Source organism: Physella acuta, unplaced genomic scaffold (genome assembly GCF_028476545.2).
Source record: "Physella acuta isolate Inbredline_101_S28 unplaced genomic scaffold, ASM2847654v3 ptg000453l, whole genome shotgun sequence".
NCBI classification, from domain to species: Eukaryota; Metazoa; Mollusca; class Gastropoda; family Physidae; genus Physella; species Physella acuta.
The window spans coordinates 946593-1001853 of record NW_026731972.1 but is presented as its reverse complement, the minus strand read 5'-3'; the positions used below and the strand labels follow the sequence as shown (position 1 = coordinate 1001853).

At 36.5% G+C, this 55261-nt stretch overlaps 3 protein-coding genes and 2 long non-coding RNA genes across 11 annotated transcripts; 2 read left to right on the top strand and 3 right to left on the bottom strand.

The window, feature by feature from the left end:
* Nucleotides 1-3371: 3371 nt before the first annotated feature.
* Nucleotides 3372-6129, bottom strand: LOC131943327 (uncharacterized). 2 transcript variants are annotated; one of them, XR_009386884.1, is made up of 3 exons: nucleotides 5948-6129; nucleotides 4067-4299; nucleotides 3372-3598 (listed from the first exon to the last, which is right to left on the bottom strand). It is a non-coding gene; the product is annotated as an uncharacterized LOC131943327 (long non-coding RNA). The 2 variants fall into 2 exon arrangements; XR_009386883.1 differs by having other exon boundaries at nucleotides 4067-4226.
* Nucleotides 6130-8603: 2474 nt separating this feature from the next.
* Nucleotides 8604-21183, bottom strand: LOC131943325 (sterol O-acyltransferase 1). Of its 2 annotated transcripts, none has more exons than XM_059303370.1 (15): nucleotides 20942-21183; nucleotides 16142-16209; nucleotides 15882-16009; nucleotides 15552-15608; nucleotides 15339-15446; nucleotides 14861-15009; nucleotides 14609-14736; nucleotides 14187-14262; nucleotides 13948-14038; nucleotides 13325-13521; nucleotides 13015-13091; nucleotides 12766-12864; nucleotides 12421-12556; nucleotides 12036-12178; nucleotides 8604-11494 (listed from the first exon to the last, which is right to left on the bottom strand). In XM_059303370.1, the coding sequence occupies exons 1-15, from the start codon at nucleotides 21006-21008 to the stop codon at nucleotides 11429-11431; spliced, it is 1590 nt and encodes a 529-aa protein (XP_059159353.1). In that variant the 5' UTR covers nucleotides 21009-21183; the 3' UTR covers nucleotides 8604-11428. The 2 variants fall into 2 exon arrangements, with proteins under 2 accessions (XP_059159353.1, XP_059159352.1); XM_059303369.1 differs by having other exon boundaries at nucleotides 16142-16212; nucleotides 20942-21182.
* On the top strand, nucleotides 16534-19614 carry LOC131943326 (uncharacterized). Its single transcript, XR_009386882.1, has 5 exons — nucleotides 16534-16775; nucleotides 17587-17650; nucleotides 17951-18195; nucleotides 18383-18491; nucleotides 19516-19614. It is a non-coding gene; the product is annotated as an uncharacterized LOC131943326 (long non-coding RNA).
* Nucleotides 21184-22989: 1806 nt separating the features above from the next.
* On the top strand, nucleotides 22990-42433 carry LOC131943324 (exocyst complex component 6B). Of its 4 annotated transcripts, XM_059303365.1 has the most exons (25): nucleotides 22990-23150; nucleotides 29250-29415; nucleotides 30531-30669; nucleotides 30840-30885; nucleotides 31245-31449; nucleotides 31906-32046; nucleotides 32142-32210; nucleotides 32785-32868; nucleotides 33147-33193; nucleotides 33441-33561; nucleotides 34086-34154; nucleotides 35238-35309; nucleotides 35407-35456; nucleotides 35547-35700; nucleotides 35915-36024; nucleotides 36409-36520; nucleotides 36901-36980; nucleotides 37378-37432; nucleotides 37701-37773; nucleotides 38128-38234; nucleotides 38800-38829; nucleotides 40342-40483; nucleotides 40708-40781; nucleotides 40886-40998; nucleotides 41443-42433. In XM_059303365.1, exons 1-25 carry the CDS (start codon nucleotides 22996-22998, stop codon nucleotides 41567-41569), a joined length of 2541 nt encoding a protein of 846 aa, XP_059159348.1. In that variant the 5' UTR covers nucleotides 22990-22995; the 3' UTR covers nucleotides 41570-42433. The 4 variants fall into 4 exon arrangements, with proteins under 4 accessions (XP_059159348.1, XP_059159350.1, XP_059159349.1 ...); XM_059303367.1 differs by lacking the exon at nucleotides 34086-34154; XM_059303366.1 differs by lacking the exon at nucleotides 38800-38829.
* A 499-nt stretch (nucleotides 42434-42932) lies between these two features.
* On the bottom strand, nucleotides 42933-46863 carry LOC131943323 (putative tRNA(His) guanylyltransferase). Of its 2 annotated transcripts, none has more exons than XM_059303363.1 (7): nucleotides 46818-46863; nucleotides 45149-45524; nucleotides 44528-44704; nucleotides 43962-44131; nucleotides 43589-43677; nucleotides 43259-43366; nucleotides 42933-43149 (listed from the first exon to the last, which is right to left on the bottom strand). In XM_059303363.1, exons 2-7 carry the CDS (start codon nucleotides 45430-45432, stop codon nucleotides 43021-43023), a joined length of 957 nt encoding a protein of 318 aa, XP_059159346.1. In that variant the 5' UTR covers nucleotides 45433-45524; nucleotides 46818-46863; the 3' UTR covers nucleotides 42933-43020. The 2 variants fall into 2 exon arrangements, with proteins under 2 accessions (XP_059159346.1, XP_059159345.1); XM_059303362.1 differs by lacking the exon at nucleotides 46818-46863 and adding an exon at nucleotides 46527-46545.
* Between the last annotated feature and the right edge of the window lie 8398 nt (nucleotides 46864-55261).

Sequence of the window (55261 nt, the reverse complement as noted above, 5' to 3'; positions counted from 1 at the left end):
CGGCTGGAATCGTTTTTTAAACGATAAAAACATGTTGTCTGAGACTTGGCGGGACACTGGGCAGGTGAAGTAGAGTTGAGTAGGTCACATGTGACGTCAGTATATGAAGGGATAGTCCGAAATCGGTGTTTTCGGTGTTTTTAAAAGATAAGAAACATATTTTTGAATGTGTGCTCTGTTTTTGTGACGATAAGTGACACTGCAGTAGCGTAGCGAGGAGGGGGCGGGGGGCGGGTGGGGAGGCGGGGGGGGGGGGGGAAGGGGAGGCGGGGGGGGGGGGGGAAGGGGAGGCGGGGGGGGGGGGAAAGGGGAGGCGGGGGGGGAGGGGAGGCGGGGGGGAGTGAAGGGGGGGGGGGGGCGGGGGGACGTATGTTGGGGCGCCAAAATGGTTTGGAAAAATAAATTGAAAGGTTGAGGGGGGTTCAAATCGAAAGTTTGAGTGGGGGGGGGGGGAGGGGGTGCACATCAAAAGTTTGAGGGGGGGGGGTTGAAAATCAAAATCTTGGGGGGGGGTTAAAATCGAAAAGTTTGTCCCCGGGCGCCGGGAAGGCTCGCTATGCCTCTGAGTGACAGACGTGATGTTTTTTGATGGATGACCCCCGAAACCCACAGTTATCCAAGGGATGACGGGTATTCTAGTATAGCTACTAAAAGTCAAGTTTGTTTACATGTTTGAATATTTATTTGTTTGTTTGTTTGTTTGCCTGATCGACTATTGTGATATGTTCGACTCTATCTGGAAAGCTGTAAAATAGTATGTAGGTAGAGAATAATTTTTTTATGCAGACAGACTGTTAATCACAAATTTATTTAAAGACGTTAATTAATTTATTGATTTATTCCTACGCAGAATAACCCATTTTTTTTTTAAAATGTTAAAACCTTGACTAAACTTTGTGGGAATGGTGACGTCACAGGTTTTTGTTTACTCTTTAGTACAATAAATGGCGGCGTCTATTGAAGAAAATTGTGTTCCCATTCAAAAGTTTAACGCGTTCTAAATCTAATTTTCTGTCGGTCATAACTTTAACAATACGTCCGTTTGCTGTATTTATTACGTCCCAACACTTATATCAATTTTTAAACTGTCTTTTTTCATTTAGTTTTTCAATAAATTTCTCTAGATCTAAAGATCAGCTGTCGAAGGAAAGTTATTTATAGATCTAGATCTAGAATCTAGGTCAAATCAAATCTAATTTTCTGTCGGTCATAACTTTAACAATACGTCCGTTTGCTGTATTTATTACGTTCCAACACTTATATCAATTTTCAACTGTCTTTTTCATTTAGTTTTACGATAAATTTCTCTAGATCTACAATCTGTCCAAGAAAGTTATTTATTTATTTATAGATCTAGATCTAGAATCTAGGTCAAATCAAATATTTATTGATTATAAATACAATCCAAAAAAAAAAGAGACTTAAGCAAACCAGTCGTAGATCTAGAATATAGATAATTCTATTCTATCTAGATTTAGATAATAGTGATTTTCTATATACTAAACTATTTTAGACCTTTATTATTTTATATAAATCTTTGTTTGGAATATGGTAATTTTGAAATGCTCGCTCCGGGCCCATCAGCGTAGCTAATGATTAGATCTAGATCTAGATTCTAGATCTAGCAAGAAAAACTAAACTTAAGACTTAAGCAAACGAGTCGTAGAATCTAGATCTAGATAATTCTATCTAGATCTAGATAATTTCAGACCTTCTTTATTTTTATATAAATCTTTGTTTGTATAGCTATGAAATATGCTAATTAGGAAATGCTCGCTCCATGGCCTCTATTTGCATAATTTAAGATTTATACGCGGCTTCTATACTGCTAATTTTGCAAAATTATGAACGTAAACTCTAGATATAGCTCAGTCGTAGATCTAGAATATAGATAATTCTATCTAGATTTAGATAATAATAAGTTTCTATGGAATTGGCTAATTTAAGATAAAATTTAATTTGAAAGTTAGTACTACTATACCTAGATCTAGAATCTATGCGCTTAATCAAGTTGCATAAGTATAGTATAAAAATTCACTTGTGACGTCACGTGTAAATAGCTAAGTTGGTAGCGTAGCCCGCTCTCATGTGGGTGGCACAGGTTCTAGACCAATATGTCAATGATATTTTTTTTTTTTTTTTTAGATGTGAATGATAAAGTTGCCTATCTGAACTTGGAAGGATACAAGGCAGGTGAAGTAGAGTTCATCTGTTTCTTTGTCCTAAGCATATGAAAGGATAGTGTGGTCCAGAGACATGCTCGGCTGGAATCGTTTTTTAAACGATAAAAACATGTTGTCTGAGACTTGGCGGGACACTGGGCAGGTGAAGTAGAGTTGAGTAGGTCACATGTGACGTCAGTATATGAAGGGATAGTCCGAAATCGGTGTTTTCGGTGTTTTTAAAAGATAAGAAACATATTTTTGAATGTGGGATCTGTTTTTTGTGACGATAAGTGACACTGCAGTAGCGTAGCGAGGAGGGGGGGGGGGGGGCGGGGAGGGGGAGGGGAGGTGGGGGGGGGGGGAGGGGAGGTGGAGGGGGGAAGGGGGGCGCGTGGGGGGACATATGTTGGGGCGCCAAAATGGTTTTGGAAAAAATAAATTGAAAGGTTGAGGGGGGGTGCAAATCGAAAGTTTGAATGGGGGGGGGGTGCACATCAAAAGTTTGAGGGGGGGGGGGGGGGTGCAAATCGAAATCTTGCGGGGGGGGGGGGGGGTTTCAAATCGAAAAGTTTGTCCCCGGGCGCCGGGAAGGGTCGCTATGCCTCTGAGTGACAGACGTGATGTTTTTTGATGGATGAGCCCCCGAAACCCACAGTTATCCAACGGATGACGGGTAGTCTAGTATATATATATATATATATCTATATATATATTATATATATATATATATATATATATATATATATATATATATATGGCGTTATGCGGCGGCGTGGTGCGATTAAAGACCTTAATCAGGCTAAATCTATTATAGGGGGCTCATAATTAGATAATAAATCCTTTATTGGCAAAGCAAAAGGATGTTCGCTGAAACTTCTGTTTTTGTGTTCTAATTAGGTTTACTGCAGCTTCCGTTGTTTGTTAAGCCCCATATTTTAATAATTAAGATCAGTGTTTCTTCCAGACTTTTTTCTCCGGGGGGGGGGGGGGGCACTTGAAATTTTCTGGGGGGGGGGGGCGGTCAACATTTTTCGGGGGGGGGGGGGGGCGGACACTAGTAAAAGTGTATGTTTACTATATAAAATCCATCTCTTTCGGGCTCCGCCCCCCCCCCCCCGAAGAGATGCCTGGAAGAAACTGATTGAGATATCTAGACAGAAATTATGCTGATGACCAAGATTACGTCATTCGTCCAACTCACCTCCAGCGCTGAAGAGCTCGTCGTGTTGACCTGTTGGCACGCGCTAGCTCGTGACGACGTTACATTAGAGTTGGTTCCCCCTGAGTTGTCTTATGGCGGTTTTGGTTAACCATACACACCATGGCAACGCTCATGTTGACACGAAGAGCGTAGAGGTTGATGAAGCCGAGACATGAGATGATGGCTAGAGATAGACGGCTGGAACATAAGACAGGGGCTCTACTGCCCATATCTGGGGAATAGTAAAATATATGGTCAGAACATAATATAAGGGTTCTGCTGTTCATATCTGGTGAATAGTAAAATATATGGTCAGAACATAATATAGGAGCTCTACTGTCAATATCTGGTGAATAATAAAATATATGGGTGATACAACGTTAGCATAATGTGGTAGATAATATTTGCAATATGCATCAGGTACAACATGACACAGGTACAACATGCATTTTTACAATATGACACAGGTACAACTGGACATACATGTACAGCAGGATATACAGGTACAACATGACACATAAGTACAATATGACACACAAGTACAACATGACACACCACAGGTACAAAATGACACAAGTACAATATGACACACAAGTACAACATGACACAGATAAAACATGACACAGGCACAGAACACCACAAGTAAATTCATTAAAAAAACACAAGCCATTGCAATTAACAAAAAAAAAAACACAATTACCTTCAAAAGTTATGCCACTGTCTTTGACCGGCTTGTTAACTCCATTCTTGTCATTGTTTATCCGGGCTGTCTCCTCCTGGTAACTCGGATTATCCTGGTAACTCGGATTATCCATGATTTTAATCCTAACCCGTGCGGCATAAGCTCTCAACCAGCAACACTAGCAAATTATTTTTGAATAATTGATCCTAGAGCATAGCAACATCCAGTTTTTGAGGTTTGTTTTTCGACACCTGTTGTACTGTTGTAGTATAACCATGCGCTAATGATTCTTGTCAACTGAATGTATGTTTATGTCTGTGTGTTTGCGTTTGTGGAATGGGGGGGGGGGGGGGCGACGTACAGGCACAAAAAGGTCAAAATCAGCGTATAGGTTACAATTAGGGGAAGAAATATTTTGAGAATTTGTTAAGCGCGTGTTTCAACCCTCCAGGATGTGGATTGTTAAAGAAAGACGTTACGTACGTTTAACGTTAGAGGACCAGGTTCCCTGTTGAACAAACAACGGACGCGGACAGATGGTGTCAGAGATACACAGCGTGCGTGTATTGGCGTGTGTGTGTGTGTACAGTGAGAGCCTAATGATACGTCTGCTGCAGTACAGGTTAACATGACCAGTCAGGCGACCAATGGGAGCTTGACAACACTCAGAGACGAATCTACTGAGTGGCTTTTGGAGTTTTAGTTTCTTCCAAAGATGTAGACCAATCTTATTCTTAATTTCACAACTCTGTTTCGAATTTTGGGACATTTTAAATGATTTGTCATGGCTAAACTATCTTTTTTATGCATGTCACAGAAACAGGTGAAATCTACTTCCTCTGCCACACGGACCGCGCCGGTTTGAAAGGGTAACTTTCCTTTTTTAACAGTTTTTTGTTACAAATATTTCATGCTGTTTAGCTGTGTAGCTACGGTGAACGGAAAAAAAGTCACAGGAAAAAAAAAACACAGAAAAAAAGTCACAGTTTTTGCTAGGAAAAAAAGTCACAGAAAAAAAAGTCACAGTGGAAACATTTTATCGGAAAAAAGTCACAGAAATACAGTCACAGAAAAAAAGTCACAAAAATATTTTTAGAAATATTTTTATTAATTTGTTAGGAATTGTAAAATTTTGTCTGTTTATTGTTGTGGGTTGTATTTTTTTATAGCATGAATTATTTATAGACGTTTAAAGCATTATGATTTATAACAACAGTAAGTAAAAATACCCTAAGATAATTAACACAACAATCTCAACTTTTGTTACGTATTTGTGTGGGCAGTAAAGGTGGTTGAACTAAACATAACTATTGTTGCCATGAGTTGAGGGCAGCAAGTCAGATGAACTTACTATTTCACGGTAATTTAATATTGGTATTTTAAAAAAAAACAAGATGAAAAACGTGGACTTTGGAGCATTCTATTAAATGCTACTAATCTTAAGTTTAAAATAATTACAATCTACATACTTCATAATAAATATTTTTAGATGAATTATAAAAAATTCCTATGCGAATACAGCCTACACACGTTACATTACATTTAATTAATCCTAAGTTCATTTGCACTCTCTAAATATTTAATACATAAGAGTATTAACAAATATCATGCAAATATATATTTGTGACTTTTTTTCCTGTGACTTTTTTCCTGTGACTTTTTTTCTGTGTTTTTTTTTTCCTGTGACTTTTTTTCCTACAATCGTAGCTACAGGCGGATCTGGGAATAGACGTTAGATCCAGCCCTCGCATGAATCTATTTATAGACTATGTTATCCCCCCCACCCCCCTTAGTAAAAAAACACCTCAAAACCTAGATCTTTCTTTGTCTAGTACATTATAAATTACATGAGTTCAATTATAAGTGCTTAGTTAATGTGATGATAAAACAGCAACGTACCGGCGTTATGACGAGGCTTCGGGTTGTATCTCTGGATCGTCTCGGTTGTTGAATAACGTCTCGCACCAGTAACCAGCAGACAACCACTCAAGCAGAACTGGGAAATTTGTCAGTAAATAGCTGTTGATGTCTGCTGTTTACCGGCACGATTCAGTCCAGACGTGACAAAATCACGTCGTATGCCGTGGCAAACTTGGTGTGATAATTGAATGGACAATTGTTTCAAATTTAATGTGCAAAAAATAATTTAACACGAGAATAGAGATACCATGACGAACGGATGTGGCTATTTTAAGACGCGCGGATGTCGCAGCTATTGAGATTTTACAGATCTCGCAGATACAAGGGAAATCTTGGTTTGTAGATTTCGAGATAAGAGGGAAAATTTGAAGATCTCGCAGATACAGGGAAATGTTAAAGATTCACATATATAATGGATTTTTGCAGATCTCTCCAGAGGCGTAGCGACCCTTCCCGGCGCCCGGGGACAAACTTTTCGATTTGCACCCCTTTCGAGATTTCGATTTGCACCCCCCCCCCTCAAACTTTCGATTTGCACCCCCCTCAACCTTTCAATTTATTTTTCCAACCCATTTTGGCGCCCCCTAAGGTCGGCGCCCGGGGACATATGTCACCCCCCCCCCCCGCCCCTCCCTCGCTACCCTACTGGATCTCTCAGATACATGGGAATTTGAAGATCTCACAGAAAAAAAGGGGAAATTTTGAAGATTTCACCGAAAAAAGGGGAAATTTTGAAGATTTCACATATTTAAAGGAAGTTGCAGATCTCGTGATATACCAATTAAATTTTAGCAGATCTCTCAGATACAAGGGACACTTTGAAGATGTCTCAGATACAGGGACATTTTGCCGATATTTCAGACACCTGTAAGATCTCTCAGATTAAGGACATTTTGCCGATATTTCAGTCATATTTAAGATGTCTCAGATTAAGGACATTTTGCCGATATTTTAGACACCTTTAAGATCTCTCAGATACAAGGACATTTTGCCGATATTTCAAATAACTTTAAGATCTCTCAGATACAGGGACATTTGCCGATATTTCAAACAACTTTAAGATCTCTCAGATACAGGGACATTTTGCCGATATTTCAAACAACTTTAAGATCTCTCAGATACAGGGACATTTAGCCGATATTTCAAACAACTTTAAGATCTCTCAGATACAGGGACATTTTGCCGATATTTCAAACAACTTTAAGATCTCTCAGATACAGGGACATTTTGCCGATATTTCAGACACTTTGAAAGAGTATCAGATACAGGGATATTTGCCGATATTTCAGATACAAAAGACACATTGAACATACTTAAGTTCCCACTAGCCAGTAGTAGACAGCAGACGTGAAAAAAAAAGCAAACAAAAATAAAAGGTTAGGTAGTACACAGGAATGTTGACCTAAGCTTATGACACTGGACTAGTAGCCTTTAACGTAGATCACAAGCTGAACTGATATTTGGGTTTTGGGGGTGGGAAGTCCGGGGTGGGGTGGGGGGGGGTGAGGATGTTTAAAATATTGGAGCAGGATTAAAGTGTCGACGGTCGAATTTTGGAACGAGGTAGTTATTTATAGAACTGTAGGCTAACTAAATAGCTTTCAGAAGAAACTATCTGATTACTAGTTCAGTACAGATGAATACAATGGCGCTTTAAAATACACAAAGGAAAGGGAAATATATAATAATATTTGTAACGTAATAAAAAAAATTTAATCTATTATTAACAAAACTTTAACAAATCTTTAAGAGTTAAATTTCCTGTTCATTGTTATTCTGGTAGCAAGGGAGACAATTCAATAAATTGTTTCAAGCTTGTGGGACCTGATTAGGTAAAAACACCACCTGACACATGAATAAATCAATATTTCTACGTCATAACAAGTCTAAATCTCGATGTAAACATTTAGCGAGCCACACGTTAGTAATAGGGTTATCTTGTGCAAACTAGCATATGGGATGTACAGCCTTATGTGAGTTATAGGGTTATCTTGTGCAAACTAGCATATGGGATGTAGGGCTTTATGTGAGTTATAGGGTTATAGTGTGCAAACTAGCATATGGGATGTACGGCCTTATGTGAGTTATAGGGTTATCTTGTGCAAACTAGCATATGGGATGTAGGGCCTTATGTGAGTTATAGGGTTAGAGGGGGGATGGACACTGGTAAAAGTATATGTTTTCTATATAAATTCCATTTCATTCGGGGAGGGGCTCAGTGTATCAGTACTGTTCTGAAGAGTTAGGGCAGATGAAGTAGAGGCCATCTGTTTCACATCTACCGACCGATTGTCTCAGCGTTTGTTAACTTTAGCTGACCACATGTTAACTTCATCTAACCACGTGTTAACTTTAGCTGACCACTAGATAACTTTAGCTGACCACGAGATAACTTGAGCCAGCAGCATGGCTATTTAATGTTCTGACCACTTGACGATGTTTCTTAGTAAATAACACTGACTGTGTCTCTAGTTATACTAGTAGAGAAAGGGATGTGTTGTAAGAATCATAACAGCTGAACATTAAAACTATCACTTCAACACCAGCTAAACATTAAAACTATCACTTTAACACCAGCTGAACATGAAACTACCACTTTCATACCAACTCAACAAACAATAACACAACAATGTGCTGAATATACTTTTAGCATTTAATCAATAATGGCAGTAAACAAAGAAAATTTTGTGTGACCTCACAATAGGTGAAACAGCTCAACTCTCAGAGGGTGAAATACACTCTATAGCATTGTCAGAGGGTGAAATACACTCTACAGCATGGCCAGTTGAGAGGGTGAAATACACTCTATAGCATGGCCAGTTGAGAGGGTGAAATACACTCTATAGCATGGCCAGTTGAGAGGGTGAAATACACTCTATAGCATGGCCAGAGGGTGAAATACACTCTATAGCATGGCCAGAGGGTGAAATACACTCTACAGCATGGCCAGAGGGTGAAATACACTCTATAGCATGGCCACTTGAGAGGGTGAAATACACTCTATAGCATGGCCAGAGGGTGAAATACACTCTATAGCATGGCCAGAGGGTGAAATACACTCTATAGCATGGCCAGAGGGTGAAATACACTCTACAGCATGGCCAGTTGGAGGTTGAGGGACAGGTAGGATACAAATCTAGCCAAAGCTATGTTGATGGTCTTGTGTTATTTTCATCTGGCTTCACGTGTTTGTCATGTAATATAAATATCTGGCCCCATAGATATAGATGGTGATCTATATATAAATATCTGGCCCCATAGATATAGATGGTGATCTATATATAAATATCTGGCCCCATAGATATAGATGGTGATTTATATTTAACTATCTGGCCCCATAGATAGAGATGGTGATTTATATATAAATATCTGGCCCCAGAGATGATGGTAAGATATTATAACAATCTGCCAGTGATGTTAGTCATTCAGGGCAATAAACTTGGGCTCTGTTGGTTGAAATATGGATTTAAATCTGGCCAATACATTTTGTTGGTCACTACATTTATAATCCATACAAAATTGTATTTGTTAATAGACTAAGATGTTTATTGATTAGATTCTTCAAGTCTGAAATACTATCCTCTTTATACAGAATTAATGGCTGGTGGGGGAGGGTGGAATTCAACACACTCTGTCAGGTAAATATTTTGTCATGTTATTAAAAGATCGCAGTAGATGGAACATGTTATATTTTGCTACAACTTTCAAAATTTAGCTAACATTTATTTATAGATGGTAACATTAAGATGTATTAAACTAAAAAAAAAAACAACTTTATACAGAATCTGGTAGATGGTACAGAAACAATTGTACGCTACTTTGTTCTAGGCACTAGGTGTAAAAATAGTTTGATGTTGTCGTAGGATGTCCAGCAAGTTTATCTGGCAGTCAGATGACCAGGGTCACTATGACATGCTCAAAGTGATGTGACATTTAGATGTCAGCACATGACATGTTTGATGTCAGCACCTGACAATATAGATTTTACACATGACATGGAAGGACGTCATCATGTACCTCAGAATTAGCTGCAATTACGGAAAAAGTTGATACATTTCAAACCATCAATATGCTACACAATTATGCCATATTGTACTAACATAACAGTTAGCTAACAGCTTTTGAAAAACTCTACCTTGGTAGGATTTCTTTTTGGATTTCACATTTTCTTAAACTTTTTATAATTTTTACATCCAAGTACAAACTATAAATTTGAACTCACACAGTCAAGCAGGCAAAAACCAGTAAATTTAAATTCATTCTTAAAACAGGCAAAAACTGGTTAACTAGAAATCATTCAGTCAATCTGGCAAAAACTAGTGACTAAGGAGTACCGGGGTAACAACAAAAATACTGGACTGGAAGAAATTTGCCAGCTGGTTGACATGTCATTGCTCTAATTGTTGTGGCACCACGCCAATGTTGGCAGTTGGTTTTCCAACAGTAGTTCAACATATTACATGCCACAATATTTTAATGTACATTTCAATGTGACAATATTTTACTAAACATTTGAATGTGACAAGATTTTAACACACTGTTTCATCTCAATGCCAGAGTAGTTCAACATATAATGCCACCAAATTATAATGTACATTTGAATGTGGCAAGAATTTAACGCACTGATACTAGTGATACATCTAAATACCACAATATATTTATGTACATTTCAATCCCACAATATTTGTATGTACATTTCAGTGTGACAAGATTTTAACGCACTGGTTCATCTCAGTGCCACAGTAGTTCAACATGTAATAATGCCACAATATTTTCAAGTACATTTCAATACGACAAGATTGTAACCAATATTCCAACAGTGTTGTGACATTTCTTACCTTCCAATTTATGTACAAACATTGTAAAATTTAAAAAATTTGGCAGTAGAAAAAAAATCCCTCTACCCTTCATGCACCTCAGCTTCAGAACAATCCTAAAAAACTAGTTTAATGATAGGAAACTAGCCTAAAATACTTGATATTAAAGTAGTAGCCATGAGATAAATGATCAAAAATAAAAATACAGGTTGACTTCAAGATACATTACTTTGTTTAGGAAGAGTTTAACTATGATTCAATATGACCAATTCTAAACCTGACTAATAGTTTAGTATTGAGGTACTGAACATAAACAACTTTTCATCTAAACCTTTAACTAAATATAAACCTAATTAATCACATACTTTATAAGAATAAAAAAAACATTTGGCAAAGTATAAATAACAGGAGTAAAAAGAAAAGTCAGAAATTTTTTCAGCTGACAGTAGAGTTGGCCTACACAACTTTTTAGTCCTTAATTCAAGAATGTTTCCAACTCATTAAAACTGATGAAGATATCCTCTTGAAAGCTCCCACAGTGAATTCAACAAGAACCTGTACAGATATCCCTCAAAGTTTAGTAGAAGAAACCATACAGAAATCACCAGGCAATAGATCCAGACACACAGCAGAGGTCTGGGGACTAAACTTCTTTATTTGGCAGATCACAAAACCATGACCGTGGGATGACAAGATCCAGAAAATTTTCCTGAAGAAAACAATTTTTAAATGGTCAAAATTTTTAAAAATATTTAAGTACACAATTAAAAATGGTTACAACTGGCAATCTGACTAGAAGCTGTTATGGTAAAACCTGGCTATGAATGAATGGTAAAACATCAAGAGAAGACAACTGTAGGAGAGTAAGGTTAAACTAAGTGGGATAATATAGATGCATTTACATTCTGCTTGCATTTTATCACTGAACAAACTGTATAGCTCATTTTAGAACAAGGTGCAGATTTTAAACCTACAAAAAGATTTGTGTAGCGAGAACTTCTTAATTGTCAATGGGCAGATGAAATAGGGTTGTCTACAAAAGGGTAGTGTGGTCAATTCTATGTTTTAGAATTTTAATGTTAGATGCTCATCAGAGCTGGTTGGACTCTAAGACATCCTTGAGATTCATGTCACTGATTTAAACTCAAATCTGTCCCACTTAAGTAAACCCTAAATGATTTGGTTGTAGATTTTAAATTTAAGTTCTGTCGTAATTCTACGTGACATATAAGTGACTATTAGTGTATTACCATTCTGATGGGACAATTTTGCCGAGCATAAAACTCCATGCTGTATAAGCACATCAACAGTCCATTTCCAATGAATAGGGCCACCCACATAAACACATTCCAGCTACGGTTTGAGCCCTTGTCCGTGAGAAAAATAAACCCAACTGAAATTTTAAAAAAGGAAACATTCCAAATTACATTTGTACTCTGCATTATCTAGTACAAAACTTTAACAACCAAACCTTGTTATGGAACAAGTCAAAGTAAAAAAAATTAAGCAGAAAATATTAAATCTTTAATTACAGATGTAACCAATTGTGCAGAGAAAACTATCTGGCCTATTACTACTGTTCTGTGGGAAGGTTAAACTAAATGCCAAAAAGCAGGTAACTACAGGAAAACTTACATCCAGCACCAGCAAACATTACAAAGAGAACTGGGTAGAAAAACTTGAAGGTGCAGGTCAAGATGTACTCATGGAAGACTGCTGAAATTAGAAACACACACGCCATTGCACCTGATCGATTGCTGTGGCCAATGAACTGAAAAAGTAAATAAAAAAAGTTGTACACCAGTTATTGCAATAAAAAACAACACATTTAAAGTTTTAGTAACTTTAATGCAAATGGTCAGCTTGATCCTGCAATGTAACTGTTGGTTTGTGTTATGAGCTCTGTCCACTCAGTTTAATGAGTACCTTGGTTAAGTCTGTGAATGGAAATGGTGCTAGAATTACACTGGTAATATTTACCTTACACAGATCCTTGTAAATGTATGTGTACAGCCAGTCATGAACCACCACATTCCAAGTTCTGTAGTAGTTTGAGAAAGTTGTTGAGTTCCACCAGTCCTGCAATAAACAAAATCTTTTCAATTCTGAGCTAAACAATGTGTAGATAATGTTTTTTGCTAGATGATAGACCAAAACAAATGCACATAAAAAAGATGTAATGACATGTTAGGAGTAGCAACCTTCTAAAACAATTAGGGATTAACAAACCTTATAAAACAGCCGGTCTCCAAATCTTAACATTTCAGCAAATGCATTTAACCAGGAATGTAATATGGCAAAAAAAGCTGAAAATAAAACACACAGCTGTTAGTTGCAGAAAATTTCTTATCTTTAATTAGTTTAAATCTACTACATCAAAAAACTGAATCTACAAGCATGAATAAAACTATCTTTAATTTTTTTATTTTAAATTTCCACTTTAAAATGTTGTAACTCAACATTCACAGACATGCTCAGTATAACAAAACAATCTATACTGGTGTTAGATCCACACAAAAGGAAACAAACAAGCACTCACCAATAAACAAGACCAAGGTTCCTGGCATCATACAGCCAAATACCGAGAGTATAAAGCCTTTGGGAGTGATGTGGTCAGCATTGAAGTTCTGGAAAACTGGCACACAAAACCTCTCAAAGATGTAGTAAATGTAGAAAAGACAGGCAAGGACCTGAAGAAAGTTGGTGACAACATATCTCCAGGATATCGACTGAGTTCTGGAAGAGAAAGTTGATGACATGTTTATATCTCAAGGATATAGACTGAATGTGGTGGGCGTGATAATACAGTAGAGCTTTGACTGCTAATACAAAAGTCATTGTTGTCTCCCCCCCCCCCCCCACCCAGTATACTAGTTCAGCCAAAAAATACTAATTAAGCCATGCATATAAACTAAATAAACTTAACATGATCAAATGTGAACATAGATGTACATTACTATCTCTTTCGCATGATCAAATGTTAACATAGATGTACATTACTATCTCTTTCAGTTCAACCAGCTTATTTTTTTGTTTGAACCATAAATATACATTTATTAGGCAATAATAAATGTGGACCAAAGATTTGTTGTTATGATTAGAACGTGTTGTAAGATAAAATTTAGCCAGAACAATCAAACGCAGATACTTAAGTGTTTTTACCTTGGGTAGTTATCACGATACACCAAAGTTGGGCAAAACAGGAAGTACAGATACTTTGAAAAATCTGGGCAAGAATTTTCACTCTTTTTATCTGGAAAAATTAAAAAGTACTTTTTATACATCACTGTTAATTAATTTTACTGAACTAAGCATCAAATTAAATCAAAAATAAAAAACAAGTTTAAACAGATTCTAGAAGTGAAACTACTAGATAAATAAAGTTTTTCAATTTGAGTTACCATCATCTTTTTTCTGATACATGACTCTTGCTGTATTCTCTCTAATAAAGGAATGAGTTTTCATGATCAACCTTGTCTGAAAACAAAATTTTCTACGGTTAATTTTACAAATAGGGCAATGATACATAACAGCATGTCTATAAATATATTTTACTGAGAATTCCCACAGACAAAAAAATTACAACCAGAAGTACTTGTACATACTGAAATCATTGTCACAAAGTCAGTATCCTGGGTAATACATGTATTTATCTTTAATAACTTGTTTAACTGATACAACACACTGTAGTTTTAAGGACTATACTTTAGCATGATTACCAAAACAAAAAAGAAGAAAATTCAAAAGAATAAAAAATGTGCTTTAATGAATAATGCAAAGTTCCGGAAAGGGCGACATACTTATAGTGCTATCTTGAACTGACCTGTTCTGAAGTTATTATGACAGACGATGCAGGAGGGAGCTCATGTTCAATCAAGTATAACAATGGAATGAGAAGAAACGCAAGCTGGTAGATGATCACCAGACCGATCCATACAAAATCGTACAATCCTAGAGAAAAAAAAATTCACATCTGTTTAGGTTGAATCAATATTAAAGGAATGTGTTAGCTAAATAAAATATCTAGAAGTTTAAAATGTTAGTGTTTGTAGAAACAAATCTTCGTAAAACTTACCAGCATTACCAGGCTTACGATTGGCTGCCCAATAGTAAAAGGATGGATAAACAATGATAAGTGTACTTGCTTTCATCAAAACCCACATGGCCATGACCTTGGGAAATTTGCCAAAGGCCCACTGAATCATTTCAAAGTTGAAATTAAATCTAAAGACAAAAAATGTTTAATGGTTAATAGTTGACTGGTTTTACAACACTCAAACAAACTTAATGTTGTAAAAAATTGGTTAAACACTTTATAAAAAGAAACTTCTGTGTTCATAAATTAGAACCTCTCTAAAACCAGATTTATTTGAAACATATAAGTAATAAACTTCAAATCAATTATAAAAACAATGTTTTTCAAAATTTATATGATCAGTTTAAAATGTGCATAGGCCTACAAAAAAAAAGAATTTAGGCAGAGAAATTGTGCATGCTGAGGCTATGTAATTTAAAGTATACAGAGCAGAATTAGAAAACTAAGGTAGACTTACGATCCTTTTTCCAAAACATCATAGAGGATTGTATTTAAGCTAAACACAATCAAGATGGCAACAAATATATGATAGATTGTTCTGATGTGACTGATTTCAAACAGTTCACTGAAATTTCAAAAATAGAAAAGATTGAATTTATTTGTATATTTCAGTTTCAGGTCTAATGTAAAATTTTGAATTAACATTAAAGCAAAAGAAAAAAATTCCTACGTTAAAACAGACCGCCTTGTCACAAACAATTTGTCTGGAAGATCTTGCTTTCTTCCCCTTAGAAGGAATATATATAAATTATTTAAATATATTATAGTCTAAGCCTTTAAATATTAATCTGTTAAAAAAATGATTGTGCAATAATGCGATGTTAGGCAACAACAAAACAAGGTGATATCTTGATCAGATTCAAACAAAGAATTATGACCACTGGTGTTTCAACAGATCACATGAACACAACCACAAGTATTTTAATGCACCAACATTAGACCACAAGTATTGTTACACAACATGGCAGCAACAAGTATTTTAAAAACAAGAGCCACTGACTTTTTCTGTGTTGACGTTAATTCACTTGTCTCCTCCCCAACCTCTATTTGCTCAACAGTTGATACAAAGCCATCCAGTAACTCTTCCAGCTGAACACTCATACTGTCTAGCAGGTCTGACTTGAGTTGCTGAAATAAAAATTATTTGAGTCTAAGTACAAATTTACATCAGCCTGGTTAGAATGAGGGGTGTCCAGTTCCCTCCCCGTAAAACAACCATAAAAATTGTAAGATTAAAATAAAGAGGTATTTTTAAAATACCTGAGCTCTGTCTCTTATTCGTTGATGATTTATTTGTTTCATTGTAGATTCTTGTGTTGACCCAGATTCTGCTATAAAAAACGTGATAATTTGATAAACAAATGATTGCATAATATTAATAGAGAACAGTAAAAATGTATAATAGCGCCCTCACACTTCCCAACAAAAGAAATTAACTTAAGGGTATTTTCCAGCTATCATTGCACTTGATTACACTTAAAGTAAGTATGTGGCTTAAAGAATGGACTTTACAAACAAAACTTAAAAATAGTGTTGGGAAAATATAAATTAGGGCATTAGGGCCTACTGTACTGATTTTAAGTGAAACATGACATTAATTAAATTAATAATTAAAAAAAAAATAATTATTAATATTATTAGCGTGTATTACGGCATCGTAATTTCTAAGGGCAACCATTTTGGAAATGGCGCTGACTTCCCTTTTCGCTTTTTGTCCCAGGCTTCCGTCACCGCCGCGCGTGAGTCTAAAAATAGACTAACGGCTTGTTCCAACCGGCATTTCGTTGACGCTCTCTGCCTTTCGGGTTTACTTGACATATTGGAAAATTTTTTGGCGGACGATATTTATTAATTTAGTTTTTCTTTCTTCGGAATATTGCTGTCAAAAATAGAGGTAATTTCATCACTTTTTTTCTATTTGAATTAGATTCCAGTTCTTTTTAAAATTTTGGTAGTTCGACAGAGTTTTGCAAATTTTCTTTAAATTAAGTCTGAAAACGGCTAATTTCCCACCAACAAGTCGTTTAAATGTACCTGCAAAGTCTGAATCGATAGCTTTGTAGCCGCCATTATTTTAAAAAGATTTTTAAAATATTGTATATTTAATAAGTTTTTTAAAAATAGCATTATTAAAAAAAACTATTTTACGAAAAAAAGTAATAAGGTTTAATAGTGTCATTAGGACTCATTAGGTAGATTTAGAATCTAGATCTAGATCTAGATCTAGAGATCTAGCTAGACTAGACCTAGACCTCTAGAATTTCTAGAAATTCTAGATAGATCCAGATTATATCATCTAGAAATCTAAATCCAGATCTAGAGATTCTATCATTCTAGTCTAGATCTAGTCTAGAGTCTAGTCTAGATTCTTAGAATTAGATCTAGAATCTAGATTAGATCCAGATGATCGTCAAGCTAGACTCTAGACTAGATCTAGATCACTAGGAGAGGCTAGATCACTATCACTAGATCAAGAATCTAGATCTAGATCAATTTATGAAACCTAGAATCTCTAGATTTAATAATAGATCTAGATGATGTAGATTCTTTATTCTATACATATTCTATAGTATAGTACAATTAAGTATAATTTTATTTTTATAAGCCTAATCTAAATTATTTTAGAAGATCTAGATCTCTATTAAAAAATTAATCTAATTTTCTAGATATAGACTCTAGAATCTCTAATCTACTTTTTTTTTCAGTCTGTGGTCTTGCAGCTCTTTGATAGAAATCTGAGTGAGAAATCATTCAGCCATCGGAATCACGGTTAGATCTTTCTGATAAGTGACATTACTTTAAGTGATCATAATTATTTACCTAATTATTAATTATAGACTACTTTTAATTATAGATCTACCTATTTAGTGTTAAGTAATTAAATCTAGATCTAGTTCTAACTTACCTCTACTCTAAACTCTAAACAATAGTAACTTTTTACTAGACTCACAATTTTAAAAACAAATGGTTTTTTTGTGTGTGAAATAAACCTAGTAGGCCTAGTCTATTTATTTTAAAAAAAACTTATGCCTAGATATCTATATCTAAATTTTCCAAATGCATTTTCAGAAGTTCGAATGAGGAGATGGAGATGGCTGGGCCATGTCCTACGCATGAGCAAAATATGACTCCCCCAACATGGCACTGGAAAATGAAAGAGGGGAAGACCACTGGGAACATGGAGGAGAGAGATGGAAGAAGAAGTGCAAGCTGCTGGCAAGACTTGACATGAACTAAACTGGCTCGCCCAGGACAGAGTGGAATGGCAGGAATTTGTTGCTGCCCTATACTCCACAGGGAGTGATGAGGATTAAGTAAGTAATTTGTAATAGACTACTAATGTAACAGACTTTTTTCTAACACTAATTGTTTATTTTAGTATACTACGTCATGACTTGATTCATCAACTTACAGCTATAAAATACAGTTGCACAGAACTTCCTTTATAATTCATATTTTTCTACAATAAGTAAACTAAGAAAAGATACTAAATCATTGCAGAGAAAGCAGACACAGATCCAGTGTTGGAAGAGGAAGTATTTTATATAAAAGAAAAAAAAACAACAGATGTCAAAGCAGGTATTGGCTGGTGCAGAAACAGCATGAAAGGGTAAGTTATTGATGATTTCAAACATAAAATATGCTAAATTGCAGGTTAGGTTTCAAAGAACAACTGGACATCTTCAGCAAGAGAATTGAGAACCAAGATTGATAGTGTTAAATGGGAGATGGATTTGCTGACAATGACAGAGTATTGAAGGAGATAGATGATGCTTTAAGAGGAGAAAGGGTCAAGATCTCAGTAAAGAATGACATTGTTCATGCAGAGAATCTCAAACTGATTGAGGAGTTTGACTGGGTCATAGACACAAACCAGTTACAGCACAAAATAGACACAGACATTCAATCTCGAATAAAGCAGATGAAGAAAAAGTTGGAAGCTATGGAACGCAGAGATACTGAAAATTCCATCTATGATATGTTGTCTGGATCAAATGTCTCAGTAAACCATCCCCTATTTCGTGGTGTTGACAGAAGCGGAAACCCTCTTTGTCAAGAATAGTGGGTGGTAAAGACCTGGTTGGTGTCCAGCTGACTGACAAGTGGGAGCTAGATGATCAGAAAGTGCATCGCTATTATGTGAGGATTATTAACAGAGTACTAGCTAAAAAGAACAAGTCTGTTGTCTACACTGTAGGCTACTGGGCACCGGATGAGGATGAAGATGAGGACTTTTGCCTACCTGCTGAGTCACTAATAGCTGACTAGATTAGTAGTGATCTCTGCTTTACATCCTAATCTGCTGTTAATCCTTGGACAGCATGATTATTAAAAATTTGAGCTTTAAAAAATAATTAATGTTTCATTTTAAATTTGCTTTGTTCCTTTGTTATATATTTTTATGTTTACAGTTACATGCAATGATTGCAATATTTATGTCTTTACAATATGTATATAATTTCTATTTTTTCAAAAGTGCGCTAAATTTTTTGTTAAAAAATAAAGGTTGGTATGTAATGACATGGTATTATGTTTTTAATCTTTTTTTTTATATTTTACTTATGGTATTCTAATTAGATACACAGTATAGTGTATAGTGTAAACAAATCAAATAACTTTTTTTTTCTTTGCAGATTTTTGTATCTTTCCTGGACTGATGACTTTCATTCAACCTGATCATTTTTTAATTTGCATCAACTAAAACATGTTATATAAATCACTTTGTTGTACTCGATCACACCTTAAACTTAAACCCATTATTACTTTGTACTTTTCATTGATAATTGAAATTTATATAATTGCATCTAAATCTAATAAATAAATATTTTTTGGAAAACAAACCATTTTGGTTCTTGTTATTTTTATCTTTTGTTTTAATTTGAAACCAGGTCTTGTATAAGAAATTATACTGGTGGATCTGTCAGAGTAACACCATGTTTGCACTTACCACATGAATACTATACATGTCTAGAAAAAAACAACTTGCAATGAGTAAGCCTTCATATACATGTACTGATAAAATAAGCTTATGCTGAAGTTTTTTCTCTAGACTTGCGCAATTCACAGTGCAACAACAGTAATTGGAAGTAAGCAGTCAATAAATAAATATATATATTAGACACTAAATTACATATTAAATATTTAGAATGAATAAATAATCATAAGAGAGATAATGGTTCCATTAATTAGTATCACTAGCTTAACTGATGAATTTGTATAACTTACTATAATGTGTTCAAGCAAGGTTAATAATATTGATAATCTATAGGCCTAACTATAAGAAGCAGCTGAATACCTTTGTAGAGGGCCTATATAAACTATATTATAACATTTTCACTATTTTAGACAATGGTATTGGTATGAAATTGTTGGACATGTAGGGCCTTGGCTTACACAAATGTTAAAATCTAATAATAAAAAAAAAATATTTTGCTACTACTACATGGTGGTTGTAATTCAAGTTTTCAGTAGGCCTATGCCTAATAATTTATTCAATTATTAATAGGCCTAGTTGTGTATAGTAAATATAATTTTTATAAGTCTAACTCATAATAAAATACTACATTAACAATTTATATTAAAATGACGAAAAGTCCGAAAATATAATTTGACGCGTATGACGTCATCCAGTTGTGTACTACCAATATCGGAGACACTTTTTTTTTTAATGTAAGAGGAAAAATAATGGTGGCAGGTTAATCCAAATTTTTTATAAACACAAAAATTTTAAAATCGAAATAGGCTAGGGGCCTAAATAAACTTTTGGTAGACACACACAGAGTATAAAAAGTAGTTTCAGTAAAAAATTACGCGTCGATCGGTATCTTTTCCTCCCGAAAATAGCGAATTTTCAATTTTCGAAATACACGCTAATTATTATAAACAACATTTCTAAAAAACTGTAAACAACAACATAGAATATTGATCAATATTGGTAATAGTAATTATATTTAACTTTAAAGTGAAGTGCAAAACTAAAATTTAAAACAATAAGGCTATCAAATAAAAGATATTTGTAAATATAAAATTAAAAGGGATAAAATCTTAAAAGTGGCCTACTTTTTAATTTCCCGTTCGAATTGTTACTATTGTCATTTTGATCTTTGTGTTCCTTTTGATCCAACATTTTTCTCGAATAAAGTTAAAATCTAGAAGTTTAATTCGATACAGGTGAGATTAAAATCTAAGCCTCCATGTATCTGCGTTCGTTTTTAGACACATAGATCTAGATCTAGATCTATGACATATGACTGAATTCACTGTGATCAACTGGTCCAGTTGTCAAATGTTTTCTTTCGTTGGCCTATGGAAAAGTCATGTGACAGGGGAAAATTTTCGCAGGTGAAAATGGAAAAAAGTTACCAGGATAAAATTTCTTCTCATGTTACCATCTTGCATTCTTGCAGAGGGGTGTCACCGGATTTTAGAATGATAGATAGATCTACTTTATGCTAAATTATCCATATCGCATCTCTTTAGACGATTATTATAGGAACACAATCAAACAGTAAGGGTTAGACAGTCCTTAAATTACCAATGTATTTTTAAAGACATAAGTGTAGTTGTGTCACCAGAGCGTAGATAGATTTTTGCAAACGGGAGTATACACACTCACACGTTTAATAGCCCATATAATGATATATATATATATATATATATATATATATATATATATATATATATATATATATATATATATATATATATATGAGCCGACCCGCGGCATATGGTAGGGAGCGCGCTTACAGCTTGTTTTTTAGCGTCTCCCAGAAGAGAATTATATATATATATATATATATATATATATATATATATATATATATATATATATATATATATATATATATGTATATGTGTGTGTGTGTGCCTATATAACACTGTATTTATAATAGTATTTTTTTAAATAAAAAATAATGGATGTCACTCGCTGTCCATGCTGTTCCTCACCCCTCTTGTGACACGACCGCATCATTGAATAGAACATCGGGAATCCACCTATGGCGATGGGTCCAAAGTATGCCGCATAATTTATTAGTGAAATTCGATATGCATCTGTGGACAACTAGCAATTAGATTAAAGTTAAATATAGGCCTACTATTGATTTTTTAAAATATAATTAAATCATACCCCAATCAATTAACCTTTTTGGCTATGGGGAAATATAAGATCAATGGCACGTTTTGACTTACTCTTTACGGCCTTACGCAAATAACATTTCCATCGACATAATTTTATCGTGTTAATCCTCATATATAAATTTCCGCTGATGCATCATGCACATACATACACACACTAAAGGGTTTTCAATCAAATGACGTCGCGTTCTGGGTAGGGATTTTGGACTTTTGGTGATGTTTGACTAGAGGTAGAGTACGTTAGAAAATTTGACGGCATACACTGTTTGAATTTTTAAAAAAAAGTAATTTCTGTGTAAGGCCATAACCATTTATAAAACGTTTAATTTATTCAGTGCTATTAATATACGCAATAGACTTCCTCGTAAACGTTAAAGACCCGCCGTAATTGAAAATGACCATAAATTTTTTGGTGCAATTTTGATACAATTTTGATTTAATTTAGATTAAAATCTACTCGGTGACAATATGTTGCTTTGTCAATATCCCACATATTTTTCTGTGTGTGTGTGTGTGTGTATGTTTCTTATCACAATATTAAGTTTCATGGTTGGAATAGCATTTCAAATACCTTTTTAATGTTACGATCAATCTAGAATCTAGATCTAGAAATTTGTGTCCCTTTCCCCACTTGAAACTATGAAACCCCACCTTGCAACTTAATAAGCACATAACTTATTAGTTATTAGCTTTCGTTTAGACAATTTATCAATATTGTTAAGATGTATTGAGTATTTTTTTTTTAATGTGTTTATTTCAATACAAAATACTTTATAAAGAGACAATAAACTTAATGCATATTTTACTTTTGTTGTAGAATTAGTTTTTTTAATGTAAATTTCAGTCAGAAATGTGGATTACATCACGATATATCATGTAAACAACTAATATAGGCCAATAGATATATTCTATTTGGCGAATTTAAATATTTTGATGTGGCAACATTGGTGCCAGGAGTAAATAATAATAATGACAAAATGGCGGAAGTAACACCCTATGCCGATGAATGGAAACAGCTAAATATTCCTATTCAAGATGCCGATACTTTGCGACAAGAAGCCGTAGAAGCTCACCATGAACATTTAATCACTGAAATCGAAACTTCTGAAGGGCCTTTAGCAACTACTTTAAGGTAAAATGTTTTTAGCGCTTAGATCTAGAATCTAGATTTCTAGATTAGATCTTGATCTCAAGTCGACTCTGATCCTGATGAGTAGTGATGAGTCTAGCTAACTGCTCAAGTTTAATTAAGAATTTAGATAATAATGAGTAGGTAGTTGACGAGTAGAATCTAATACGCCTACTTAAAAGTAGCTAAATAGCTAGTTCTGCTCTAGATTAGACTTAGAGCTGCTAAAGAATGTGGGTAATCGGTAATGATGTAATCTATCGTTTTGGGTACGTAAAATCGCCCGCGGCTTCTAATGTACGAAAAAGTTACCTCATTGTCAAGGCTTTAATAGAAGTATATTGCGATATATTTGTGTCACATATTGTAGATAAATGAATAATAAACCTAAATCAATGGTTAAATTTTAGGTTGAATTATGGATTTTTTTAAATAAAATATTCTGTTATTTCAAATACACCATTAACTTCCTTACCCCTTAAGAGAACATTTGACACCTCATTTAAATATCTAGCTTACTCGGTTGACGAGAAAATAGAGAATTTGAAAATTAATCAAAAATGGAAAATGAATGACAAAACAGCGTTCTTGGCCCTCGACCGGCATAACATTACGTCGTGGACTTGTGTACATGAGCTTTTAATTCCCGCCATGGTAATTGCGTCAGCTTAGGTAATTTACTCACCGGAAAATAACAAAAAGCAACTCGTTGATAATAAAACTAGATCTAGTTATTTTATTATTTATTAAATTCTACTCCACATGATATTCAATTCATACCATTTTATGAAGTAATGAACACCTGCATAAATCAAATGACCATAATAAGTATTTTTATTTCAAATTCTAATTTTAACTAATAAATATGCTTAAAATAAATGATAGTAATAGTTATGATAGTTTATAAATACAAATACATTTTACACTCAATTCACATTGTATTGAGTCAACAGCGTGGCAGCTGAGGTTCATACATGGTATTAGTGTCTTTTTTTTTTTACATTAAATTTTTTTTTTCATCTTGAAAACATGACGTATGTGATTATTTTTTTAAAATAAAATCTCCAAACATCGTCACTCGCGTGATTGCTTGCTTACGTTTACTATCCTATGGATGAAAAATCCCACCACGGTCGCGGGGTCACCGTGACCTATAGTACACGTCATAGAATGAACACGCGTACACGAGATGGTCGGTGTCTTCACTTCTCTCTCTCTCTCTCTCTCTCTCCCCCCCCCCCTTCTTCAAGCAAATTGAATAACAGACCTATACTTCCCTACTTCTGGTCATTTTTTTTTTAAAGTTCGGTCATTTTTTTTTTTAAAGTTCACATATCAGGCATGCTAGACAGCCAGCTGTATAAAAAAAAAAATGTAACTAGATCTACGTCTAGCTTAAAAAAATAAATAAACGCTTAAAATGACCGTAAACAGATTATTTAGCGCCAAAAAAAAATGCAGCTGAATGAGCATTTTTTTTAAAATACGCAGCAATGAAAAAGGCTAACGGCCGATCAATTAAGTCTAAAAATCGCCCGTAATTAGGCCTAGCTCTGAAAAAGGCCACTGAACAAGCATCACTGATTATATAAACGAATAGGCCACGCAGCGTTGACGAGGTTAATCACCGGTCACGAATGCAGCAACTGTCGGCCCACAGTGAAGAAAAAATCAATATACTAATAAAATTACTAATACAACAATAATGTCCATAATTTTACTTTTTCCACACATGCTACAATTGAATTATAATTAAAATACTAGACTTAACAGTTCATTCCGTAAAAAAACAAAAACTAGTTGTTTCAGTCTGGCAACTAGCGTAGCAATGACGTCATGATACTAAAAATAGCGGATAGAAATGTCAGCGTGGGTACCTCATTTTGGGATAAGATTTTGGAAACCAGAATCAATAATAATGTAAATCTACAAGGTAAATATCTCAATTATATATTAATTTAGAGGAGGTCGGGCCGTTTTCCCCGGAGGTCAGTCGTTTTTAGCGGCGGTTCAGTTTATACGGAGAGCGCTCCACTAGTAATCCTCTCATTATTTACAACAACAAATCTCTCGATTTTTTCTGGCATTCTAAGGCATATTATCCATTTTATTAGCATTCTGCATTAAAATAATGATGAGAATTTGCGAGATTAACAGTTTTTTCATTTGTCGTGGATAGGACCCCTAAAATAAACGTAAAAACCGTCTAAAAACGATGCGTGACGTTTCAGGGTCAGAGGTCAATCCAGCCATCTAAGCAACGCGCCAGACTATTAAATATATCAATATGGGTCGAAAATTAACTTTAAACAACAGTGTTTGCGCGTAAGATTTGCTATATAAACAGCAGCCATTTGTAATATAGAGTGGCTTTCCCTGAATCTCCCGTTATAAGTTTAACAAAATAAAACTTAAACAAGATGTCTGCTATAGTAAATAAGCATGGTTGCATCTGATGAAAACATCGCTAGTCTTCATTAATTACTAAAAAGTTTTAATTCAAATGTTCATAACCAGGTAGGCCTACAATAAATGAAACAAGGAAACATTGTTTTATTTTTCAAAACATAAATCCTCCTCAAAATGTGAAATAATTATTAAAATTTAAGGAGTCACCTGTTTTTCACATTACTAGTCGCGGGCGATTTTATGTACCTAAAACGATAGATTACCAGAATATGAATCAATAAGCCAGGTAAAAAGGTAATCTATCGTTTTAAGAACGTAAAATCTGCCGAGGCTAGTAATGTGAAAGAAAGGTGAGCCAAATATTGTCTAGCTATTTACCTATTTATGCAAGTTACGTCAAAAACTTTTACCACCTCACCGTATCACTTTTTGCATCTTGCATTTTTTTTTCCCCCTACCAAAAAGGAAAATTGTTAAAAATCCAGTCAAAATAGCATAAGATTTATTTTAATTTTAGTCATTCCTCTTACTTATTAGGACTGAACTCTAAATATTATAGTAGATCTATATTATACTGTTGTCTATTTTCATATGGTAGACATATTAGAGTATTTGTTGAGTCTTGTTACTTTTTTATACTTTTATTCGCCTACTATCTTCTTAAATTTCAAAATCTACAAGACTTACAGGCTGAGTCTGGATTTTAGTTATAAAACAACCAACTGCAAACAGTGTGAAAGCTAAAATACAAACTATTGTAACATTGTTTGTAGTGGTTTGTAGATATAGTAGAGAAAAAAAAGTGTATGGCAGGAAACAGATTCAACTTTTAAACATCTACTTTTAGGGTCGATTTTCGCCAATTTTCAAAGTAACAAATATTGACATATTATATATCAATTTTGTTGCTTAACAATCGAGGAATTCAAAAATATAAAAATTAATAGCACTAGACATTTACATCACGTTCAAAATTTAGATTAACCACACTCACTCAAATGACATTTTTTTTTACATCTAAATGTAGTAAGGTCTAAAATCCACGAAATTCACAAAATTAACAATGTAATTACACAGAAATGTCACTTAGGCATAAACTTATTTGTAATTATGTCAAACTTTACAAAATATACCAGTTTATAGCTTATTTCTATAATTATTCTTGAAAAAAAAAACGACCGCTATCCCCTTTAAAAAATGTTCAAAATTCTGGCTTTTAAAAACACTCTGGGGAAGAAAAAAATAACAGAGTTAAATATAGAAGGTCTATATAAAAAATATTATTAGTAAAATATGTCTATATGCCAATTTTTATTATAGTTGCAGCATTTACATGGCTAATTATAATTGTTTAGTACTTTATAAATTAATTTAAAGTTACGACTGTCTGTGGCCTCATTCAAATAGTGTGGTGTCAGTGAACAGGGTGTTAGTTAGGGCCTGATACGATTTCATTAGAATTGGTAATGAACAGAATGTATCATTAGAACTGGCCTATAAAAACAATGTTGATGATAGATGCAGTAGTTTTAATGCTACTTATAATAGATCAAAATGACAAACATAATTAAACCTAAGAATCTGGAAGCGGTGACCTCATTTTACTGACACGTTTGTCAAATAGTTAGTAAAATCGATCTAGATCTAGAATCTACGTAATTTTGAAAATACGCTAGATCTAGAGGCAAAATCACTTTTAAAAACTAAAGTTAGTGATTAGTTCTGTAATGAAATTGAAATCCACAGCTAATATGTAAGTATCTTTTGATTTAAAAAAAAATACGCGTAGTTCTAAGAAAAAAAATTTCTACGGTGTACTCGATCCCTATCCCAAAACGTGCCAGCCATATCGCATGCGTATTCAGCTACTCAGCTATTATCAAATCTTCGAATTTTAAATTTATATAATAAAAGTAGGTCACCCTAAAAAAAAAGAGTACAATGGCTCCCGTTTTCACGACAGCCGTCACTCGATTCATAATTTACAGAGTTATAAAGTTCTACTTTCTTTTGGCTATAGATTTGAAGAAATTTAAATTTGTTATTTCTCATGTGTTCCAACAATTGTACCTAATTTTAATAAACATTACATTAGTGAGGACTCGGTTCTTTTTAGGATTAGCCCTCGACACTATACAGACTATTGCGAAGAAACAGACTCGCGCGAATGTCGTGCGTAGGCTGGTTCAGTGGCGAAGGTTAGAAGCCAATTTCAGACGGAAAGTTTTTACTTTGAAATAATTACATTATCAATTAATTTCGATTTAAAACAAATGGCTTAAAGTCAAAAGTAAACTAACATTTAAAAACTTTGTTATTCGCAGTGTACTCAAGATTCTCGTGTTTTAAAGATAAGTCTAGTTTTACTACGTGTGCGTGCATGGTGCGAATACCGATTTTCCGCGACAGAAAATCATTAAAAATAAAAAATAAAAGTATCTACGGCAAAATAATAATTATATTTTACAGAATTAAATAGATTTAACTTAACTGTTATTTAAATACATGCTTCGGAGTAAAAAAATACAATTTTATATCCGTAAAAAATTAACTGAAATTCCCGCTTTCAGCGACGCCGATGTGTCGTAATTTTCGGCAGTCATTTTGTTCAAATTAAAGTAAAAAAACGCATTCAAATATACTTTTTTTTACTTTCATAATTTACAGCAATCATTTCTAATGAAAAATCCATAAAAAAAAAAATGTTATTTTTACAAAATATTATTTCTTACCTTATTAGTGCAGTACACGTACTTTCCAAGTAGATCCATTCCGTCTAGATTTGCATACTTCACATCCTTCGCCGCGGCACAAAATGTCATAAAAAACGAATTCCACAAAAATCTTGCTAACGAAGCTTGTAAAAACCTTGCTCTATTTATCAGTATAAACAAAATCCCCGAACGATGTCTGGTTAGAAAGTTTATGAACGGCGAAGACCGAATATGCATTTTGCGGTACCAATCTGTTTCCTGCCGTATACATTTTTAATCTAAAGGACAGGTTTTTTTTATTATGCCCTTAAGAAAAATTCTCCATTCAGTTGGTGATAATCAATAACCAAGAAGAGAATTAAATATATAGATGAGGTCAAGAACTCAATGTGGCCTTAACAAGTATTAGTATTAGAAATCTACGTCTGACCTCTGGCAATTAAACATTATTAATACTTCTCTTTCCATTTAAAAAATAAATAAGCACTACCCTATATTAGTTTTTGGTTTATGCATGTATTTAATTTAAAAAAAGCTTTTATTATAATGACCATTTATACTTCATAACATTTAATTATTTTTCTCAACACTTTCTAGTCCCAACATTAAATACTGGTAGACTCTTGCTATTAGAATAAATCACTAAAGATCCTATAAGCCTAAACTATTAGGATTGTGGAGTATACATACACTATACATGTTATTGAAACAGTATATTGGAAGTAAGTTTTGAGAGGTGAATTATAGTTTTATAGATATCCTCAACAGGGGGGAAGAGGGTCTGTCCCAAGAGAATACAGTGGGTTGGAGCTAAAATTAAGATTTTTTGTGTGGACATCATAAATGAATGACCGTTGAGAAAATAAACTGTTATACTAACAATAAAGATGTTGTTTACTTAAACTTTACTAATGTTACATGAATGAAAGGGATTGGAAGCTATTTGCACTCTAACTCTTCAATAATTTTAACTATACAGAGCAGTATATGATGGAGAGGATATCGAATATTTTATGGAAAAGCTGGATGCTCGCATCAAAGGCCATGACCATGAAATTGAACGTATGTGTAACTATCATTATCAAGGCTTCATTGACTCCATCAGGGAATTGCAGCAAGTTAGTGGAGATGCTACTAAACTGAAAGTGAGTCCTATATTGCTTCTAAATGACCAAACCACTGAAATTGTAATACACATGAAGGTTGTTAAAGGCCATGCAATGATGATGACCCTGTAGATTCCCAACTGACATCACATAATTGACCACAGTGACAGGTATTCAATCTGACCTTCTAGTGTGTACTTAGCTGACCTGTTATGTGCTCCCCTGTTGGTTAGTCTTGTGCACATCTTTATTGACTTAGCATTTCTGTACATAAGCTGACAAGGGTCAGTGTAAACAAACTACAACTGACTAGTTTGTTGTAGTGTTGGTTAATTTAGATCAAATAACTTATTTAAAAATACATTATTTGTTTCTCAGTCTAATAAAGGCTGGTTCACATACATTATTTGTTTCTCAGTTCAATAAAGGCTCGTGTACTCTTAGTTTTAGAGTGATAGTTCTGATGTGTATTTTTTTTTAAATAGACAAGATTAAAAGGTCACTAAACATGTTTTAGACTCTTTAGCTCTTTGCTTTCTGTCAGGTATCCAGATCCAAAAAACTGCAGTAGAACATTGGACGTGCTTCCCCCCCCCCCCCCCCCCCCCCTCAATTATTTAGGGATGTAGATAGGGATAATTAGCCATTGGAGTCTGTATAGAGAGAGATAGGTATTCTATAGGGGTAATTGACAAGTGAATACTGCACAGATGGGAGGTAATTTTCTGGTATTTTCTAGCTAAAACTAGTGATAATATAGTTAAACTGAGTGGTGGGGGGGGGGGGGGGGTAGAGCACATAGCTATTAACCCATAGCCTTGAGTATAGATACAGACTTGGGTCTTTTGCATGTCTCAGTCCACCCAGCTTAGATGGGTACCTGACTGATATTTGGGAAAGTAAAGGCAGAAGAGTATAGAACTGACCACACTATCCCACACTGGTAAACACAACTCCATCAGCCATATTTACCATCTGGTCAGAAAGGGTTGACCCTTTTTTTAAGGCTAACAATTATAATTATTAATTATGTTTTATTTATTATTCACATGGGATATCATGTAGTATTCTGTTTTGTAATTTTTTAGAGTAAAAATGTTTCCATTCATAGATTGTAAGGCTGTTAACAAGTATTATTTCGACAATTTTTTTAGGATGAAATAGAAGGTTTGAACAGAGAGCTTCAGCATTCCTGTGATCCACTGTTAAACAAGGGCCATCAACTGGTCAGATGTCGCAGAGTTCAAAAGAATGTGACCTTAGCTATAGAGAGTTTAACACATTGTCTACCAGGTATAAATCATTTTCACTCAGGTTATTTCCAAGTATAGTTTTCCAAGTTGAGTTGATGAATATTTTAAAAGTGACTGGTATATCACATTTATAATTTTCAGTTTTTGAAACAAGTTGAAAGCTACAAGATATTATATAAGTAACTTATATATCCCATTTTTGCATTTCAGTTTTAGAAATGTATGGAAAGCTACAAGAACAAATGAAGTGCAAAAGGTAAGGAAGTGATTCAACAGGCTATGTTTTGCAAAATTTTGAGTGGAATGTTCCTGTATGCAGGATATGAGGATTGACATTTTAAGTATATAGCGCAGTGGTGCAGAGAACAGTGACCTAATTACATATCTTATTGCTGTCATTTGAAGTTGTTGATGTTTATGAATATTATTCATCTCAAGAGGCTATTTTTAAATGGGATGTGCAACAGGATTTATGTGTATATTCACTAAGATTTATATATTTATTTATCATACCCTTTATGTATATTTATTAAAATAAAAATGTGTAACTTGTATTTTCCTGATGTTCACTAGTGCTGTTGTCCTCTTGATAAAAATGTTGACTATGTGTTCCAGATATTACCCTGCTTTAAAAACTCTGGAACAACTGGAGCACACTTACCTCCCTAGAGTCATCAACCACTGGTTCTCTCAGACAATGGCTGAAGCCATCCCCAGGCTTCGCCAGCGTATCAAAGAAGCTTCTATGACTGAACTTAAAGACTTCCTTGAGAGCATTCGCAAACACTCGGCAAAGATTGGGGAAGTTGCAATGAAGCATGTAAGTTGTATGTGGAATCACAATCCAATATTTCTTGTTTGAAAATTCCCATAAAAATGTATATACAGGTTACTGCTTTCTTAGGATGGAAATTGTTTTTCCTTGGATTTTTTTAGAATGTTGGAAGTCAGCTACATTTATTAAGTTACATTTCTACTCTTTTACTATTTCCACTTTAGCTTATGGATGTCTGAAGTAATAAAGTTACCCTTTCGAACCTGGCATTCCATGGAACATTTGAAGTAGTTTATCATTTTCTGTGACCTAGGTATATGAAGGGATAGTGTGGTCATGATTATCCCCAACCGCATTTACCCTGGGTGAACTCAGGGATGTTATTAGGACAATCAACTCCAGGATTGGACTTTTGGGTTAGCAGTTGTGTGCACTACCATCATCACATTGTGGACATGAAATATTTAAAAAAATATTTTTGTTTTGTTTTTACACCTTCAGGCTGCTGAACAAAACAATATGGATCCACAAATAGCCAGGAAGAAAATCAAATCCCGTAGAGCACCACCTCCACCAAATCCTTTTACAGGGGAAGTAGAAGCTGTGATAGAAGTTAATAATGATGTTGAATACAAAGAAGAGGTGATGAAATCATTTTTGGAACTTTTTTCAACATTTTAAGTACAATCTAACTTCTGAAACATTTTTTTTCTAATTTATAAATTTCTAATTCTCAGGAACTTAGTGCACAAGACCTTGTAGACTTTTCACCAGTTTACAGGTGTCTCCACATTTATTCATTGCTGGTAAGTCTAACAGTCTAGTTTATATATGTATAAACTAGACTGCTAGTGTATGTCAGGCAGTTTTGTCCAAGTTTGTGTTTGAGCATATTGGAAAATATAACATCAGGTTATAGTTTGAATTTGTTGAAGGAAATCTTTTTGAAGCATAAGAATATTTCATATAATGGTTAAATTATTAGTTTTTGAAATAGCAAAATTAGTCAAAAATATCTACTGTTGTCTTATCTCAAGAAGTAATAGAAATTGATTTTTTTCTGTACTAATTACTAATGATTTGAAACGAACATGAAGAATAGAAACCATGTTACTTAAGATTTAAGATGCTCAGCTTAAATTATCAACTTAGAGACTACCCAAACAAGTTGGTGTAACAACAACCTAATTGTTCCAACCAGCTGTAAATACTGAGTTATATTTAGGAACCATCCTAAGTCTATCATTATGTGATTTCTTCAACTAGATGGTACTATATGTCACTTTGTTCTAGACCTGATGATATATTTTTTAATAGCATTTGTTTCTGCTCAATAAAACTTGAGTGGATTCTGTTTGAGCTAAGATCTTCTATGCACAGGGTGATAAGGAAAAGTTTGAAACCTATTACAGAGCACAACGATGGAAGCAAGCTCGGCTGTCTTTACAGCCACCACCAAATATGGTAGGTCTCCTTCACCAAGTCACATTCAAACCTGTCACATGACTCACATGAAATGGTGCTTTACGACATATACTGTGCAACTGGTAGTTTTTAGGAAAAAGATTTAGATAGAAAAAACTTCTCGAGTTAAAATGAATTTTTTTTTTTTTTTAGAAAAATTCATTAAATTTGTAACATTTAGTTTAAGAAAATAGAAGTGATTGTAAAGTTGAATGTTTAACCACTTGATAGCTTTTTGTGCTGATCACACTGTTCATTTACTTTTCATTAACTTGCAGCACGAAAGTCTAGATTTATTCAAGAAATATTTCCATGATATTGTTGGGTAAGTTTTCTGCATTTTGCTTTTTTACACCTCATTAGATCTTATTCAGTCTATTTCTACTTTTGATGTTGAAATATCTTGAATTATTTATACTAAGTCACATTTCTCACAAGTAATTTTTATAATGTTTTGCTTTAGGTGTATTAACATTGTACCTGTATTCCTGTTGAAAACGATAGTGAGTTGATTATGATGATATGGATAATGCAAATCTAACTGTTAAAAGTGATTTTTTTTTTACTTTCAGTTTTTTTGTGGTGGAGGATCACATCCTCCACACCACCCACGGCCTGGTGACCAGGTCACACATGGATGAACTGTGGGAGAAAGCTGTAGAAAAACTCTGTGCTACGCTACGATCAACTTCGGTGAGATTATACTTCTACCTTTTTGTTACAACTTTGATGAACATTTTATCATATTTCAAATATTTAGAGATATTGGAAAATGTAAGCTACTATCGACTAGTGATTTTGTCATCATAGCTCAATCTACCTTTATTCAACTGATTGTATTTTATGTCACTTATTGTTAACAGTTTAGGGTCACGTTATTGATTAGTTTTCATTACATTATTATGGTGTATAATTATCTATAGAGCAAGTCAGCATAATTTTAGATTGTTATTTTGTTGTAGTTTTTGCATGATGTAGATTATGTGCTAAATAATTATTTTGATTGTAAGTCAATGTTTTAGATAATTCAAAAGACACCAATCAAAATATTTGGCATTGAGTTACTAAACACCACAAAAAACATGAGTCACTGATATGAAAACCACAAAACTTTACCACCAAAGCCAGCATCTGAAAAAAATAACAAAACTGTGTATGTGTTGTGTTGACTTATGCATGGGCTTTTGTTAGCTTGTATTTACATGTTGTTTTTATAGTTTACTTTCCAGGAAAAACCTGATAATTCTGGTGATGCCAATTCTATGAAGGAATTAACTAGCTATGAGGTTAAAGATCTACCTCACACATTCCTGCTAATCTAATCCTATGACACAATTCCCTGATCTAATTTTGTATTAACTACCAGATTTTATTTCATACGTTTACACCAATCTAATCCTGTCCCAAACTTTTCCACTTAGTGCATGTTTGATTTTTGTTCAATGACATATTTTCAAATTAAATAAATGACTTATTTCATGCGGAAATATGCAAATATACTAAATATTAAATACATATTTTGAAAAAATACTTATTTGCTTGAAATGATTAAAAGTTTGATGAAATTAAAATGTTGAACTATTGAAAGAACACACACCTTTTTAACCTTTGCTAACCTGCCTGATCTAGCATGTAATCTTCTGTTGATCATCATTCATTTTTAAAACCCTTGTTGCCCCACAATTTTCAGCATGTTTTTTTTTCAGCACACAGTTATACAAATTTTTCACAGAAATAAAAAATAACTCTTAAGTTGTAATTTTCATGTATTATGCCATTTTATATTAAGATATATTATTTAAGGCCTTTAATTAGGCTATTTAAAATTAGATTGTATAAACAGATAATTATAAAAAACATGTTTATAGCAAGAATTTTTTTCAAAGCTGTGGTTGCATTGCTAAACTATTTAAATTATTAAATTGATACCTAGATGTAAGGATTATTTAGGTGACATTCTTACCATTCACCCAGATTAAATAAATTTGAACTATATAAGTAAAAATTTATTCGCTGCTTATGCTCCTAGTACTATACATCTAAACTGCCATCATCAAATATGCACAATTTATTATTTTATGATTCATCATATTTTATGTCTGCCATTTAAATTTAAGTCAAATTGCAAAGAACTTTTTAAATTGAATCACATGAAAAATACATTAGTGTGTTGCTATTTGTTGCTTCAAACCCTAAACCATAATAATTGTTTTAAAAGCACATTAAGTTATGACACTATTTTAAAAGATGTTTCAAAGTAAAAATAAAATGTCTTGAATATGTTAGAGCAAGGAGCTTTTAGATTTTTTTAAAAGTAGATTGATTTTGTCTTGGTTGTGTAAATCCGAGCTTTGTTCATTTTCCCTCAGCAATCTTGTAAAGCTGCAAACTTGATGTTGGAAGTCAAAAAGTTGATTGTTTTATTTTGTCATACACTGAAGGTGAGATACATTTAACAAATAATGTTCTGATTTCAAGCTAAGTTTTGGACTTGACTGTGAAGTATTTTAAAACTAAAATATCTTCTTCTCTCTAAAGGGATATGGTTTTAGTGTGGGAAGACTGTTGGAACTTCTACTAGAAATGAGGTATTTCATCCAACTTGTATTGCATGTATTATAGTTAGAAATAAACAGCAGTTAAACTGAATGAGTAACTGTTGTTTTTGTCCACTGCAGGGATCGCTACAGCGTCATCTTGTCTGAACAGTGGGTGGATGTGTTTGCTGCCATCTTTGCTGAAGATAATTACACGCCAATTTATTGCATGGAAGCTGAAGAATACACTGTCATTTCCAGTCAGTTTCCATACAGGGATAAAGATTTAGAAGAGGTCAGTATTTATAAAAAATGTACAGCTATATGAAGAAAAAAAAGAAAAATTATGAACTCTACTGCCCAAAGGAATGCTAGGTCTAAAGCGGATTCTTTTACTCTACTTTCTATATGGAAAAATAGTGCTCACTTAGTTTACATAATTTGGCATTGTTGATGTTTATGTATAATTCAAAAGCATTTTTCCTAAAGGTTTTATTTAATATTTTCAGGCTGCCTTCCCTCGACAATTCCCCTTCTCCCAGTTTGTGCCTAGTATTTATGTACAAGTTAAGGAATACATCAATGCCTGCCTCAAGTTTTCTGCAGACTTACATCTAAGGTATGGCCAGAAGAATTTTTTTTTACTTTTTTTCTAAAGAATAATTCAGGTTTAAAGCATACGACAGGCAAATAAAAATAGACTGGTGTAATTTTGTAAAAGTTATAATAGTTATGTGTGTAACATATTGCAGTCACCCAGACAAAAAAAAAGTTATGTAAATGTATGTGATATTTTGCAGTCAAACAAAAATTAATATCTATGTGAAATATTTCAGTCATACAGATATAGACCTCTATTTGATATGTTTCAATCACACAGAAATTTGTATTATGTGATTTGTTCAGTCATACAGAAATGTGTATTAAGTGATTAGTTCAGTCATACAGAAATATGTGATACATTTTAGTCGCACCGAGATGTGTATTTTGTGATATGTTTCAGTCACACAGAAATAGATGACATGATACGGAAGTCTGCCAACCAACTGTTGACGAAAACACTAGGTGGCTGTCTGTCTAATCTTATCAGGAAACCTAATCTCAGCTTGTTACAGGTAAACTAAACTAGGTTTTTATAAATAATATGGATGGTTATGTGGCTGCTTTTAGAAAGATTTTGTAATAAATACAAACATTGAAAGTAAAGAATATTTCTTTGCTTTTTTTTTAACTGGGCAAAGTATTAGTCTCTTTTTATCCCAGTAAATCTTAGCTCAGCTTTTTTTTTTAATTAATCATTTCCTCCTTTAAAATTCTTCTATTTAGATTTAATAATAATGTAATCAAATAATTGTAATTACTGAATCTTATTAATGAGTTAAAAATGGCTTTTGTAAGCATTATTGTATCATACATTGATAGAATAATCAACGTTAAACTTATACTCACTACACCAAACCTTGAATTAATTGTAAATCATGAACTTTTTTCCCAGCTTATTCAAATATCCATAAACATGAACTACTTGGAAAAGTCCTGTGAATATTTTGAAGAATATATATCCAGTATTACAGGGTAGGTGAAATTATCCAGAGGCTCTATAGCTTTTTTATATTTGGGCTAATTAATTGAGGCTTCCTGATTCATTTATACTCAAGCAGATGATTGTTGATAAGATTATTATCAAACTGGTGCTTGTTGTCTGTTTAGATTATTGTCAAACAAATGCCAAACATTATCTTATTGTCATTTGAGCAGACTTAACAGAAAGTGTTCAATAGAAACATACCAAATACATTTTGGTAAGCCTAAGATGCTACACATTTAGAAGTTTAAAACAGCATCATTGAAACCAACATCTACCACCCCACTTCTGGATTTATTGCCAAATAATCATAAAACAATTGTTTGTGGTTTTATGTTTGCTATTCCTGTAATGTGAAAAATATCTTTTTGAATGTATAAATTTCAGGGCTGAAAAAGACAGTGTTCATATAGCAAGACTTCATGGCTCCTCTATGTTTAAGGTCAGCTTGAAATAAGTTCATTCAAACTGTGCTGATATTTAAGAGAATCAATGTGTCTAAAACCTTAAGTTATTTCATTATATTTTCAAGAATGAGAATTTATTTTTATCTATATAAAGATTTCTTACTCTACATGTGTTGACCTATAACTAATATCAACAAACATATTTAGAAAATATAAGTTACAGTAGTAGCTTATATATTATGTAAAAAATTCTGTTTGTTATGGTGGTAAAACCAACCTTACAATGTTTTTACTTGTTGACAGGATGCACGTGGCGAAGCAGAACAACAGATTTATCAACAGCTGAACCTTAAGATTGATGAGTTTTTGGATCTTGGTAAGTAGATGAACTACACAGGATTCTTAACAATACAAATCTCATTCTTATTTTTGCTATGCAGAATAGTTGCTACCACTCTGGTAAGCCAATACTAATCCATGACATTTTCTAAACTATGATATATTCTAAGCTATTACATTACTCAAACATGACATATATTAAACTACGATGGATAGTGCCATGACATACTTAGCCATGACATACTTAGCCATGACATATACTAAGCCATAACATATACTAAGCCACGATGTATACTAAGGCATGATATACAATTAGCCAATATGTATACTAAGCCATGGCATATACTAAGCCACAACATATACTAAGCCATACCATTGAACTCTCTACCAGCTTCCTATGACTGGACAATCTCAGAGTCCAAAGGTCAGGCCAGCAGTTACCTCATGGACCTTGTAGCATTCTTACAGAGCACATTTATGTCTTTCACTAATTTGCCAGTAAGTAAACATAGAAATTAACGTATTACATTCATTTTTCATTACGCTTTTTTCCCCACGATATTGGTGAGTTAGATTGGTGATTTTAAAAATATCTGTTCTTTCTTTATTAAAAAAAAGTTACAATAGTTAAATTGCTGAAATTTCTATCTGATAAATGTTTGAATGAGTCATTTATTTTGACAGCTGGAGATTTGGATGATATTTGATATATATTATTATTATAGATGGCTAGTGGTTAAAAGTTTTTGGATGTAGTTTAGTCGTTTAGAGTTTTTTCACCTCAAATTAGTATAAAGCCTCTGAAGCATTAACAATTTAGGAAGTTCTCTCCCGTACAAAATATAAGAATTAAGCCATTTTGAGGGAACATTATTTTTTTCTATTATCCCTGGGCTTTGGTCTACAACATGACTATGTTTCTTGGGGTGTAATCGATGAGATTTTGAAAAAATGGAGTGTAGTGACTTAAGGTTCTACTTGATAGATGTAGTATATTGGTGCTATATGTAATTGAAAAAAAGAAAGCTACCATAAGTAATTAATTTTTCTGTCTTGCTCATAGGTATTTCATTTCCACTGGAAAAAATATGTTGTAAGAACCCTCTGATAACTGTAGCATGGTAGTGCATCATGTCTGCTCCCAGCATGTTCAATTAACATGCCTGATTTTTGCATGTCAGACTAACAGGCCTGATTTTAGTTGGGCTGGCTATTTGCCTGCCCCAAGTATAGCTGGCTATTTGGCTTGTACCAAGTATAGCTGGCTATTTGGCCTACAACAAGTATAGCTGGCTATTTGGCTAGTACCAAGTATAGCTGGCTATTTGGCTCATACCAAGTATAGCTGGCTATTTAGCCTGCCCCAAGTATAGCTGGCTATTTGGCTTGTACCAAGTATAGCTGGCTATTTGGCTCGTACCAACTATAGCTGGCTATTTGGTTTGTACCAAGTATAGCTGGCTATTTAGTTGGTCGTTAGACCTGCTCCTACAGTGGCAGAATAACCTGCCTGCTCCTACAATGGATAGGCATAATACATGTCTACCACAATGGCAGAACAGCATGCTTACTTCTTAAAATTGTTTGAGTAAAGAGACACAACGTAGTAAGATAAAGTCTGTCTAGTAGAAGAAAAGGATGTTTCTGTGTACCATTATCTGGGTGGGTACCACTGGTGACTAGCTGGACTCAAGTTTTAGGCTGAGACAAAGCAAGCCAAAGTTGGTGGATTAAACACAGGGGTAAAAGCAGTAGCTACAGCATCAAGTGCTGACTGTGCTGTAGGGACTTGAGCACCTTTATGTCACTGGATCACCACAACACAGTTTCTCTATCTTGTCTCACAAGACTAAACAAGAACAAAAGCTAATTCTGTTTCTGTAGGTGCTAATATTTGCACATAGGTGAATAATTGCAAAAATAGGATAAATCTTTGACTGAATGCTTCCATTCATGCTTCCTTGTATGTGAAGTTGTTTGTGGTTGTCACATTTAGATTTGGGTCTTGTACCTAAATTTGTTACAAAACTCCATGTCAGGCTAGCCAGATAATTTGTTTATAAATAAATATTTCTGCAAATTGGCCTATTCTTATAAACACTTTTGGAATTTTTTAATTTAATTTTCAATTTTAGAATTTTTGCCTTTAACATTTGTGCATCATTTAAAAACACATCTTTTTAATGTTATGCAAATTGACAGTTTTATTTTATTCATATTGCCATTGCTTGCAAATATTAATTTTTAAAATGTCCCCAAGATTCATATCTAGCCATAGTTTAATCAGTAGATGTTTAACAAAATGAACACATTCTCTTACCTCCCCTCCCCTACTTATTGTTGACATCGTGTATAGATTTAGATAGCTACAAATCTGACAGTTTCCTAACACTTTTTTAATCTTATGGATTGAATTTTTAATACTACACAGTTATTGTGTGCTTAAGAACAGCAAACCATCAAATATAGCAAAAGCAGATGAGAAATGTGTATTTAAGAAAAAAACTTTGTAACAGTTAAACATAACTTCCATGTACTTATGGTTTAGTAGATTTTATTTAACTTACAATTTGAAGAATGTAGTTGATGTTGCTATGGTTTACAGGAAAAAGTAGCCAAAACTGCATGTATGTCAGCCTGCCAGCACATTGCCTCTCGCCTGATGGCATTGTTGGTAGATAATGACATTCGTCAGATGACCATGGGAGCACTTCAGCAGTTTAACCTAGATGTCATGCAATGTGAACGTGAGTCACCACAGGCTTTTTTATTAACTTATTTATTTCTTAACCTAAAACCCTGGCCAAACTGATAGTAACCTAAAACCCTGATAGTTTACTAGCCAAACTGGTAGGAACCTAAAACCCTGATAATTTTTTGGACAAACTGGTAGTAACTTAAGACCCTGATAGCTTAGATTGTTTAAATTGTTCATTAAATGCTAAGGCTTACCGTCTTCATAATTTTCTAGATTTTGCTGCATCTGAGCCAGTGCCTGATTCAAATGATGGAACTCTACAAATGGCTTTCACAGATCTGAGACAGGTGGATATATTTGCCCCAATACTTTTGGTCATGGCTCTTATGTATCTAATGCAGAAAGTCATAGTCTGTCTGTAGCTGAAGATTATCAAACTTTTTACTTTCAGCTGTTAGATCTTTTTATCAACTGGGATTGGTCTGTCTACTTAGCTGATTTTGGCAAACAACAGTCTCGCTACTTGCGTGTACCCAGGCACACAGCCATTAGTTTATTGGAAAAGTAAATTGCTTTTTGTACTAGTTCAGCTTTATTCAGCAGTTGATATGTTGTTTGTATGGTGGTTCTGGCTGGTGGATGGTGTGGCAAAATTTGATTGGTGATTTGTGTTTGTGTGGTGGTTCTGGCTGGTGGATGGTGTGGCAATATTTGACTGGTGATGTGTGTTTGTGTGGTGGTTTTGGCTGGTGATGTGTAGCTGTGTTAGACAGTGTTAGATTAAATGAGATGGGTGATAATGTTGAAAAAACATTGTAAAAGTGATGAAGTTTAACAAAAAATAACTTTAAATGAGGTCTAAGCATACAGCCTACATTTGTATGTCCTTTGTATTTTTCTTTTATTTCCTCAGTGAACATGGTTCAATCTACAATATGGTTCCTGTTTTATGACATTGTTCATATACTTAGCAGCTAAAATAACATCCCTTTTTTGTTTCTTTTTCAGGTTAAATAATGGAGATAAAAAGAAAAATAATTTGTTTGCATCATTAAAAAAGAATGAACGAGATAAGAAAAAGTTGATAGAAACGGTTTTAAAACAACTTAAAATATTGGAAAATGGAGCAGCTTAATTTTGTTTAAAGAATCAAATCCTTAATTAACAATCTTGATTGCGATATGCACAAGTTATGTAAAATACTCCAGCAGCCATCTTTATAATCAACTGTTTGGTCTAGCAAAGATGCTGCTGATGTAGCATTTAAGAAAATATGGATCAGCCTTGTGGTATAATGGTCTAAATGACTGTTCAACTCAACAAGCATAAAAAATTACCTTGATTTGTACTGGTTATGTAAACAGCACAAGCCAAACAACAGTTATGTAAAGTATTATTTACATATTAAACATTTCCATAATTTAAATATAAAATGTCATTTCCTGTTTAGTCGATCACTGTATAGGTGCTGGAAATGCTCTTAATAAACTTATTTGCTAGACATTAGTTTTCTGTGATAGAGTTTTGCTGGGCAATAGAAATCTAGTCTGAAAATACAATTACTGACTGCCTTGGTTGGAGATAGCTTCTTTTAATACATAGACGCCTTATAATAACTTATATACCCCAACCCTAACACTGAAACTAGTAGTCTCCCTGACACACATTGTAACCTCCAACCAGTAGCCTACCTGTCATATACTCAAATCTGCAAACCATTCCCAATAATACAAATATCTCCTCCCTTCCCCCCAACATGTTAGTCTACACTTGCTGGGGTTTGGGCCAGTTACAATAGAAAATGACATAATGCTATTTTACTATGAGTGTATTTTAAACTTGTTTTATTTAATAGTTACCTTGTATTATATGTTGGCTACTATGTATGTCAAATTGTCTTTCACTGCTTGCTGTAGAACCACTATGTGTTTGCCAGTTATGGCTGTATCTGCTGTTTTTTTTATATGGAATAATGTAAAATAAACAATTGTACATATGACCTCTTTCTTGTTTTGACTCTTTTTATTGAGCCCTATGATTCTCAGTTGGTTTTTTATTGGGCCTAGGCTTTTCAGGAAAATGTTTTTAGTCAGGAATGACGGTCAGGATGTAAAGAACAGATTTTGTAGTAATTGTTTTTAAAATTTAAAAAATATATTTACATTTACTAGATAATGAAAAGAAAGAAAAAAATTAAGGTAAAAAACATTATGTTTAATAAGTTTATACAGCAAAAAGAAATATTTTTCTTGCCATACAAAAAAATCCATCAACCAACACTAATTTTTTCTTTCTTAGAAGATTCTTATTAGAAAGTTTTTCTCACACAATTTTTGTGCGGATCATGGATGAAAACTATGACTGAACTGTGACAATGAACTGATGAAACTAGACGGTGATGTGCTAAAACAGCTGTTGTAATGGATTTGCTTAAGCATTAAAGTATTGATGTGATAGTGATAAACAATATTTAAATGACCACAAACAAAATTGATAAAAAAACAAAAAAAAAGGATTAGATTTATTTTCATAAGTACAATTTTAATTAAGCCTTTTAAAAATTCTGCATATAGTATTAAATAAACATCAACTTGAATAAGATAAAACTTTTGGGTCGAGTATATAAGGGTATTCCTCCCAAAATGATTTACCTATAATATCAGTATGAAGAATTACAGAGTTGGTACTGTTTACTGTGTCAACTCCTGCTCTATTCTGAAAATGAGACCAGATAATTTAATTTTATAAAAAATCACATTTTTTTTTCTACTATTAGTATTACCAGTCAATGGGTTGTAATGGGACATATAAAAAGAAAATGTACCTTTGGTCTGATCAAGACACTGCCTTTCCTATACAACTCAGGCAGGTTATTGTAGTTAATGTTGAACTCAGAAAACAGGATCTCATTTTTATCACCAGACAGAGTGCCCTGTATGAATCAAAACCTCATTACATGATGCATTGTAATTGTTACTTATAATAAAAAACATCGTGTTTGAAGTTAATGCATTTAAAAAAAATACTTTCACAAAACAAATTGAAGAACAAATAATCTTTACATAGTAAAAACAAAATAGACAGTATTTATAGAAATAGCTGAGAAAAAAAATGAGCCAGAATACTAAAAGAGGCCTTCTACTGTATTTCTTACCTTGAGACGTTCTTGTGACTCTGCTGGTGTTAGACCTTTTTCTTGAATTAGTGTCCAAAAACAAGTGTTGTACAAGTTGTTTATGTGACCTACAGAACAGCAAGTCATTTATAGTTATAGCTTACATATTAAGAGATACATACAGAAGACCTACTAGAAACATTTAGAAGTTGATGGACTTGTATACAAAGGCAGCTATTTATGTGATCTACATAAAAATACTTATAACACAAATTGAATACATCTTTGATATGACTAAAAAGTATGTTCAATTGTGCTCTCTGAAGGTAAGAAAACCATTTGGTCTATCTAACAATTTAAAACTGGCCGATCTAAAAGACAAAAAGACCATCTATTCTAGCTGGCCACTTACAATCTGCCTGCCTCCAGCTGAGGTAGTCCTTGAGGTTGTCATCACTAGGATACAGAACTATTCTAGCATCAAAAGATGGTGGATACTGGAGCTGCTGCTGATCAAAGTAGCTGGACCAGTGGAATGTGAATGAACTTGCAAATAAACTGACTACATTGGTCATTATTTTGCTGGGGAAAAACATAGATGCATCTAAAACAAAAATGGTAAATTATTTACAAGAGTGGTTGAACTATTTGTCCAGAATCTCAGTAAGGTTTTCTGTGGTCTAACTTTACATTTTTTTGTCGTTTAATGACTTGTAATGAAAATAAAAAGTTTTGACCTCAGGTAAACTTTAAGCATAAGCTGATTTAATGAAAAACTAGATTTTAGGTAAGCCTCTAAGGTCCACTCTAATGGGTACCTGGTGATGTAAGTGATGAAGCTGGGATAACATTGTGTAGTCACTCTCTCAATTAAGTTGTTATTGAAACTGACATTCTGAACACTCTTGAAAAGGTGCTTTAATTTATTGCAGACAGTAAACTTGTTACACAAGTGAGAGCAAATTATTCTATTCAAACCTTGCTCTTCTGTTGTAGACTTTAGCTTGTTTATTAAAAACAAAACTGTACTCGTCACTCTGTCCATAAGAAAGAACAATCTCATTGAACTCCTTCATGACAACCTGTGCTGCTTTGGTCATCAGACCCAAGCCTCTGTCATCATTTGGCTTTGCATACTGATGTACATCTGTGAATCTGTAAAATGTATGTATGAAAACTGAAAAATGTGCATAAAATACAAAAATTACATTGTTACATGTTAATACAATTTTTAATTGCTTATAAGAATCCAGTATAATGCTTCTCTTGAATGTGACCTTACATTCTTCATTCAGGAACCTCAAGATCATTCACATTAAAAAAAAACAATTACACGTACAAATTATATATTATTTATATTTTAAAAACTGAATGAATATTGACATGATAAATATTAGCTGCCTTATTGAGCTTCCACTTGACTGTTAGACTGCCTCGTATAAAAAAATTTGCTTTAATTTTTGTATGCAACAGCTGAAAAAGAAACCTACTATTTAACCACTCATCAAATCTGAATTTATTTTAACTGCTCTCCCCATACTCAAATACAAGAAACTCATCAGCTACCTCTGAACACACTTTTTTTTACAAACAACTTACTTATGAAAAGCTTTTCCATCAATGCGAACGACAATCCAACAGTTTTGAAGACAGGGATCATCAGCTTCAAACTGTTTGACATATTCAAACTTGCTTTTAGCCATAGATGTTGTAGAGTGAATGTTTTTTACAAACTGCAGTCCAGCAAGACCTAGAAACTTTCCCACACAGCTTTCCAATGGGGCTACGCCACTTAAGGTTCTCACTAAAGAGTTTACGATAACTAAATTTCTTTCTTGATGTGTTGCTAAAGATGTAGCAATATATTTTCTAAGAAACTGCATGGATTGGGCTTTTTATGTCTACTTCAACATGTTTCACTTCAGAGATATACTGTTACTCGTCAACTTGTTGAATTTTGCCAATCTAGAAGGCCCTATTTAAAATACAAGTGTAAAAGTTAGTAAGTTGAAGTAAGTTAAGCAAGTAGTGCTTGTAGTAGTGTATCTATAAATCTCTTCTATCTCTAATGTAATATTAAATGATAAGTACTAATAAGCCTAAGTAAAAATTCAGGTTATAATTATATCGAGTCGCTTATAGTAGAAATACTATAGGCCTAGTAATAATAGAGCCTATATACTATAGGGCCTATAGCCTAAATATAAGGCATTAGCCACTATAACTATAATATATATAAGTAAGCCTATCCTACTACTAGATCTAGATCACTAATTAATACAAATAATAACAATACTAACTATTTGACATTTGTGGTAGTATTTACTATTTATTTCGATTATTATATTATTTATTATTAGATCTAGGCCTATCTACTACTACTTTCTAGATCTAAAACTTTGGTAATCTATCGTTATAGGTACGTAAAATTGCCCGCGGCTAGTAATGTACGAAAAAGTGACCTCATTGTCAAGGCTTTAATAGAAGTATATTGTGATATATTTGTGTCAAATATTATAGATTAATGAATAATAAACCTAAATCAATGGCTAAATACATGAATATAGGCAAGAAATTAACTTTAAACAGCAGTGTTTGCGAGCAGGATTTGCTATATAAAAAGCGGCCATCTGTAAGAGTGACTTCCCCTGAATCTTGCGCTATAAGTTTACAATAAAAAAAATAAACAAGATGGCTGCTCTAGTAAATGAGCATGGTTGCATCTGTTGGAAACATTGCTAGTCTTCATTTATTACTGAAAAGTTTTAATTCAGTTGTTTAAAAACAGGTACATAAATGAAACAAGGAAACATTTTTGTATTTTCTCAAAACATAAATCCTCCTCAAAATGTGAAATAATTATTAAAATTTAAGGAGTCACCTGTTTTTCACATTACTAGTCACGGGGGCGATTTTACGTATCTAAAACGATAGATTACCAAAACTTTTAGTAAGTTACAACATACAAATACGGTACTTTATTTTTTATTCACTTCTGATCCCCCCTCTCTCTCTCTTTCTTGGTAATTAGATCTATCAGTAATATTAACTTTTCCACTAATTTTTAGAGAAATGAGGCAATAATTAATAATCATGAGAGACTCAGGACAGGGAGTAGTCAGTTCGAGACGTCGACGAGGGTTTTCATTCAGCTGTCAGTTTTCATGTGGAGTCTAATGTTTAGGAATTTTAATGTTTAACTAAAAATGATAAGAAATTAAGCTTATTATAATTTAATTAAGATCTAGATCTAGAATTTTGTTTTAACAGCTTCCAAAGAAACGAAAAATCTAGACTCGTATGAATTCAGAATACTGAATAGACATGAGAGGTTGAATAATATTGTAGTTCTTTCCCCTAGCTCGAGGTTGCCAGAAAAAAAAGCACACGTAGGGGCCAAAGGAGTTCAACAATAATCAAGTTAGTAAACAGTATGCCTATACATTTTTGTTCAACATTAATAAATACAAGTGCAAAATAAAATAGTGCAATTATGCCTAATGTTTTTTTTTCAAAATTACAACGTATTAACACACGAAAAGGCTTGATTACATTACAAAATGAAAGTATAAAACTGACACAAATGTAATAATTTTCTAAGTAGAGAAACGTTCGTGTGTAAAAAAAAAAATTAGGCTACATCAACCACTTAACTTAATGCTAATGTTAATAGCGTATTTGCCTATTTATTAAGCCTCCCAAACGCATCAAAATTACGCAATTATAGGCTCAATCTCATTGATCACGTCTACCGCACACATTGCAAAAGCCTACGCTTTCATCTCATACTTTTCGTCGCTGGAGGAAATTAGAAATCGACGGTTAGCAGTTGGTAGGGGGGGGGGGGGGGATAGAAAAAATAAATAAAGCAAGGCTATCATTAACTCGCTTAGAATATACAGAGGCATCACAACACATGGAACAATGGTTTCAGTGGTGCATATATCAGTTGTAGGTGGAGCATAGACCAGAGCTGTAGGTGGATCATAGACCAGAGCTGTAGGTGGAGCATAGACCAGAGCTGTAGGTGGAACATAGACCAGAGCTGTAGGTGGAACATAGACCAGAGCTGTAGGTGGAGCATAGACCAGAGCTGTAGGTGGAGCATAGACCAGAGCTGTAGGTGAAGCATAGACCAGAGCTGTAGGTGGAGCATAGACCAGTGCTGTAGGTGGAGCATAGACCAGAGTTGTAGGTGGAGCATAGACCAGAGCTGTAGGTGGAGCATAGACCAGAGCTGTAGGTGGAGCATAGACCAGAGCTGTAGGTGGAGCATAGACGAGAGCTGTAGGTGGAGCAGAGCTGTAGGTGGAGCATAGACCAGAGCTGTAGGTGGAGCAGAGACCAGAGCTGTAGGTGGAGCATAGACCAGAGCTATAGGTGGAGCATAGACCAGAGCTGTAGGTGGAGCAGAGCTGTAGGTGGAGCATAGACCAGAGTTGTAGGTGGAGAATAGACCAGAACTGTAGGTGGAGCATAGACCAGAGCTGTAGGTGGAGCATAGACCAGAGCTGTAGGTGGAGCAGAGCTGTAGGTGGAGCATAGACCAGAGTTGTATGTGGAGCAGAGCTGTAGGTGGAGCATAGACCAGAGCTGTAGGTGGAGCATAGAGCAGAGCTGTAGGTGGAGCATAGACCAGAGCTGTAGGTGGAGCAGAGCTGTAGGTGGAGCATAGACCAGAGCTGTAGGTGGAGCATAGACCAGAGTTGTAGGTGGAGCATAGACCAGAGTTGTATGTGGAGCAGAGCTGTAAGTGGAGCATAGACCAGAGCTGTAGGTGGAGCATAGACCAGAGCTGTAGGTGGAGCATAGACCAGAGTTGTATGTGGAGCAGAGCTGTAGGTGGAGCATAGACCAGAGCTGTAGGTGGAGCATAGACCAGAGCTTTAGGTGGAGCATAGCTGTAGGTGGAGCATAGACCAGAGCTGTAGGTGGAGCATAGACCAGAGTTGTAGGTGGAGCATAGACCAGAGCTGTAGGTGGAGCATAGACCAGAGTTGTATGTGGAGCAGAGCTGTAGGTGGAGCATAGACCAGAGCTGTAGGTGGAGCATAGACCAGAGCTTTAGGTGGAGCATAGCTGTAGGTGGAGCATAGACCAGAGTTGTATGTGGAGCAGAGCTGTAGGTGGAGCATAGACCAGAGCTGTAGGTGGAGCATAGACCAGAGCTGTAGGTGGAGCATAGACCAGAGCTGTAGGTGGAGCATAGCTGTAGGTGGAGCATAGACCAGAGCTGTAGGTGGAGCATAGACCAGAGCTGTAGGTGGAGCATAGACCAGAGCTGTAGGTGGAGCATAGACCAGAGCTGTAGGTGGAGCATAGACCAGAGCTGTAGGTGGAGCATAGCTGTAGGTGGAGCATAGACCAGAGCTGTAAGTGGAGCATAGACCAGAGCTGTAGGTGGAGCAAAGAGCAGAGCTGTAGGTGGAGCATAGACCAGAGCTGTAGGTGGAGCACAGCTGTAGGTGGAGCATAGACCAGAGCTGTAGGTGGAGCATAGACCAGAGTTGTAGGTGGAGCATAGACCAGAGTTGTATGTGGAGCAGAGCTGTAAGTGGAGCATAGACCAGAGCTGTAGGTGGAGCATAGACCAGAGTTGTATGTGGAGCAGAGCTGTAGGTGGAGCATAGACCAGAGCTGTAGGTGGAGCATAGACCAGAGCTGTAGGTGGAGCATAGCTGTAGGTGGAGCATAGACCAGAGTTGTAGGTGAAGCATAGACCAGAGCTGTAGGTGGAGCATAGACCAGAGCTGTAGGTGGAGCACAGCTGTAGGTGGAGCATAGACCAGAGCTGTAGGTGGAGCATAGACCAGAGCTGTAGGTGGAGCATAGACCAGAGCTGTAGGTGGAGCAGAGCTGTAGGTGGAGCATAGACCAGAGCTGTAGGTTGAGCATAGACCAGAGCTGTAGGTGGAGCAGAGCTGTAGGTGAAGCATAGACCAGAGCTGTAGGTGGAGCATAGACCAGAGCTGTAGGTGGAGCATAGACCAGAACTGTAGGTGGAGCATAGACCCGAGCTGTAGGTGGAGCATAGACAAGAGTTGTAGGTGGAGCATAGACCAGAGTTGTAGGTGGAGCATAGACCAGAGTTGTAGGTGGAGCATAGACCAGAGCTGTAGGTGGAGCATAGACCCGAGCTGTAGGTGGAGCATAGACCAGAGCTGTAGGTGAAGCATAGACCAGAGCTGTAGGTGGAGCATAGACCAGAGCTGTAGGTGGAGCAGAGCTGTAGGTGGAGCATAGACCAGACTTGTAGGTGGAGCATAGACCAGAGCTGTAGGTGGAGCATAGACCAGAGCTGTAGGTGGAGCATAGACCAGAGCTGTAGGTGGAGCAGAGCTGTAGGTGGAGCATAGACCAGAGCTGTAGGTGGAGCAGAGCTGTAGGTGGGGCAGAGCTGTAGGTGGAGCATAGACCAGAGCTGTAGGTGGAGCAGAGCTGTAGGTGGAGCATAGACCAGAGCTGTAGGTGGAGCATAGACCAGAGCTGTAGGTGGAGCATAGACCAACTGTAGGTGGAGCAGAGCTGTAGGTGGAGCATAGACCAGAGCTGTAGGTGGAGCAGAGCTGTAGGTGGGGCAGAGCTGTAGGTGGAGCATAGACCAGAGCTGTAGGTGGAGCAGAGCTGTAGGTGGAGCATAGACCAGAGCTGTAGGTGGAGCATAGACCAGAGCTGTAGGTGGAGCATAGACCAGAGCTGTAGGTGGAGCATAGACCAGAGCTGTAGGTGGAGCATAGATCAGAGCTGTAGGTGGAGCAGAGCTGTAGGTGGAGCATAGACCAGAGCTGTAGGTGGAGCAGAGACCAGAGCTGTGGGTGGAGCAGAGCTGTAGGTGGAGCATAGACCAGAGCTGTAGGTGGAGCAGAGCTGTAGGTGGAGCATAGACCAGAGCTGTAGGTGGAGCAGAGCTGTAGGTGGAGCATAGACCAGAGCTGTAGGTGGAGCATAGACAAGAGCTGTAGGTGGAGCAGAGCTGTAGGTGGAGCATAGACCAGAGCTGTAGGTGGAGCATAGACCAGAGCTGTAGGTGGAGCAGAGCTGTAGGTGGAGCATAGACCAGAGCTGTAGGTGGAGCATAGACCAGAGCTGTAGGTGGAGCAGAGCTGTAGGTGGAGCATAGACCAGAGCTGTAGGTGGAGCAGAGCTGTAGGTGGGGCAGAGCTGTAGGTGGAGCATAGACCAGAGCTGTAGGTGGAGCAGAGCTGTAGGTGGAGCATAGACCAGAGCTGTAGGTGGAGCATAGACCAGAGCTGTAGGTGGAGCATAGACCAGACCTGTAGGTGGAGCATAGACCAGAGTTGTAGGTGGAGCATAGACCAGAGCTGTAGGTGGAGCATAGACCAGAACTGTAGGTGGAGCATAGACCAGAGCTGTAGGTGGAGCATATACCAGAGCTGTGGGTGGAGCATAGACCAGAGCTGTAGGTGGAGCATAGACCAGAGCTGTAGGTGGAGCATAGACCAGAGCTGTAGGTGGAGCAGAGCTGTAGGTGGAGCATAGACCAGAGTTGTAGGTGGAGCATAGACCAGAGCTGTAGGTGGAGCATAGACCAGAGCTGTTGGTGGAGCAGAGACCAGAACTGTAGGTGGAGCATAGACCAGAGTTGTAGGTGGAGCAGAGACCAGAACTGTAGGTGGAGCAGAGCTGTAGGTGGAGCATAGACCAGAGCTGTAGGTTGAGCATAGAACAGAGCTGTAGGTGGAGCATAGACAAGAGCTGTAGGTGGAGCATAGACCAGAGCTGTAGGTGGAGCATAGACCAGAACTGTAGGTGGAGCAGAGCTGTAGGTGGAGCATAGACCAGAGCTGTAGGTTGAGCATAGACCAGAGCTGTAGGTGGAGCATAGACCAGAGCTGTAGGTGGAGCATAGACCAGAGCTGTAGGTGGAGCATAGACCAGAGCTGTAGGTGGAGCAGAGCTGTAGGTGGAGCATAGACCAGAGCTGTAGGTTGAGCATAGACCAGAGCTGTAGGTGGAGCATAGACCAGAGCTGTAGGTGGAGCATAGACCAGAGTTGTAGGTGGAGCAGAGACCAGAACTGTAGGTGGAGCAGAGCTGTAGGTGGAGCATAGACCAGAGGTGTAGGTTGAGCATAGACCAGAGCTTTAGGTGGAGCATAGACCAGAGTTGTAAGTGGAGCATAGACCAGAGCTGTAGGTGGAGCATAGACCAGAGCTGTAGGTGGAGCATAGACCAGAGCTGTAGGTGGAGCATAGACCAGAGCTGTAGGTGGAGCATAGACCAGAGCTGTAGGTGGATGTGAGCTGTAGGTGGAGCATAGACCAGAGCAGTAGGTGGAGCATAGACCAGAGCTGTAGGTGGAGCATAGACCAGAGCTGTGGGTGGAGCATAGACCAGAGCTGTAGGTGGAGCATAGACCAGAGCTGTAGGTGGAGCATAGACCAGAGCTGTAGGTGGAGCAGAGCTGTAGGTGGAGCATAGACCAGAGTTGTAGGTGGAGCATAGACCAGAGCTGTAGGTGGAGCATAGACCAGAGCTGTTGGTGGAGCAGAGACCAGAACTGTAGGTGGAGCATAGACCAGAGTTGTATGTGGAGCAGAGCTGTAGGTGGAGCATAGACCAGAGCTGTAGGTGGAGCATAGAGCAGAGCTGTAGGTGGAGCATAGACCAGAGCTGTAGGTGGAGCAGAGCTGTAGGTGGAGCATAGACCAGAGCTGTAGGTGGAGCATAGACCAGAGTTGCAGGTGGAGCATAGACCAGAGTTGTATGTGGAGCAGAGCTGTAAGTGGAGCATAGACCAGAGCTGTAGGTGGAGCATAGACCAGAGTTGTATGTGGAGCAGAGCTGTAGGTGGAGCATAGACCAGAGCTGTAGGTGGAGCATAGACCAGAGCTGTAGGTGGAGCATAGCTGTAGGTGGAGCATAGACCAGAGTTGTATGTGGAGCAGAGCTGTAGGTGGAGCATAGACCAGAGCTGTAGGTGGAGCATAGACCAGAGCTGTAGGTGGAGCATAGACCAGAGCTGTAGGTGGAGCATAGCTGTAGGTGGAGCATAGACCAGAGCTGTAGGTGGAGCATAGACCAGAGCTGTAGGTGGAGCATAGACCAGAGCTGTAGGTGGAGCATAGACAAGAGCTGTAGGTGGAGCATAGCTGTAGGTGGAGCATAGACCAGAGCTGTAGGTGGAGCATAGACCAGAGCTGTAGGTGGAGCAAAGAGCAGAGCTGTAGGTGGAGCATAGACCAGAGCTGTAGGTGGAGCACAGCTGTAGGTGGAGCATAGACCAGAGCTGTAGGTGGAGCATAGACCAGAGTTGTAGGTGGAGCATAGACCAGAGTTGTATGTGGAGCAGAGCTGTAAGTGGAGCATAGACCAGAGCTGTAGGTGGAGCATAGACCAGAGCTGTAGGTGGAGCATAGCTGTAGGTGGAGCATAGACCAGAGCTGTAGGTGGAGCATAGACCAGAGCTGTAGGTGGAGCATAGACCAGAGCTGTAGGTGGAGCATAGACAAGAGCTGTAGGTGGAGCATAGCTGTAGGTGGAGCATAGACCAGAGCTGTAGGTGGAGCATAGACCAGAGCTGTAGGTGGAGCAAAGAGCAGAGCTGTAGGTGGAGCATAGACCAGAGCTGTAGGTGGAGCACAGCTGTAGGTGGAGCATAGACCAGAGCTGTAGGTGGAGCATAGACCAGAGTTGCAGGTGGAGCATAGACCAGAGTTGTATGTGGAGCAGAGCTGTAAGTGGAGCATAGACCAGAGCTGTAGGTGGAGCATAGACCAGAGTTGTATGTGGAGCAGAGCTGTAGGTGGAGCATAGACCAGAGCTGTAGGTGGAGCATAGACCAGAGCTGTAGGTGGAGCATAGCTGTAGGTGGAGCATAGACCAGAGTTGTATGTGGAGCAGAGCTGTAGGTGGAGCATAGACCAGAGCTGTAGGTGGAGCATAGACCAGAGCTGTAGGTGGAGCATAGACCAGAGCTGTAGGTGGAGCATAGCTGTAGGTGGAGCATAGACCAGAGCTGTAGGTGGAGCATAGACCAGAGCTGTAGGTGGAGCATAGACCAGAGCTGTAGGTGGAGCATAGACAAGAGCTGTAGGTGGAGCATAGCTGTAGGTGGAGCATAGACCAGAGCTGTAGGTGGAGCATAGACCAGAGCTGTAGGTGGAGCAAAGAGCAGAGCTGTAGGTGGAGCATAGACCAGAGCTGTAGGTGGAGCACAGCTGTAGGTGGAGCATAGACCAGAGCTGTAGGTGGAGCATAGACCAGAGTTGTAGGTGGAGCATAGACCAGAGTTGTATGTGGAGCAGAGCTGTAAGTGGAGCATAGACCAGAGCTGTAGGTGGAGCATAGACCAGAGCTGTAGGTGGAGCATAGCTGTAGGTGGAGCATAGACCAGAGCTGTAGGTGGAGCATAGACCAGAGCTGTAGGTGGAGCATAGACCAGAGCTGTAGGTGGAGCATAGACAAGAGCTGTAGGTGGAGCATAGCTGTAGGTGGAGCATAGACCAGAGCTGTAGGTGGAGCATAGACCAGAGCTGTAGGTGGAGCATAGACCAGAGCTGTAGGTGGAGCAGAGCTGTAGGTGGAGCATAGACCAGAGCTGTAGGTTGAGCATAGACCAGAGCTGTAGGTGGAGCATAGACCAGAGCTGTAGGTGGAGCATAGACCAGAGTTGTAGGTGGAGCAGAGACCAGAACTGTAGGTGGAGCAGAGCTGTAGGTGGAGCATAGACCAGAGGTGTAGGTTGAGCATAGACCAGAGCTTTAGGTGGAGCATAGACCAGAGTTGTAAGTGGAGCATAGACCAGAGCTGTAGGTGGAGCATAGACCAGAGCTGTAGGTGGAGCATAGACCAGAGCTGTAGGTGGAGCATAGACCAGAGCTGTAGGTGGAGCATAGACCAGAGCTGTAGGTGGATGTGAGCTGTAGGTGGAGCATAGACCAGAGCAGTAGGTGGAGCATAGACCAGAGCTGTAGGTGGAGCATAGACCAGAGCTGTGGGTGGAGCATAGACCAGAGCTGTAGGTGGAGCATAGACCAGAGCTGTAGGTGGAGCATAGACCAGAGCTGTAGGTGGAGCAGAGCTGTAGGTGGAGCATAGACCAGAGTTGTAGGTGGAGCATAGACCAGAGCTGTAGGTGGAGCATAGACCAGAGCTGTTGGTGGAGCAGAGACCAGAACTGTAGGTGGAGCATAGACCAGAGTTGTATGTGGAGCAGAGCTGTAGGTGGAGCATAGACCAGAGCTGTAGGTGGAGCATAGAGCAGAGCTGTAGGTGGAGCATAGACCAGAGCTGTAGGTGGAGCAGAGCTGTAGGTGGAGCATAGACCAGAGCTGTAGGTGGAGCATAGACCAGAGTTGCAGGTGGAGCATAGACCAGAGTTGTATGTGGAGCAGAGCTGTAAGTGGAGCATAGACCAGAGCTGTAGGTGGAGCATAGACCAGAGTTGTATGTGGAGCAGAGCTGTAGGTGGAGCATAGACCAGAGCTGTAGGTGGAGCATAGACCAGAGCTGTAGGTGGAGCATAGCTGTAGGTGGAGCATAGACCAGAGTTGTATGTGGAGCAGAGCTGTAGGTGGAGCATAGACCAGAGCTGTAGGTGGAGCATAGACCAGAGCTGTAGGTGGAGCATAGACCAGAGCTGTAGGTGGAGCATAGCTGTAGGTGGAGCATAGACCAGAGCTGTAGGTGGAGCATAGACCAGAGCTGTAGGTGGAGCATAGACCAGAGCTGTAGGTGGAGCATAGACCA

Excerpts from the sequence above, each read along its gene's own strand:
- LOC131943325 (XM_059303369.1), bottom strand. The coding sequence starts at position 21,008 with ATGTTGGATCAAAAGGAACACAAAGATCAAAATGACAATAGTAACAAT. Across the intron at positions 16,213-20,941 it reads TTCGAACGGGAAATTAAAAA|CAGAATCTGGGTCAACACAA; the intron begins GTAGGCCACTTT and ends CGTTTTTTATAG. Across the intron at positions 12,179-12,420 it reads AATGTTTGCTGGTGCTGGAT|TTGGGTTTATTTTTCTCACG; the intron begins GTAAGTTTTCCT and ends TTAAAATTTCAG.
- LOC131943324 (XM_059303365.1), top strand. The coding sequence starts at position 22,996 with ATGGCGGAAGTAACACCCTATGCCGATGAATGGAAACAGCTAAATATT. Across the intron at positions 37,774-38,127 it reads TGATGAGTTTTTGGATCTTG|CTTCCTATGACTGGACAATC; the intron begins GTAAGTAGATGA and ends ACTCTCTACCAG. Across the intron at positions 40,782-40,885 it reads CTTTCACAGATCTGAGACAG|CTGTTAGATCTTTTTATCAA; the intron begins GTGGATATATTT and ends TTTTACTTTCAG.
- LOC131943323 (XM_059303363.1), bottom strand. The coding sequence starts at position 45,432 with ATGCAGTTTCTTAGAAAATATATTGCTACATCTTTAGCAACACATCAA. Across the intron at positions 44,705-45,148 it reads GATGGAAAAGCTTTTCATAA|ATTCACAGATGTACATCAGT; the intron begins GTAAGTTGTTTG and ends TACATTTTACAG. Across the intron at positions 43,367-43,588 it reads AGTCACAAGAACGTCTCAAG|GGCACTCTGTCTGGTGATAA; the intron begins GTAAGAAATACA and ends TGATTCATACAG.